General features: G+C 38.5%; 2 protein-coding genes across 2 annotated transcripts; one reads left to right on the forward strand and one right to left on the reverse strand.

The window, feature by feature from the left end:
* Positions 1-10,023: 10,023 nt before the first annotated feature.
* tmem144b (transmembrane protein 144b) lies at positions 10,024-17,064 on the reverse strand. The gene is made up of 12 exons (XM_062426130.1): positions 16,950-17,064; positions 15,509-15,679; positions 15,253-15,375; positions 14,429-14,528; positions 14,191-14,271; positions 13,993-14,071; positions 13,685-13,764; positions 12,895-13,013; positions 12,562-12,681; positions 11,521-11,618; positions 10,352-10,405; positions 10,024-10,107 (listed from the first exon to the last, which is right to left on the reverse strand). The coding sequence occupies exons 1-12, from the start codon at positions 17,062-17,064 to the stop codon at positions 10,024-10,026; spliced, it is 1,224 nt and encodes a 407-aa protein (XP_062282114.1).
* Positions 17,060-23,062, forward strand: gask1b (golgi associated kinase 1B). Its single transcript, XM_062425142.1, has 4 exons — positions 17,060-17,980; positions 19,335-19,552; positions 20,764-20,990; positions 22,759-23,062. The coding sequence occupies exons 1-4, from the start codon at positions 17,092-17,094 to the stop codon at positions 22,964-22,966; spliced, it is 1,542 nt and encodes a 513-aa protein (XP_062281126.1). The 5' UTR covers positions 17,060-17,091; the 3' UTR covers positions 22,967-23,062.
* The last annotated feature ends 49,027 nt before the right edge of the window (positions 23,063-72,089 follow it).

A 72,089-nucleotide genomic window follows, 5' to 3' on the forward strand; every position in this document is an offset into this window, starting at 1 on the left:
GCACACATGGATCATGACTACAAATTAGATCAATCAGATGCATAAAACACAGTTGTTTGGTAATGTGACAGCTTGCATAGCAGATTGGAATTTTATAATCATTTCTCAGAAGCAGAGCCACTCTGGAAGCTGGAGAGCCTAATTGAATTCCCCAATATATTTGCCAGGAGTGTAACTGAATGTAAGCGAAGAAAATATGAAGTATAGTAAACAATTTTCTCTGTACTGTGTACCTTTGTACCCTTTGTTACCCTGCTGATGCTCTTTACATTTCAGATATATATGATATATATGGATATCTTTGTGGATCTTTAAGTCTCTATCAGTTCCTGCTCCTAACAATAAATAAAATACAATACAGTGCAGTTAGGGGTGCCTTCAGTACAACAACACTGCCCCACATTTACCATAGAAAATGGATCTGATTCATTGGGTCTGTCGTTTGTGATAAACAACATATTTAACAGAGCAATAACAAACTGCCAAAAGCAATACTGCAGTTACCTAATATAATTCAAGGTGATGGCACACCATTAGAATAAGATATTTTACATTTCCAAACATCCATCACAGTTTGAAGTCGCTGACAGCTGTGCAAATTCAAGTTGAGCTAAGATGGACTTTGACCGGCAAGTCTACTGGAGTTAGTTGGAGTTACGGTTTAATTATCATTTGTGCTACATATTAACAGTTTTATGTCCCCGTCATCTGTAATTATTCCATTTACACACATTGTCCCAAATAACACTCAGCTTGGAAATTAATGGATTAACTTGCCACAACTCCAGTTTCAGAAATAATATTCTACCCACAAGAGGGGCATAATTTGAAGTGTGTCCTCAGTTAAGAATCTCCACAGGAGTCCAGCAGGGTATTGGGGCCTGCTCTTATCTGAGATATTCAAGAGAGCATGAGATGTGGGGAGAGAAATATAACCATTTTAATGAAACCCAGGGTACTGTAGCTATTCCCAATGAGACACCCTGAGTAGCAGATTAGCAACAGCTTGAGGTCCTGTGGTGATGTGACACGAATGGGTATGGCGTCTCGTGAAATAAATGAACAGGACCAATAGCTGTGCCCTCGCTGTGGATAAAATGAACTGGTATACATTAGTATTCTAAAAGTGCTGTAAGCCTTAATGTAGTGAACATTAGAAAAGCTTTGGAGTTAATACTCCGGCAGGAAATTTGCTCTTTAATTAATACTTGGCAAAGATCAGTCGAACACTATTTGTATTGTTCCCTTAAACTCCACTTTTAGAAGTTTTACCAAAGGTGACACATAAGAAGACCATTTTGAGGCTTGCTGGGATGTGTTATTAACATTGTTAAGCACAGAAATGGCCTTGCATGCCCAATGAGTTTCACACACAAATTTCAGATATAACCTCCCCGGTAAAAAGCATGTGTATGACCAGTCACAGTTTGTGAAGTTGTTTCAAAAGGAAGTGATGCAAGAAAGAACAAAAGAGATGAGTTGTAAGTTTTTTCAGCTTAATATGGGAGCCTTGGCTGTCTGGGATATGTTCGGTTGTGCTGAAATCTCTGGCCATGGTGATGTAAACAGTTTGGTGTATCAACTCTCAAAAGCATACCCCCCGCTGTGACCTCACTGAGTGGAGTGTCACCAGAAGTGCAAGACCTTTGAAAGTTTTTACAGTTTTTTTTACCTTCTTGGATTTTAAATATCAATTGCATTGTTTCACTGACCTCTGTGGTTTGAAAATTCCCACTGTTCAACAAAATGTTTGTTTGGTTTGACACATTGTGGCAGTCTCTCATAATATCTTTTTTAATGCTACCATTAGGGGAGCTGAACTTGTACATTGAAAGTATTTTGTCAGAGAAGATGAATCGGAGAATTTAAAGGAAAAATGAAATAACAAGTAGATGTGCGAATGTTTCCTGCATTTCATTTCTGAAGAATGAATGGCAGAGAATGCAGTATTCATTATATCAGTACAATTTGATTAGAATGACTGGGAAATAAGTTTCCAGAACAAATTAAGGATACAGGACATGTAGACATTTACAGTGTTTCTCAGTCTCAGACTTTCAGAGTATAAACTGAAAAGAAAATGCATATACAAGTGAAAACTGACAGAAACAACCAGGCAAAATGTCATTTTTTTAATGTAAAAAAATGTGCATAGTTGCACAATTACAACTTTAAATTGTCCCTTAAGATAAGTATTCAGATGCTGGTGGTGTTACAGGCTCCTATAAAACTTATTACAATGACATGGGTGAAATACCTAAAGTCTTTCTTCTATACAATCTCACTAATCCAATGAAATTAAAGGGTAGTGTCAAGTCAAAGTCATGGTGTCTGACAATCCCCTGTAAAATTAAAGATGACCTTTCACCTCAATTTTAATCACATGGGCTAGTACATGTGTCCTATCCTCTGCACAAAGGTTACAATAGTTGATTGGCTTGAATGACTTTATGTATATGAGTGTAGCCTTTTATATTCTTTCTGGCTGAAAACTATCTGTCTGAAGCTGAGTTATAGTTCCCGAGATGTAGCTCAACTTCAGACTGCGCAGAACTCCACAGCCAAACTTCTGATTTCAAACACTCACATCACCCTAGGTTTAGTCTCTTTGCACTGGTTACCAATTTCTTTTAGAATCCATTTAAAAACATATTAATCATGAGAGGACTTTGCATGGCCAGGCACCAGAGTATATCAGTGAAACTCTAACACCATACTGTCCAAAAAGGCCTCTTATATCCATTGGGTTAGCCCTGCTAGCTGTTCCAGAGTCCAGGTTAAGGTCAAAGGGTGATGAAGCTTTTGTCTTCCAGTTCATATACAATCTTCTTACACTATTTCTGCATTTAAATTCTATCCTACCACATTTTTACAGATTTGCCTTTTCGCCTGACCACTCGTATCTTTTTACATAATAAAGCTCTGTTGTGTTGATTTTAGGTTTATTTGAATAGTTTTACTCGTTTTTACCTTTTGGATGATTTATTTGTAAATGTATTTAATACAGTGTTTAATTGTGTGCTTGTATTTTGCTGTTCCTTTGTTTCTCAATTTATACTTGTGATTGTTTCTTTTGTGCTGTCAATGAAAATGACTCTATGCTCATAGCTTGAAAAGTGCTATACAAGTTATTATTTTGATAAAACACAAATCATTTCCTCTTTTGAAACCACTGAACCAACAAATATGAATTAATCAAAACTTTTGGTCTTATGCAGCTTTATTTTTGTCTATGAAGACATTTCCTCTATAGCTAAAAGGTTTATACACACATAAAGAGAGATGGAGGTCTCTAAAATGTCACTGAATGACAGCTCTCCTGGGTCTTCATGTATTAAACCTGTCTGTCGTTATGTTAGATTTCTGTCATATTATGTGAATCTGCACTTGACCATTTCTCCAAACCAGGAAGCAACCATCTTGACAGGATGATACTAAAATTTTCATGAATGTTAAGTATGAATTACACATTATATGACTGACGTAGAGTGACAGTTTATGTTGAAACATTCCTATACTCTTGCTGGTGTGCTTATTCCTATTAACAGCAAAACTGATCCAAGCATACGAGCCGCATTTCCTTAGTACATGGTGACAGCTTCTCTTCTCTGATTTCCCCTCTGCTTTTCTCTCTTCCCCCTATTTTCTCCTCTTTTCTCCTCTTCTTCCTCTCCTGCCTCTAGTTCATCTGATTGTTATTCAGACCTGTTGTTACTCACCTGTCCACCAGCTGTCACTATTGAGATTTTACACGTCATGTTACCTGACCTTGTCCTCTGCCTAACCAGCAGCTCCTCATTTGTTGCCAGCTTCTGTGTGTATATATACAGTAGAGGACAGCTATCACTCACTTTTAGACAGGTTGTCTATCCACTCTTCATTCAGCTATCTGCCTGCACCTGTCCTGAGGACCGTCTGGCTGCCGTGTGACCACCGCTTGTCCTCTGGATTTATTTGCCTGGTCAGACTGTCACTCTCAAACCTGAATTTTCTGCCAAGTAAAGACTATTTTTTATCAAATCTATTTTACTGTGAGCCAGTGTTACAATATAAGCTATCCATTTGTAGCATACTGTTATTTTAAAACCTCAGAGTATAAGGATAATTGCATTTAATATCCAGTTTTTATACTATAAAGACAGACACAAATATTTATAGCCACGATATTTATGATTTTGCTTGAAACAGTGATTTCTCAACAATGGCTTGAATGTCTTTAATCTTTCTCATGGACTGGCATGCTGAATGGAGGACAGAACCTGACAAGGCTCTTTGATCTCAGGTTTCTTTTCCAAAAGCCTGCTTAGCCAGAGAATATACAAACACTGCATCAAATACAGACAGATTAATCCTTTACCAATCCTTGAACTTCCTCCTGTGCACCCGTTGTGTTGGTGGAAATGTTAGATACCAAACCACAACATCAGGGGATGCTCTCAAATTGCAATTATGTACTTGAAAAATGAGTGATGTTGGTTTTGAATATGGATTTCTATTTACTGTGTGTCCTTTGTGGCGGATTAATTTAATTTCAAGGTAATCAGAATTATTATTAGAATATATGTAAAGATATCTATGCCCCCACATCAGAATCAATGTATAATTCATTTCAGTCTCCCTTTGCAATACAGACTTTTACTTGTGCCATAACTCATAAGGGTACATATTTATGTCTCTATTAGTTTTATTAATGTGTACATTAGTAGAATACATCAGAGGTCCAACTAAGATATTAAGGTTTACATTGAAATACAAGATTGAACAAGTTTCAACAATTTAACACTGTTATATTGACATGTTGTGTGAAGGGTGTTGCCTGATTTATTTCTTAATATGGTATGAATCCATTTTAATAGCAAAGGAAAAATGGAAGTTCCCACAAAAGTGTATCAACACATTATGGGCAGGCAGTACAGATTTGTTAATGTACTTTTTTAAACAGTAACCAAGCTGTTGTGAAAACCTCAAAGCTACTACAATCATGTTTAGTGTTAACAGACCTTTTCAGGGGCCTAATTTAGAGGGATTTGATCCTTGTTGCATCATCCGTAACTACATACACTGCACACTCTAATTGTATATGTGGAAAGTGAGGTGCTTTAGCAAGCTGACAAAGCATTTTACTGCCACTGGTGTATCCACTATTTACATAACTAAACGGATAGGATTCTCTGATAATCCTGTTTAGGAGCATGACACCATTATGACACATTTTCTTTTCAACCTAAAGCTCTTCCCTAAGAAGTCACGGTGTGTAGCAAACACTGCTCTAGTTTTAATGCCGTCTGTTTCAATTACATGCCTCACTTTCCATAGCAGGAGCACACTTTTGCTTTAAAGTCAATTTCCAGTCCTAAATAATACTGATCATTGATCGTGTTACTGTAGAGTACAGAGAGAACACTGAGCTGGAAACGTCAATTAAATTCTAAGAAAGGATTTTAAAATGAACCCCACTTCATGTTTTGCCTTTCAAATTTCAATTATGCACAGAAATAATTGAGGATAGTCAAGTCAGTCGGTCAATTTGTGAGATTAAGTATGTTTTACAATAAATTACACAAACTGCTCACAACCTCTTAACAGGTTCATTTTGATTTTGGGTTAACTTTGATAAATGACACTGTAGGATAAAGTCCCTGCATGTTTCAAAGGTAGACAGCATGAGCCTCAGGCAACAAACCAGCTCCTTCTTCGGCCCCCTAGCAATGCTGGCAAATAACACATAAGCGAGAGTTCCAAACTCCTCACTGATTGGATCATCTAAACAACACCCTGCAAACAGAAGGGATGAGATAAGGACCCCCATCTTCTGCATGGTCACAAAACCAGAACACCGACCCAAACCATCTTTAATCCTTCAAGCTGCAAGAGACAGCATGATAGAAAGACCAATTCAAACCCCAGTGTGAATGAGTAATACCACTTAAGACCATAAAAGACCCTCGCTATTGGCTATCATAACTCCCCTCCAAGAGCCAGTCACACACAGAGACGAGCTCGATCCAACTTTAATCTTACTGTGAACTCTGACTTTTAGGAAAATGATTTAAATGATTTACCAAACAACTGCCACCGGGCAAACCAGCATAACACACAAGATATGCTGCAGAACATGTCACGCCCCAGTGACATAAACATATACCAGAATAATCCACATCACACACACACTCACACATGCATACACGCACGCACACCCAAATGGCATGGATCCCTGCCACTTGCGATCAGATCAAAGAGAACAGAGGACTGTAAATGCACAGACTTACAAATGTAGTTTTATATTTTATCTAGGGACAGTTAATATTGTATGTTTGTATGTGTTTATATCTTTGTATATATATATATATATATATATATATATATATATATATATATATATATATATATATATATATATATATATATATATATATATATATATATATATATATCACAATATGTGGTGTTGTGTACTTCAGACTTTTGTTCCAACCCCTTTAAACCAATAAATGTACCACCAATGTAATTCCATCATTCTTTATAACACTAACATCATGTTTAGTACTATTCTGTTTCACTCTCAAAATGCTTAAGCTACTATCAATAATGCAAAATAAGCAATCATGCAATTGTTAAATTGTAAAATACTTTGATTAATAGAGTAACCATATTCAGAACTTACCTGTCCATGGACATGAGGACTGATTCTGACCCCCCAGAACTCTGCAACCCCTGGGATTGGCCAGGATGCACATTCTGGGCGGGCAGACTACAACTTTGAAATAAGTCTATTATCTGTTACTCTGTGGTTGTTGGGTTGTTTGCCGGCTGCTGTTTTTCTTCTTGCTTTCTGCCATACCGGTTGAAAGCTCACATTTTGCTAATCCAAAAATAGGATTCTGAACAATACGATGTGAAAACTCAAAATATTGAGTCATGACTTAAGGATCAAGACTAGGAGAGCATAGACCAGAACCTCTCTGCTAACGGGAAATCTTCGAATCTGGACTGGCCAACTAACTCATTATTACAAGATTCAGACTCCAGCTTCTCACCCCAGCACACTGAACTAATATCGTCAGCAAGAAGCCACCCCAGGGTGCAAACAAGCATTCCTACATACCGTCATCATCTTGCTTAAACCCTGGTGCTCATAATTTGTCATTTAAATAGGCAATTCAGAACTAAGCTGCTGCATTGTTGCTTTCTCTCTGCTTCTCAGGTAACAGTCATCTCATCCATTTATCATTCTCTCATACAAACTACACAACAGATAACTGCGTCATGCATTTGAATCATTTACTAACTATAGCTGTGTACCTTTTTCCTCGTGTCTTGTTTGTAAAACACTCTAGTGCTTAGTACTTGCAGCTGTAGTATTGGTAATAAATATGTAAATAAAAATAATTTGTATGCATTTCCTTGTATTTGCATCTCAGTCACGTAAACTTAAAAGACCCGTGCAAAGACATAATTAATATCAATCATAATCATAATTCTGATTGACCTCTATTGTGCTGCCCACAACAATGATTATTTCCCTATTATTATTATTAGTATACATACTCTGATAATTATGTCCTTGGGCAAATCATTTCCTTTTGGAGTTGTGCACAATAATAATTATTCCCCCATAAAATCATAAAACTATTTCAGTGCACAAATTCCTACAAAACTGAAGATAGCATTAATAAACTTGGTACTTGTCTGCAAACAGCAACTCTTCATATAAAAGCCCTTTGTATCTCTGAATTTGTCAGCTCTCATCATCTTGTGTGTTTCGTGTTAAAAAACAAGCTGGAGCCGAGGGGCTGTTGCTTTCAGTTGGTGTTTGCATAGGAATAGCTGCGTTTCAGAGCAGGTTCTTATCTGGTGCTTTCAAAGGTTTCAAATACAGCTGTCAGCTAAGTTTAACATTTGCTATGTAAAAAACTAATTTGTAGCAGAACTACAGCTAAAGTGGATATTATAATCTAACAAACCTGAAACATTTAAAGTGTTATCACACTGATTATGCACAAATGATAAATCTGGCTCTTTTTTTTTAAAATATCTAAAATAATGCAAAATTATATTTTGCTAAAAGCTCACGACTTTACAAAGATCCTTGTGGACATGTGTACAAAATGATGCAAAATACATCTACAACATTATCATTTAGTGCGGTTCACAGGTGTAAACTGTATGTACATTGAAAAACAACTAACAGACAAATACAATCATAATGGTTTTGTGTTCTATAAATGTTGGCTTACTCTGTGAAATCCTCTCCTAGCCAGCCTGGAACTGCTGTCAACACTCATCTCTATTATGTCAGTCTATTTCACTGTGACCTGTTTACTGAAGCATAAATGCCAAAAAGAACAGTCCATACAAAGGGCAATTCTCCAGAAATGCTACAGGAAAGTCTGGGGGCATGGTGCCGATAAAAAAAAAAAATGTTCTGGTCTTGTGCAGTAGGAGAATAGTTTTAGACAAAAAAAGGATATAAATGAGTGTTTTTACAAATAACACCACCTGGCCCTTTCAGTTGTGCCGAGATCATATTATTCACTGTAACCACAATTATCTTGTGTTCAGGAAATGTACATGAATGTGTTTTCAAATGATAGTTTGTCCTTTTATTCATAGCCATATAATTTATTACACAATTAAAAAAAACAACACAAGTCAAGATTTGAGATGTACCACACCATCCTCCTCCTACGTTTTTTTTTCATCAGTTAGCAGTATAGATTTATTCAGACTAAAACGTCTTCCTTGATCTCACTTGACTTGGATAATTGCACATCTTCACACAGCAGGCCAAGGACTGCGATTAAATCAGAAAGAAAGAAGGCACAGGGAAAGCTAAGCTTTGACTGTGGGTGACTTTGTTTTGCTGTAAAAGATGTAGGCAGCATGTGCATTAAGAACAAAAATAATCTGCTGTCCAAAGGATAAAGCCTCTGACTTGGCAGACAGAATCTAAGTTTACGATATTGTAGCCCTAGTTTATTAGCAGAGAGTGAGCCCTCTATTGGACTCTATGGGTAATACTCTCCTCCAATCACATGCATTTAACCCACTTAACAAGCACAGACCCTGAAAAGGGAGCCCAAAACATCCAAGAGATAGAACCATATGAATGGACAGGCTGTAGACTGCATCGCTGCATATATCCTCAACATATATATACACACTCATACTTATGCCCCTAAACAAGGCCACTGACACTTCCACGCTGCATGTAGAGTGTGTGCGGATGACAGTGGGATGTCTTTTCCTGCCTATTTACCTGAAAGATTTTCAACAAAGGATGGATTTTGTCTCCACTGTGGTCCCATGAAGCAGCGTATAGCTCGGGTGAATAGACAGGGTGCTTAGCTCACACACTCTCTAAGCTGAGGTCAGAGCAAGCAGCAAAGCTGTCCTGAATGACAACACCTTGGAGTACTTTTACAAAACTAAATTTGAGGCTTTTGATTAATATCTTACACTACACTGTTTTATTTCTCCAGTTCTATCGGTCTTATTCTATTTTAGCTTATTAAATGATTTAAATAGAGATTCTATTTAAATCCTTAATTGCACACACACAGTCTTGAAAGAAATATATAAATTATATGGCAGATTTCTATGTGAAGAACATACACATAAAATGTTGTTTTTGAGAACACAAGTACATAGTTGTACATAGAGTACATAGTGTTCCAGTGTCTTGTTTTGATTGCAGGATGTCTGAAAAAGAGAATATGAGCCTTTCAAAAAATAAGGGAATACAACTATGGAAACATATTACAAACATTTTTATAGCTTAATCTCTTACAAATACAAACAAATGTCAAGTGTTAACACACAAACAACCACTGTGTCTGTATAGTATAATGTATATATGTGCAGTATCTTAATATGACAGTTCCTCTAAAACAAGTGTAAGCTTGTGAGCAATGTGTTAATTATTTAATCGTATTAACATTTTAGTAACAACTGAACAAAGCAAAGTCGACAGAACATATTTTCAACAACAAATTCATAACCGGTAAACTTTCTCTTTGAATCTCAGAGCTTTGAGGCGGCGGTCATCAATGAGCCAGTCAGCACAACACAGGATGCCAAGAGGAAGATGAAGCAGTTGGCTAACCCCTGATGAAAAACAGGTGTTTATAATCGAGTGAACTAATATTGTTCATTCAATGTTCAGTTTTGTGGAATTGATTAAAACATTCCCATTTCAAATGCATAATGCCTTTCTAAAAATGTTTTACTAGTAGACCTTTATTTAGAAATGATCTAAAAAGGTCTTCTTTGTAAACTTTACTATATGTGTTAGAACAAATATATAGCTGAATGAATGGTTACTGATCATGATCTGTGATGTATTTCTTACCCTAATCTCTTTGAACACCAAGGATCCCCACAGTGCTGCAACCAGACCGTATCCCTACAGAGAGGAAAAAAACAAACTGTTTGAGCATGGACCATTGACTCAAATAATTCACTTTGATCAATGTTTCCACTTTGAAAAGCTTGGAAGGTATTTTAAAACGACAGTTTCTTAAATCACACACACATTACTTCAGTGATAAGAGGTCATTGCACACTGAAGTACCAAGTCTAAACACTGAACATCATCAATATGTGCACAGTTGGCTATTGTGGCTTCTACTGTGACAGGAACAGAAGAGCAGATAGTGGTGGATGCAGTTCAGACAGGCAGACAAGACAGACTGTATGTCTATATAGTTATGCAAAAGTCTAGGCCTATTTTAACAACTGGAGTACATCGGCCCCTTTTAAAAATATTTGACTGTAGTTAAACTGAACAACAAGACAAACATCTAAAGCCTTGTTAGCAGCCTGTGTCAAAGCAAGGGAAAGGTAAATAGAGGAGTATTAGAGGATATGAAATGTAGGATGGCCATAATCTTTCCCCACCAGGGCCACTGAATAAAATATTGCCCGATGGGTGAACCAACATTAATTCAAGAGTGAGATATATTTCAACAAGCTTGTGGATGATATGTTCAAATTTCAGTAACATTTACTGAGTACAATCATCTTTTTTAAGGAGTTAATCCTTTTTCTTTGTGACACTACAGGCTGTCCTGTAGCATCACCGTCAGGACAAAATATTAACACTCTTGTCTAATAATAAATTCATGATGAAATCTGCTGAGCACATTAATGACCTCAAAAGGTGATAAACCCTTTTAATTGGGATGACTGTGTGCCCATCTGCTCTCTTTATAGTATTATCATTTATACATTTAAGCCAGAGATCTGGAGATTAACCATGTCAAGTGTCCTCAAAACCACATTTCAATCCATTACAAAGCTGAAGAAATTGAAACTATATGCACGGCAAGATAGTACATGGGGCAAAGAGACATAAGGGAATGGGTGCAACTCGTCAAATGAGTATCAAATGAGTCACCACCAGTTTCACAGGAAAACTGTGTAATGTTTATACATGAGGTTCCACTTAACAAAACATCTGAATGTATTAATATCCATTACACAGCACAGCCACAAGCTGTCAGAACATGATGTACTTACTGCAGTGACAATAGGAAAGGTAATGACTGCACTCAGGTAGTTATTAGCCAGAAACCAGCAGTATGTGCCCAATGCCCACATCAATCCAGTCAACAGACCTAGAAGCAGAAGAAGACAAGAAGAGTGCATCTGTGCTTAAATCAAAATTTAGTACAAATACACAGCATACATTATATATACGTATATACATATATATTTTTTTAAAGAAGAGTGCCAATAATTCAATATAGGCATCTATTAATTTGTCTATGTGCACAATCAAACAGCTATAGTAGCTGGTAAGCGGTCCCTGAATAAAAGAGTGGCTCCTTTTTAATGAGTACATTTGTAGACGCGGTGGTCAAGCACTGTCTACTTTGGAGAGCCCACTCAGTTAGCTATAAGCCAAAAGGTAAGCTCTAAAGTCAAAAGCTACACTGTGTGCTGGGCCTAGGCTGTGTGGTGAAAGTGTTTGCCCACAGCACATGAAACCTCTACCCTGAGCAGATTTGTTTGCACATACAGCTCTTCTCTCAGTAAGAGTCAAACTGCCCTAAACAGTGGACCACTGAGCTGCCATGTAAAATGGATGTCTTGGCAAGGTCCTTCAGTTTATTGACTCCCTGTCTCAGCTGAAGAGTTTGATGCATCAGATGTCAACTTTGAGGCAGCAGCTCATGGTTTGGGCACTGATGGCACGGGATGGTAACAACAAGTGGTTCTCTCTTTTTTGTCTTGTGACTCCACATTACAGGAAATGGCCTCAGTTTGGACATGAGTTATGATTAGTTGGAGATGAACAAAAAACGTGGTCCTTCGGCAAAGTTCTAAATTTTAAGTAATTTCTATTCATAAAAAAAGTGGAAAATATCTTACTGACGGTCGACACAAAATTGAACATAAGCCTCAAAGATTGTCTTCATTGCAAAACTACAGCATTGAATGTATTTGATTGTAAAGGTGCACCTACTAACTGGTAGCTCAATGTAGGGTAGTTTACATTTCAAAATCAATCAATGCTGATCATGGTAATGCCACAAAGCTTGTCTTTGATAAACATACCTGGTAGGATGGCTCTGGAGTAGACCCTGGGCCTGTTATTCATAGCGGCACAGTAGATGGCAAAGTACACTGTGCTGGCAACAAAAATGCCAGAGCACTGCGCAGAAACATAGTCGAGGTCTGAACAGAGATAGAAACGAGAATGGGCACTTTCATAAGTGTTTATCCTTGCATGTTTGAAATAAATAAAGAGGCTATAACAATTGCATGGACAGAGTGGTGCATTCTTAAACCTGGGAGAACATTTTAATCTGTGTTTCCATCTTTTCTGCTCCTTCTATGAATGGCTATAATGTTTTAAGTGAAGGCAATTACTGAACAGTGAAAGCATACCGTAGTTGCTGGCTCCATGGAACACACTGTCCTGACACAATGAATGGCTCTTAATGTAGAGGATGGGCGTAAAGGAGGACCCATACATCAGGCCTGACACAAAAGCAAGCAGGCAGCCTCTGAAAACACAAAGAGTAGGAGAAACTGCATAATGGAAGAATTTTTATATCTTCAGTGATGCTCTGTTAAAGTTATACATTATTTTGACAAGTGCATACAAAGCTGATGTAAATGGATTAAATGAGAATAATATGAGTGTAAAGACACTTAAATATTTACAATTTTATTTTAGTAATACATTTTCAATGTGTGTAATGTAGACTATACATCACCTGTACTACTGTCACTGTTGCTGACTTGCAATTTTATTATATATTTCATATCATTATGCTGGCAGCATCCTTTTTTTGTTGCTTTTAATTATTATGGTAATGCTCACATTTTCTTTGCTTGTTGTATAATTTTGTGGCTGGAACTCATTTTCCAACAGAGATAAATTGCTGTAATTGTTACAATCATTAAACTTGTTTTATTAAGTCATGATTGAAATACAGAGATAATCATGTTACATTTAAAACCAAACTGACTTGCGGTTGCAGAGTAAGGTTTTTGGAGAAAGCCTAAGGCTTCATTTAAAATGTGTGATTCGATCTTTGCTTTATCCTTGGAGGAAAAAATCTGTTGATAATTGTTTCAATATCAAGGTTTCATAAGCTCTTGTCTTGGCTCTAAGCATGCAAGCAGTAAGCATTTGTGCAGAGCCTGTTGGCTGCTTATGATGTGAACTCACATTAACCGCCTAGTCTTCGGTCCGATGAAGTCTATCCAGAACTCTGAAGAACTTGGTCCATAGCTGCCTGAATGTGTTCTCTGTAGAAAAAACAACATTATAAACATTGAGTCATGCTGTCTCTCAAAACAATTACATCACAAAATAGAACAAGTTAATTTGTATCTTGTGACACTCCAAGCAACAATTGATTATCCTTCAGATTCTCCTTGAGAAAATATTGGTGAAATTAAATAGCTGTGATGTCAAAAATAACTTCTTGAAAATAGGTGAGAAAAATAAATGTAACATCCAGTCAATATGCTTACCCTGTCTATAAGCAATGGAATCGATTCTGAATTGGGATGCAGCTCCACGTCCGTTTTCACAAAGAAAAAGATCAGCCCACTGGAACAAACACAAAAGTCATGTCTGCCATTACAAAACTTCCCCCCCAAAAAACAAACAAAAAACCCCCAAAAACAAAATAAAACTGAAAATGACTTGGCAACACATTTATAATTTACCTGAGCAGACACAATCCGGCTCCACAGTAATTTAATATAGGCCTAGAGACTTCTTGAGCGGTGATCCCAAACCAACCAAACCTGTGAAAGAGCCACATTCAGTCATCACATGACATCTCCAGTTTTTGCCTGCATATTCTTACAGAACCCCATATTAGCTTCATCTAGAAAGGTGAAAGAGAAATAAAATGCATTCTCCACTCCAGCAGACTGAAGAGCATACATTAACTTGACTCACCTTGAACTGGCCCAGCCCATCAACAAGCTAGAGGATCCCCAAATAAAAACCCCAAGGCCAAGGCCGATTGCTTTCACAATGGGAACGACTGTTATATTCCCTGCAGACAATATGGGAAGAGAAAATAGCGACACAGATGTCTTCATGTTTTATTAATTTTACAGCAGAAAGTTTGGGGGCACTATTTTTTCTTAGTGCTCAACTCTAAAATTAAAGATTTGTGTTTTGTTCCTAAAGTAACCATATTTTGACCATTTAAAAAAAGTCATACTGTAAAATGTCAGCATGTCCTGTTTAGTTAGAAAAGGCATTATTTGTTGAGTGTGTTGTTAGTCCACAGAGGAAAAGTCTCATAATGGCTTGATGATTGAAACATTGCCTCATTAAACATTTGACAGCTTGTAATATTGTTGTGCCGACCGTCTGTTCCTCTTTCCTTTGCATGCTTGCTTTTGTCCTGCATCTAACTAGGGTTGGATGTGAACATTGTCCACCTTCTTTGGACTGTTCCACAAAGCCATACAAGAAATGTAAGAACTACTCACAGCTGGCAAAGGAAATAAAATAATATTTTTGTCTGTTGTCTATAGTAAGTTTGAGTGACCTTGCCACACTGTGTAACATATCTGATAAAAAAAAAAACCACACACACCATAATTTTAAGATCGGCAGTACTTTTAAGTTAGATTACAGCAGATGGACCCAAGCTGGATGTTATAGGAGCATCTGCTGCATCCTAACATCCACCAAACACTAGAAGTAAGCCTGATCCAATGAGACCAAACCTTGCACAATCTCAAGGTTTTGCTTTGATGGGACAATACCTGTAGCCCAGATCACACCTCCAAGCATTGCAAAAGGGTGGAATTTAGGCGTCTGTAGTATCAAGTCTCCAACCATAGATACTACCCATATGGCTGCACAGTTTACCCATTGGAAAAACATCCCTGTGAACAGAACACAGGCAAAATATGATGTAGGTTTACACAGCTTTATCAAACTAACTAAAAATATTTGGACTTATGGACCATATTTGATCATATTAAACACCTGCAAATTACTGAAAGTGCTGCCGCTCACCATCTCCTGTTTCTATCCTTTTGACAGGTACAAAATTGCTTCCATACAACAGCACAGCAACCACATTTGCAGCGATCCCATAGGCGAAATTAGTCATATTGGTGGAGTTTAAATTGACATCAAATCCTTCCAATTTGCCAGTCGCAGCATCCTCATCTCCTTCTTGGCCGTCTAAAAAATTAAAACAAGGCAAATGCATTAAAAACTAACAATATTTCATTAAAAAAGGTAACAATCGTGTTTACATCCAAGGTTATCAATTTCAGACAACACACCAGTCTCAAGCAGTCTCACTTTCATCACAGATTAATTATAGTTTACGCACCTCGTTCAGCAGCTTGTTCAGTGCAATGGCTGCTCACCATGAATAACGTGGCAAAAAATAAAAGCAAATGTTGACATTTTGCGTGAAGCATGTTAAAACTATTGTCTATTTTCTTTGCTGTGTAGCCGCTTCACAACGTTAAAAACCGCCAGAGGCCCTGTGTGTCTGCAAAGGTGAGGGGTGCAAGTCAGCCAGGTGCTGCCAATTATCTAATCACTCAATCTGACACGTAAGGGCTTCAGCACTGGATACATTCAAATTCTCTCAGGTTCAGTGCTTCACAGACAATTTAATAATATTAGATGTTATAATTATACATTTATATTTGTAGCCTGTGGGTAAAATAGCACAAACAAATAAATAAATAGTTTCGAGATGACTGTTTGATGTCTCATTCGCCTGGCATCTATTGAACAATTTATCTGGACACCAGTAGACTCCCAACACAATAGATCTATATTTAAACCCCTTTTCAGCTCAGGAAATTCGGTAAATGTGCTGCTGCTGCTCTCTCTTCCTTCCTACAAGAGGAAATATGTGTTTCCTGGTTTTAAGTGTTTATGTACATCTGCTTCAGGCTTATTATGTTGGGTCCCCACTCAGCCAATTAATAATTAAAGAAATAAACCAGTAGGTGTCGCCTAAAACGCATGAATGTATAATAAATCTAATCTTACTTCTTAGACCCTGTGTTTAAATTTCAAATCAATCAAAATATTGTATTCCTATGAGGTATAAAATATTCGTATAGATGTAAATATGTCCAGTAATTGTTATACAATGTTAGTACTTTATGACATTTTCTGGTTTGAATTGTTCTGAGAGATATAGACCATCCAAACATGTTATTGGACAGCTTTGGTTTCTCCTTTATTAGCACTTTATAATTAGTATGTGTTCAGGCAGTGTAAACGGAAATATTTTGCTTTGTGAAGTCTAGTTCAAATGAGGTGTTTATAATGCATGCTGAATACTGGCTGAAGTAAACAGAATCATAGGATCCCATTAGTACTACATGATGCATTGATCCGGTTTGTGTGTGAAAGAAAAAAAAGTGGAGAAAAAAACTTGTAAAGTTCAAGTTGCTTCGTGTTGATTTGGAGGGTGGTTTCCCACCCCATCCGTCCACTGCGCAGTTGTGTCCGTGCACTATGGCCACAAACCCTCCCTTCCAAAATGAGTTTCGGAAGTTTTGCGCTCCTCCTGGTTTGAGTTTGGCGCAAAAAGACATTCAACCATGATAGTAATATAAGTTCTAATGGGGAAGTCTCGCTTTCACTGGCCGTGCTCCCTTTTTTTAAGACTGACCAACAGCTTTCGGAGGTGCCCTCTTTCAAAAAGGAGTTTGATAATTGCGAGCGTATGTGTTGTTTATTTGTTTTTTGTAGTTTCACAAGTTGGATATTCGCAGCAGCACCGGGATAGAAGGACTGATAAAGAGAAGTACCGATACACCCGTGGATTGTATAATTTGGGGATTAGTGATGACCTGCAAGACTCTGTGGATTTACGGACCGGTGCGAGCTTTGTGTTGCCAACCCGGTCCAACGTGGTGTACATAACACTCAGGTCTAAGCGTTTGAAACCAGCAAATATTCGGGGTACAATCAGACCAAAACTGAGGAGAAAAGTGAGAAGAAATAAATCGGCTGATTCAGCTTTTACGCAGAACAAACTTGGCACTTTGGAGCAGGACTCAGGCCTTACTAAGCGCAACTTTGCATCCAATAATTCTTGGAGAGAGATCAAAGATGTCGATTATAAATCTGTGGTTATTATCCACAATTCACAAACAGATGCAGATGCAGACTCTGCTGTGAGCTCTATACGAATCTACAGCCAGCGGGCACCGCCATGGTTCAGCGCGCAGGACGTCCAAGCCATGCGCTTCCTCGCGGATGCCCAGGTTTTGCGCATCAAAGAAGTTTTGCGTGGAGACTCCCAATCACTTCTGATATTTGAGAGTGAAACAGACATTTCACCGGCCACCCCAAAACACACAAAGCGTAACAATGTATGCAGGGGACGGTGTGGAGTTATTAACAGTCCCATGGACACCACTGAGGTGTTTGCTTTCCATTTGGACAGGGTGCTGGGGCTAAACAGGACATTGCCAGCTGTCAGCAGGAAATTCAGTTTTTTACACGGTAGGTCAAAAATCACCAGGACAAGTTGTTTTATTATCTAACAACACATGTACGAATGTGTTTCACTGCAACGAATGATGAAGCATAACTGCATATCAGTGATGAACAGAGAGGGCTAGACAGACAGAGAGAGCTCTACCTACACATTGTGTGTTGACAGGGCTGTTGTTAAGACCACATGAGTCAGATTTAGATCCTTATATCCTGTATTATTTGTCAACGTATTTCCATTGTTAAAATACCCAAATATAGCAGGTCATAGTTAAAGAGGTAGGACTGGGGGAGTCCTCATTTTTTATCAGACCTGAGTCATGAAGTGACAGCACCCCTAGTGGGCTTTCATTTTATAATGTCAGTGACAGAAACATGGTCTTGATTCAAGTGCAAAAATCTGCTCTTTGTGTTAAAGTCCCTAAAAACATGTAATAGGCTACAACGCAATTTGAGTCCACAGCACAGTTACATAGGTAGTAATTGCTACACATACAGGTTTAAATTCACACTTCCACTTTGCTGAAACTTTAACAATGGCAGCACACTATTCAATGAACTCTGTTATTAGGGGCAAACACAAGGTGACAGAGAGCCACAATCCACTTTGCTGTATTACCAAGATTACGTGTCTTTTGTAGTCTTCAAAGAAAGAAAAAAAGAAAAGAAAAAAGGACAATTGTATTCATGCTATGTCCACTTTGACTCAGATAGAATGTCTTGTTTCTTAAAGCGTTTGAAAGTGGTTTGATCAAACAAAAAGTTTTGAAATGAGTTCTGTTTAAATGAAAGTATAAAATATTGGTAAATGTATTGTAGACAGCCATAAAGGGGATTTTAGTGTGGATATGGACATAGAATAGTGAATCCCTTTTTATAGCTTTTTATTGCCTCTTAAAATGTTGCAATGTATTGTGTGAGCTGTTTGAAAATAAACGCATAATTAATTTCACAATATCTGGCATTAACAAGAATAGTGAGTTGTGGTAGCTAGCTACCTACAGTACATGTAGGTTACAAAAAGAAGTCAATATTTACTGAACTGTAAGGGAGAAAAAAACAACCTGTCCATATATTCTTCCACAATTACAGTTATACAGTGAAGTGCCTTGAGTGAGGCAGCTTTGGAAGCAGCTTTTTTGGATCTGTTCAATCACCAAATTTAGAAAGATGCGGTTATACTTGGCAGCTCAACGATGTATATGCATTAAAACCAAGTGAATGTCATTGAGTGTGCAGCTGGTAATGTGTCTGCATTGCTCAGCAGGCTTTTTCTGGATAAAGATAAGTTAAAAACACACAGAGACTGAGCAGTTGCTGAAACCTGATCATACAATATAGTCCTTCTATCCTCCCTCTTTAGATGGCCAGCCCAGTCCACTGGTGTCATGGGATGCATCGCTCTACCCAGAGGGCCTTGCAGCTGGCTGGTCCACCGTGAAGTTAACATGGGGGGAGTACCAAAGCTCCCTGAGACAAAGGTGTTGGCATAAAAACAGCATCCCAAAGCCAGAATCCGGCTGCTCCACAATCCATCATTATGAGTGGAGCAAACTAGCTCTGTTTGACTTCTTGTTACAGGTAACCAAACTCAATTAAAATAATTACGACTTAGTTTCATAATGACAGACACTTCAGATACATTTCTTTGAGTGTCTCTTCTCTGAGTATCTCTGTCCTTCAGCTTGCTTTTGTACTGTGTGACCCTCCATGGCCTTCTCCAAATTCCAAAAATGCTTCATAGATTAATTTTTGCAAACATCCCTTTGTCTGACGTCAGCAATATGCACCAACAGCTGTTTACTGAAAAAAAAAAGGTTGAATATTCTCAGAGGAATTGCCCTTTGGCTGAATAGATGTCTTATTTCCTGTGTGGGAGGCTTGGATCTCCAGATCAGATTTTAGCATTTAGGGCACAACCCCAGAGAATTCATCAATTAATTCCTTGATAATGAAGGAACATACAGAGTAAGGCATTTCAATATATTAAATTGACTGTTGTGGTCATAGTGACACAGCTTTGATCATTCATCTAGATGATTTCTATCATTATTTTCTCTATAGCTTTAGTCTCAGTAGTTTGGATTAAGTGCATTGGTTGTGCTTTTAAGCGTTTCTGTTCTGTTAAGAAAATAGTAAGTGCTAAAGATGATCTGTATTTAGAAGTTTGTTGGCTTGATGGACAGGTATCCTGGAGGTATTTCATCTTATCACAATTAATGCTTGGTGGATGCTCATCCTAAATCGCCCCCATCCTCAGGCTTCTTAAAAAGGTGGGGAAAACTGAAACCTGTAAGTGACATTACAGATGCTGCATCCTTGGTTCTACACCAACTAAATCCTCTGCCAATCAAAAGGTTTAGCACATGGAGAATAATGGATGGGTTAGAGGTGTAGTTGGGATTATGTGTTGCCAGTCCTTGTGGAGGAGGCAGGATTTATATGAGAGGAGGTGTTGCCTGGTTGGCTTAAGAAAGTCCTCTGTGCAATCATGTCACTCAACAATCTAATCAAATAAACCAGCGGCACTTGATCCAAAGAGGCACCTGCTGGATCTGTTTCATGTTTTTCTTTGCCAAACCATGTCAATAACTTTAGCTTGTAATAAAATAATTATGTAGTCGGTGAGATGATTTACTGGAAACCAGTCACTGTCAACATAAATATATTGACAATATATATATTGGCAAAAAAACAGGTGTGCATGCCAGGGTCAAATCTGAAAACTGTGACTGTACTATATTTAAAATACTTTAACAATTCTCTTAAGAAATATGAGCCCTCTTTTTCAGATTCACAACCGTCTGGATCAGAGCTGTTGTGGGTTCAGGCCCCGCCAGGAGGATGTGTGTGTTGAATTTGGCCACCATGCTGAATGTAGGGACCAGGACCACATACAACTGGCAAACATCATCCACCGGGGTCACAACCAAAGACATCTCGTCTTCACCAACAACAAGGGGTATTTTGACCGCAATGAGGACAACTTGGACTTTCGGCTCCTGGAAGGAATCAAGGAGTAAGTTCAGATCACAATAATGATAAAAATGTTATTATAATAATGATTTCAGTTGTTTTCTTTCACTGCTCTACACAGATTATCTTTGTGCATTAAGACTGATATGTTAAAAAAAAAAATGACATGTGTTTTCCAAAAGAGAATTAGTCTGATTAGTCTGGGTAATCCATTAACGTCACCAGACAGTGGACAGGTTTTACTGGAAATGTAATTTTTAAGCTTTTAAATCTTTTTTCCAGAAATAAAACTATCCACAGCAAGTAGTAGTTGTATTTTGTTTTGGCAAAAATGACTGAAGGATTGATTGGGATGTTTTTTTATAGATGTTTTTCAGAGATATTTTGCTCTTTTATATCCTGGTTAGATTACATCATGTAGAGCTATGCTAGCAGCTTTGCGAGAGTGCTTTGTTTTGGGATACATGCGAACTTCAGTATGCTAATATTGCAAATCAGATGTTCTCATTGAAAAAAATGTGGAATCTAGGGGATCAGTCTGCACCTCAATAATGTGTATATATAATTTCACACCACACTGAAGAGACATTGCTTTCATTTCATCCATCTTTTGATCAATAAATCAGTGAGTCATAACCACTGGGAGACAAAAGAGAAACTGAGGTTTGGCAAGGACACTTGGATTTATGCGATCCTCCTTAGGTTCCACTCTGGCATGCACACCAGATATAAAGACCATAATTTACATTTTAGTTGTTAACAGATGACACTACCAGATAAAAGGATGCAATTAATTCTTGACCTTTTATGAATGTTACATGGACTTATTTGGACATCCGAGAGGAATGTATCTCTTTGACTTTAATTAAAGCTGGATAAACTGATATTTGACATTTTATTCCAGGCACATTCCAGACACATGTGTACAGTATGTTGTACAGTATCACAGTTTATTGGAAAAGCTGAGCTACTCAGCAGTCTCTCCATGTCTTTTTTCAAGTAATCTTCAAAGTTCAGTTATACAAATATGCATCTATATGAACTCCTCTAGAGGTTAGGAAAATTCGCTTAAAACTCAAGTCACAAAAAAATGATCTCTGAACGAAAGCAGCAAGTAGCACTTCTACTTTTGTGAATTCACAACCATCTACCAGCTGCACATGAGTACATAGGCCAGTAGTCATGCTTCAACCTGTGTTCATTTCTCTTGTTCTTGTTGAAAACATGAGTCATTCGACTAAATTATTTTGTAGAAGAAAATAATCAAGTCAAGGACTGACTGAACCTGACTAATGCAGCCAGCTGACACACAGCTTCACACACATATGTATATGTGAAATATATAAGGATCTCATATTAGATTAGTATATTTCATTTCTATAAAGGGGAGCTTTTATCCACTTTAAAGCTGTTTGAGAAATACAATTATTTATATAAAAAAAAAAATACTTGAAGTATTAACTTTCTAATTCAACGTGCTAGAATTAGGAAGTTTCACAGACGCTTAGCAAATTGTTTGATTAAGTAAAAGAGCTGTAGTTGTCTGATTTTGTGTTAGTTACAACCTTCAAAGGCCAACAACTGTCTTGAACTCTCAATAGAAGTTTATCTAGCTCTGCATAGCTGTTCACCTAAATTAATACTGAAGGCAGGAGCAGGAACATGTGTAAAATCTGAATGCAACAGAGTTGAGCATAGATGTTTCTGTTATAACATCTTTATTCAGAAAAAAAAGGCTTCACCCATTTAGAGGCATTTATATTTCTTCAGTATGTTTCCACTTCTCTCTGATTCTCTCTCTGTCTTTCCAGGCTCCCAGAGCAGTCAGTGTCAGTGCTGAAGAGCAGACGGCTGAGGGAGAAGCTTCTCCAGTCTTTGTTTTTGGATCAGACATACTGGGAGAGCCAGGGCAGCCGGCAGGGCATTGACAAGCTGATTGATGTTATTGAGAGGAGGGCCAAAGTCCTCCTCACTTACATCAATGCTCATGGGATCAAGGTCATCCCGATGAATGTCTGATGAGGTTTAAACCCCTCAAGTGGCCAAAATGAACAGTTCAATCTCTGTGACTTTGCTATGTCCTGTCACAATGTCCTTTTACAAGACATCCTGGTAAAGAACAGCATAGATGTTTGTCATGTAAATTGGCCAACATTGGCAAAATAAGATGTTTTTATTCTATTTTATTTTATTAAATGTGATGATAAAATCTATATAATATTTATTAATTTCACATAATTTGATACCACATTTCACAAGTTTACTATTACCTAAATGTGTTTCCATACTGTCAATGAAGGACTAAGTTACCCTTTATTATTTGAAAATAGCATTAGTTGTAATGTCACAATGTCTTTGATGTAGTAACATACCTGTATGCAGAGAGGAAGTACCTATAGTCTGTCATTGCCAGAGCGTACTAAGAGAGGCTTGAATTATCGAATTACGTTTACAGTGGAAATGATTTACTTAAGGAAACTAATTAGTTCCTTCCTTCTTTTGAATCTTTTTTTCATTCCTCCCCAGAGGCACATACAGCATCATTATGAAAAGAATTATGCTGCAGTTGTGAGCTTCACTTCTCCTGAGGCCCTCCAACAAGTGCAATTTGCATTGTGTATAAATGTTATGCAACACACGATCATTTATTTGCTCCTCTGTTCACCAAGTGTTCTTCTGGAATGAATGTGTCAATAAAGCCACCTTAGTGTAGCTAACAAGCCCCAACACAGATCCACTTGGCTTAACTGGGGTAAAGCATTATTCACTGAGAAAAATAATTCAATTTAAACTCCAATTAGCTATCTAGTCTCATCTTTATATAATCAGACTGTATATACAATATTATTCACTTATTATCATGAATATTATATATCATGAAACATGTTTGCAATGAACTGGGTACAGTGACTGTATATTATAACTGAAGAACTTTATATGCACTCTTGTTTTCAGTTTAACTATAAAAAAACGACCTTTTACTGTAACAATTTTCACTGTATTTATTTATTTTGTAATTTCTCTGTTGATGAAGTGCACATAATGTTGATCAATAAAAAGCAATTTTTCCTCAAGTTTATGGCTATTATATGTTTTTTTGAGAGAATGCTTGTGGCCTTTATCAGGGTAATCATAAAACACATTATAAATACATAAATAGGGTAGGTATAAAGCAGAAAACATTCAAAAAGGTAAAAAAAGATATAAAAGATAACCAATCACATACATCCAGATATGGATCAGCCAATGGAGCATCTACAAAAATGGGTTGGGTATATGGCCACGTGACCTCCGGCCAATTGTTATCCCAGACTGGCAGAGAGGAAAGGGGAGTATCCAATAAGTCAATTTGTCAGTGAAAGACAGGCATGCCAGTTTCACTCACGTTTACTTTTTTGGGATTTGTAACTGAATTTATTTGTATTATTTGCCTTTGAATAAAACAACAATGCCACCATAATATAACTACACACTATACACAATCTATAAAAATGCACTGTCAATTATTTTCCCTCATGTCTACAGCCAAAGCATGGTCAGAAATAGTCTGAGGCTCTGAAACCTGAGCCGGAGTGTGGTGTCAAATTTTCATGCTGTCGTAAGTGTGCTTTGGGCTCTCAGAGTTGGAGTCAACGGGTCTTTGTAGGTTATTTTCTCGTGTCCGTGACGGGCATTCACTCACCTGTTGTTTTGATGCCTCTGCACCCGCATTAGTGTGTCAGTGGGGTCCATGCTGCGTTGTGTTTGTTAGAAAGACCCCTCTAGTTCCCAGCGTGCTCTGCATTGCACATATTCACATACTAAAACATAACACACAAACAGAAGTTGTCTTTTGACCCATATGTGTATGCAACAACATCGGTACACACAAAGACAGATACACAACAAGCAATAGGATCTTTTGCTCTGAAAGTATACCTGTCTACCTAGTCCCACTCAGTCAAATTAGTGAACAGTTTTTGCAGGTCAAGTGCTGCACTCCAAGCCGACAAACAAGCCTTTACAAGTAGCTACTAGTCAAGATAGTTCAGACACATTCAGCCATGCATTAGCTTTTACTCATTACAAGAGGACATTTTACCATTTTGTAGATGAAGTAGTCTCTTCAAAAAAGCCAAAGTTTACAGTGATATTTAATATTAGTGAAAAATACTCATCCCAATAAGTAGTCCATTTCAAAGTGATTCATCCTTGAAGTCCTTAAAATACATGAAATCTTTCCCACATTCTTCATGAAACTTGTGACCCTGTGATGTAATATGTTAACAGTTATCAAGATAACTGAATGGAAATATTCTTCTATGTAATAATATCCTATTCTGGATGCCCAGGTATAGTCTTTCGAGTCTTTCTGGGAAATGGCTCTTGTATTAACTGACTTTATTAGAACTGCCAGCCAGAAAGGTATCAATTCCAACCACTGCAAATCTGAAAGTCTTTGCTAAATATGAATAAAGCAAGATTGAGCTATCTCACTCATGGGTAGGTTTAATTCTAACAATGTATCATTTATGCATCCATTGTTTTGCACATCAAACCTTTAACAAATGACTCCACCTGCCAGATATATAGTATGCAATTAGAGTAATATGCTCTACTGAAGAACAGAACCTCAGAAAAACCTTTTTGTCTTCTCTGCAGGTGTGCATTGCTGTGGAGACAGATCATTATGTGGTTCAGTGCTGTGATAGAGAACATATTGGACCTTTTCTTTTTTCATTTTGCAGAGTAGAAATCATACCATGCACCAATGGAGTGAAATAAAATAACTTTTACATTATGACCACAACTTTTGTTAATGCGTTGGTTTAACCTGTCGATTTGTAACAACACTCAGAAAATGTAAGATGTATATAATCAGTTAAATCTGCAATAAACGTTTGATAAAAGGGAAAATATATATGTCATTTTAAAGTCTCTGTGCTTCGAATTGTGGTGTCTGAAAATTATATGTCCTCAGGCAGGTTGCTTGAGTTTAAATACCTCAAAGAAGCACAAGCTTTGTACCACAATGTTCACATTTCAGAAAGCAGGTTTTTGTTTCTAGTACTGAGAAAGTTTTCACAAGTTTGTTAATTGAATCTTTTTTGCTCCAGTTTTATGAAACTTCTAATCTATTTAAGTTTGGTCTTTGAAATAATGCATCAATGTATGACATTGTTTTTAGTTTCTATCCTCCATAAGACAGTCCAAACATGTTCACTCATGCTGACAAGGTTAGCCTTTTGCTCTTCTTGTCTTACTGTTGATCTCTCTTCTGCTGTCTTCACCTCCTCATTTTTTTCTACCCACAATTTAACAATTTTGTTCTTCTTGTTACTAAGGGAGTATGGAAATTGTCTTTGAGGCGGTGGATTAGAATAATTTGGGACAGCTCCTCTCAGCTGTGCCCAGCTGGCTGTTAGCTGGTCAGACTCCAAACAGCATCCAAACAGAGGAGCTCTTTATTCCCGTAACCTCCGCTCAGCCCTGATAACCACTCTGGTTTACCATGATGTCATATTTTCCCATTTGCTGCTTTCCAAAGTTTGCCACTGACCAACAATGAACTCAGGAGGACAAACAATCATGTGCCCCAGAGCCTTCTTGCAAAGAGAAACATATTGAATATGTAATGCATTTATTTATGCTTTGAATCAGTTTTCTCACAATGAAGTATCTTATTTTAGCTGTGCAAAGAACTTCACACATTAACAGACTCTTGAAACAGCAGGAGGTAATGGTTTGCAAAATTACAGTGTCCAGAGATCATGTAACTGGATGTCAGCATAAGCACTGTCCAGCTGCTCCATGATTACATTTTTCTTGGCTGATTATAATTTCTTTAAGCCTGACCCGCCGATACTGATCCAAGTCGATACTGATCCCAGTCGATACTGATTTTCTTTTGCTTGATATAATCAACAGCCTACAATTCTTTTTTTTAAGTACCTGTTCTTTAATAATGTAATGGTCTGCATAAACATAACTAAACAGTTTATACAACTTCTCCAAATGAAAACAAAGTAAAGCGTGGCAGGTTAAACAACCTTGAGATATTTTTTTCCTACTTTTTCTAATGAAAATAAAGTGCAGAAGGGAAAGAGAATAACAATGTTCTGTTCTACATGCTAGTTGAAGCATAAGCACTAAACTTTCAGTTAAAATGATCTCAGATGAAAACAAGAATTTCTCAGAGATCAGTGAAGCTTTTGGGGGAAATATCCCATTTTCTGCCAAGATTATTTATGGAGGGTGACTGATCTGCTGTTTGGCAGACAGGTGTACTGGCTGCGTCTGTCGTTTTTTCCAACCCAATTTAAATGAAACTATGCACACCTCCGTATGACAACATTCTTGACAGAAAGTCCTTAGAAAGACGGTAGGCCTTGTTCTGATGGAAACCACGCTCATGCATGAATGCATAGTGTAACATTCACATTTCTTACAGGGAGCAAAGACAAATGTATACGTTATAGCGATTACATCAGGATACAATAAAGCAAAACATCTTTATTGTGTGGCAATTTTGTAATGGAAATCTTTTTTTAAGTTTCTCTGTCTAGCTTGTTCAGTGCAGCCCTGGGGGATGCCACATGCTGCACAATGTTTTGTAGTCTGCATTTCTAAAATGACGAGGTGTTGGTAGACCTTTTCTTGTGCAGCAGAATCCTGAAAATACAAAATATATCCAAGCAAAAATAATGTCCTTAGAAAATACAGCAAGAAAAATGATGATGCTGTGAGAAAAAAATAACAAGTTATTGATCAGAACATTAACTTGAAATCCTGCATGAATATCCTACTCAAGTAAAAGTACATTAAGATTATCAGCCTAATGTAGTTAAAGTATTGCAGTGAAAGTAGTGGTTTGGTCCCTCTGACTAATATATCATTACATATGACCACACGATTATAACATAATATAATTTGATTATTAATACTTTAGTATCACTGTGTAAGCAGCATGTTATTGTTGTAGCTGCTAGATGTGCAGATAGTTTGAAATACTTCATATAAAGTTAGCTAATTTAGTCCAGTGGTTCCCAACTTGGGGATTTTTAATAAAACTTTTTTTTCTCATTTTGAATTTGTTTTGGTACTTAATGTATTCAGTTACTCTCCATCACTGATGGCTTTTGAACTGACTGCATATCACAGTTAGGAAATAGCATGCAATATGTTGGTTTCAAGTGGTGGCCGATTGATCAATACACCCCTACTTTCAAGGAGCTTGGTCAGTACTATTTAGGATAGCCTGTAATTTGCAATGTTGTTCAAATTTTCTGCTACATAACAACATAAGAACTTTTTTTTTATTTAAAAAAGCTATCATTTTTGGGTTGTAAGCCTTTTTGCTTTTGCAGCTGTACTCCTCCTGATAAGAGATGTATGCTTTTGCATTTCATCCTGAACAGCTTTAATACATTATTTCTTTGATGCATGTAAGTTATGCTGCCTTAATAATTATTCGACCATGCAGTCTTGGAAGGATCTGGAACATCGTAGTGCTTTTCAATGCCAAGACTCTTCAGGACTGTTTCTACAGCACAACCCCTGGGTGGTCACTGCCAGGGTGCCCCAGAGGTAGATTGCATGGCAAGATAACAAGTAAGAAAAAACAAGCACCAAAATGATTCACTTTGTCTCCAACACAAACTAGACACAACAAAAAGTCCTTTATGTTTCCTCTGATTGTTGGCGGAAGTTCGCTTTACGCTGATAAGAGGAGAATTTGAAAGAATGTCAACAAGTTTCAGATAAAGTCATGTCAAAGCTTGCTTTCTCACTAAATAGCCACATAATTCATTGCTTTAAGATTTATGGAATCAGAGCATACAATGAATAAGTCTTTTTTAATGACTTTAGCTACATGTAGAAACACATTTTGCAGGCCTGGCATACAGCCTGGATCTTTTAATCTTATCCCCTCTTTGAGAAGAACAACAAGTCTGAGGGGATTTTACTCAGCTGTCCTGAAAAAAGTCACTCATTGGGTGTTTCGATATCCCCTCACGTATCAGTGTGATGGGGATGCTGAATTTCCTCTCTAAAATACCATTTGAATTGCAAGATAAGAGTGGACAAACAAATGCTTTCTTTCTCTGTGGTTATCATTTGTTTTGCACATTTCTAGCCATGGAAAGTGTTTGTTTCAGCTATTTTCCCCATTGTATAGCTTTGACCCCTCTCGGTTTTGTGTGATGTTGATCATTGAAAACTATTTAAGCGTATTCACCTGGGGCACCTGGTTCTTTAGGAATAAATGTCATGAGTATAAAATCACGATCCAACAAAATTTAATTTAAAAACATTGCAGTGGCTCAGATTGTATGACTGTAAAGTAAGAATGCTACTACATGAAGTTTTACCAGGGGTGGATTACAGAAATTTGATGTCAATAATCCTTTTAATATAGATTCCATGAAAGCAGTAGGTTGAGAAACAACTTGACCTGGCAGCCCCACTGAAATAGTAACAGGCTCAGATTCCATTTGGTGAACTTTGATTTTTTTAAACAGCTTGAAAATCCATATGTCATGTCTAATAAGATATACTGTGTGTGAGGAGGTGAGTGTGGATAGCTTCAGGCTCAACTGTGATGGACAAAGAGGAAGGTGAAAGAGCCGCTCCCTTTAGTGCAATGAGGCGCGTCTTTGATCACATCTAAGACAGGATTATAAGGAATACATGCAGTGTGCAGAGACTCTTGCCAGCTGCATAGATAAATTATTCTGCTACAGCGTGTTCCTTGTTGGTTTTTCATTTTCATGATTCTGGAGGACGCCTGCAGGTCAGGAGGAGGGTCAGCTGCATCGGAGCTGGTTCAAATTCAGTGTGTTGCTCAAGGATCAATCAATGTGCCAGTTACATGGGAGCCTCTCCAGCCACTCTGCTCTGCTTTACATTTCTAACTATCAAAGGCAAGTTTAGATGAGTAATTTCTCTGCTAGCAGCTAATCCTGATAACAGATGAACCTGAGAGAGAAAGGGATTTTAATGCACCTATGCTCTAAATTTGTCAATTTACTCCAAATAGCAGAGATGGAGGATATTGGTTTTCTCACTTAAGGCTTGACCTTCACCACCTACACTAAGCATTCAGTGTGCATTCAATGCACACATTGAATGCTTAATCTATATACAGTACATGTATGGTGTACCTTTACTTCTGTATCTGCTGTTTGCCTTGATGTTATTTAATTGCATCTGCAATATGTTTCTGCAAAAAGTGCAGAATCTATCATTTGTCATTTTGAATTCATTTAAGAATGGACAGTTGAGAGATGACAGTAATGAGGAGAGAAGGGGGTAATGACATCCAACAACATTCCCCAGCCAGTAATTTCTCGAGGGACGTTGCGAGCACAGAGAACAGTACACTACTTAATAGTAGCCCACCACAACAACAGTATATACTTATGATACATATGTTTATTAAACAGGGACCATACAGATAAACATGGATAGATACAGATGAGCAAATGTAATGTATAGGACCTCTAGCTGAAGCTAATATGCAGCCCCTGTCCCTGGTTAGGCTTTTAAAGTGTCAAACAATCAAGCAAATTAATTCATAATAGAATCAGAATCAGAATAAAAACAACTGGACAACTAAATCACAATGTGTATACATGTATGTGCATGTGTATGCTACACTTTTACATATAGGGGTGACATTTTCAGTGTATGTATGTATACAGCATATAACCCAGATTGAGCAAATTTTCCAGAGTAGAAGTGCAGTGAAAACTTTAAATTGTAATTTTTTGTTTTTAATTCTGGCAGTAAGACGTTCTACTGCAAGCCTCTTATTGAAAAAAAAAGTTTTCTAAAAGTTGTTCTGCACCTTGGACAGTTACCACCTGTTGCCCTTTTGGTCAGGACTCATTCGCTGTTATATTTCTTGATCAATTTAGCAGAAAACAAGGCTGAAATGATCAATATTGCCATATTGTTGGCTGTCAGTATCCCACATTCTAGTATTATTCCCTCTGATTAATATTTCAGAGCGTTATTGTTTTCCTCAAATAATATTCTTAGCGTGGCTTAAATATCATGAATGATCAAAGGACACTTAAACTCTAGCCTGACATTTAGGTGACTAAAACTCCACTGCAGCACATATTGATAAAATTATTTGACGGCTCACGACTCTTGCAACATGTACTTTAAATCTTTGCAATACAGAATGCTGAGAGCAGAAAACACAAACAACAAACAAAAGCTACTGTTGAACAATTATAAACAACAACAAAAAAACACATGCAGGCTGACAAAATGATATAAAATATTTAAAATATGATTGAAAGTTTTACAGTTTGCGGTCAGAGAAGAAACTTCATATCACTTGCCATCAAAACCTGACCAGAGACATCTAAAGCCATGGAGTTAGATTAAAAGGATGAGCGCACATACTAAAAACTCAGGGTGAGGCATCTCCATGGACTGGCATCTCAAACATCTGCCCCCGGAGATATGTGGGGCAATCAAACAGTTGTGGGCTGAATATGTCACATTCTATATTTAGAGATCTTGTGATGAGGGAAGTGCGGCGTGTGGAGCATGCACTCAACTCTGAATGAAACCAGTGTGGATTATTGCTCATATGATTAAGACATTAGCTGCCAATTTATCACATGATGGGAAAATGTTTTTACTTTAAATTTTTTTCCAACTAATTGCTGAGGTAACGTAGTGAAGCATGACAAAAATAAAGTGTAGTTTATTCTGCATCTGTTTATTCTGCATCTGTTGAAATTACAGCTCTGAGGTGAAGCCAGATGTAGATTTCCAGTCAGTTACGTCAATTTTTTTTTTTTTCCCCACAAGAAATGTTTTACAGTGCTGCAATCATTTTCCTTTGCAGTCAAAAGCTCTTTTCACAAGCATGTGATGTTCGCTCTTCGAAAATATCTGCAACTGGCAGACAAAGCCTACATTTCACACCAAAATAATAGATCGCAAGAGTCAAGTGAACCTCCTCAACTGCCACTTTTCTAAGTAGCCATTTTCTCAATCAAAATGTTTTATGAATACAGTTAGGATTTGTATGTGTATATGTGGGTGATTTACCTCTTTTGAAATGCCCTAAGATAGTTTTTGGATGGAATAAAAAACTGTGGTTAAGACTAACATACAATTATACTAAATATTACCATACTAAACACTGTACATGTGCTCCAGAGCAGAGTGTACTGTTTGAGTATTCTCCCTTTTTGACAACTTTAAACTCTGCTGGTGCTTTTCCTAGTGTCCATCCACCAGCCATCTCTTGTGGAAAGAATCTAAGCAAACACATTTAGACCAAGAAGACAGAAAAGGGCAAAAAACAATTCTACTGTGTAAGCCCTGCTAACAAAAGCCACTTTGTTAAACTGACAGTATACTCCTCTATTAAACACAACCCTGTAAAGTCACTGGCTGATGGTGTAAACAGCCTAAAGAGAGAGGCACCAAACATTCCTCACCTACTCCATTTCTGGCTCATCTATTTGGGGTCAAAACTGTCCCGACAGCAGTACTTTGAACTTGGCCATGCCTCAGTCATGAGCTATAGAAAGATCTTAAGTCATACGGAAATATTTATATCATACCAGGGATGGAAACTTAGGGCACAGATGGAGAAGATATAGGGAAGATACTGTAGCTTTTAAATCTTTCAAAAATACTGGAATTAGCTTGATCTGTTTTATCATAAAATACAATCATTTTAAAATGTATCTGTTTTAATTTGCCTTTTTTGTAGCACTTTCTGATGTGTCTATGTAAATAATGATGATTATAATTGTTATTCATTGTTTGCACTTAGTTAAAATCCCTAACAGACTGTTACATCTTACATGTCTTATATGATTTTTTTAAAACAAACATACTTTATGTTGTTGCAACTGCCGTTGATTTATTGTCCAGCAGAGGCATGGTTTTTACACACTAAGACAACAGCTAAAGTACTATAGTTAGTCCTGCCATGCTGGTCTTTATGATGGAGATACTATTTTGGCCAAGTGCTGTGTAGAGGAGAGGCCATGTACATATAATAAGCACTGGAAGACCATGGCCTTGGGCATAGCACTGCTCTCTTTAGAACTAAAAAGGACATAAATCTAAACTTGCCGGTGACTAGTGGTGTCTTGCAAACTGTCCCGTGACGATGACTCGGCTGTTTTCAAAGGAAATGTCACTAACAGAAGAATGTGATGACTTAATACTGGCACAGTGTGTGGTTGAGATACAGAGCAACTTTGAATGGAAAAAAGATCAGATTTTATTTTCCATTGTTTATGCTGTTTTCAAATAAATTAATTTAGTGTAGTCTGAGAGTGACTGAGTCACAGTGACTTTAAGCCTTGCAGCTGAGCCAGGATTAAAGCTGTTTTTCTTCAATAAAATATATTGTAAATTTTCCTGGATCAGAACTCTCTGTAATATAAATCCAGTGTGTGGAAGACTTTAGTCTAAAACTGATATACTGCATTATTACATTTAGATATGTTTTTATGATGCAGAACTTCCTAGTGAAATTAACAATTATGATAAATACATTGAGTTTGAATGTCATTGCAACAATATTTATATAGCACTTAAATGTATGAGGAGAAAAAAAATCATGCTACATTAAACATGTAAAAATTAACAGCTGTCCAAGAGTGATATTCCTTGGTTAAACAGGGACAGAAACATTATGCATAAGCAACCTTTCCTTTTGAAGATATAGACTCTTCTTTGAAAACATTTTTTGTATTTTTCCAGTCAACAGCACACAGAAACTCTATATGGACAGTGCTTCACAGAGAGGATAAATCCTTTTGAAATATGATGGAATAAATTTAGCTTTCTATATAAAAGACATGCTTCCACTTCATATGTCTTGAGATCACCTCTTCAGCCTGCACGAAGTAGGAAGAGGAAAGAATGTGGCACCACTGTGGCTGAGGCAACGCGCCAAACAAAATCTTCCATGGTGAATGTTACCCATTCCTGTAGGAATCCAAACAGGAACAGCCTGGCCTGGGCTGAGCAGGCGCACAGACCGTGCCAAAAAGGAAATGAGTGAGACCAGCCTTAGGGTGTGGCGTGTTCAGACTAGTGGTCATACAGTACCCAGTAGCCTGTGGTGTCACTGCCATTACAAGCCAAGACAATCATGAACAGGCAGATTATTTGTGTATGAACAGCTTCTCACATGTGTCATGACATGTTTTTTTATCTGTTATCTGTTGATGTTCATTTAAGTCAGTGGCAAGGAATCAATCCTTTACTGTGGGGTGGTTTTGTTTTTAGGTTTTCTAACATTAATGATTGTTGATCATTGCTGCATAGCTCTGATCATTTTAATGGTATTTTATTTGCTTGTATTTCTTTTGATTTATGTGTATGTTTATTTAATCAGTTCATGATTTTCATATTTTTCTTTTTATTCTTAATTTGGTGGAGGTCCATTTTTTAGGCCTCTATGGCTCCTTCATCTCTGTAGTCGTATTTAAATGCAGAGTAAAATTGTTCTGTAAGTCTTTGTATTGTCATCATTGGTAGATGTATGATCTTTGTTTTTGTTAATCAAGCTTATTTATCTATATAATTTATGGATTTGTTATTCTACATATAGCTTCCAGGTGATGTTTTCTCCTTTTATATGTTACATATTGTATTATTTAAGATATTATCTATATTTTGTTAGTTTTTTGTATGTTACTGTGTTGTGTGGACAACAAGTTGCTCCCAACAAATTTCCCCAAGTTTGATTAATAGAGTTGTTTGTATTGCATTATATTATACAATTTAAATACTATAGTACTATACTACTTCTATACATTATCTACTATATAATACTACAGGGAAATCTGTAAACCTACGACAACTCCTAGAAGAGTCAGGTCATAAACCTGGCTTTACATTTGTATTGATATGATAATCAGCTCATTCCCTTCAGGTAAAGAATAGAAGTAGAGGGGAACTGCTGGTCAAGCTCTGTCGAAATGAAACAAAATACACCTTCAAACAGCTTTGTCTTTCTTTGTATGTTGTGCACAATGTTTTATTTAAAATAGTAGAAATATAGTTGAAATATGAGTTTAAAAATGAAACTTTGCAATAGGTGGCAGCATTGTACAGTGCTATATTAAAATAAGTCTTCTACAGTATGGGCACAAATATGCCTCCTAAACACAGGAAAACAGTGCCATCTACTGTGGAGAAACCCAAATGGAAATCCTAAATTGATTTTAAAGACATCACAGTATTGGCCACACAGCCCTGTTTGTTTGCCTTAATCTCAAACTTTCTCTCAATGCTTGTATTTGCGTCTTCATGTTGTATAATTGCTGAAGTGGCAGAGTAAAAATATCATCTTCCACACTGATAGCAATTGTGGAGCTTAAATTATCGTCCTGCCACATTAGATGCATATATCAACATGTGCCTCTAATGGTGCTGCATACCTCTGAGCCTGTAAGTCATAAGGAAAATGAGCTTGTCACTGGTATGTGGCGGAGTAAAATGATATTCTCCAGTCAATCGTCAGCGGCATGTCCCTGTGGAAGCTGAACGAACAAACTCAGAGGAGCTGCTTCAGTAAAAAAAAAAAAAAAGATTCACTGAGGTAATATGGTGGGAGCTCTAGTGATGTCGGATAATTTTAAAATAGCTGCTCTGCTACCATCTACTGGCTGAATGAGTGAAGTACAAGGCATGCACGCTATTTCACTGAAAACATCAGGGAATACTTAGTCAGGATGTCTCTTCCACTCCTGACTTGCCTTGTGTCTCAGTCAATGAGCTTGTAGAAAGTTTCGGTAATTGATTGCCATTGCACCCATTAAGGTGCATTATGATTTTGAATATTGTCAATCCAGGCATTTATCTTTTTAGAAGACAACACACATGCTTAACAATTATTGTATATTGAGCATTCTCTTTGAACAAATGTAATATTTAATTTTCTTGCTCATTCCCTAGGCTCAGCAGGTTCAGTAATGGAGTAAGAGTTCGCTAAAGAATTTACTGTAGTACTTAGGAATGCCAGTTTTTAAAAAATATGTACCATGTGGTATATGAAAATGGGACAAACAATGCCATACATAACATATCAAGCTTTTGTATGATTTCCTTCATGCATACATTAGGGAATTCAACATGAGTAAAGAGTGAATAAAAGGCAAATGACAAATGCAAAAGGAACTGAGAAGAAAAGAGTGGTGGGCAATGTGGGATTTAATGCATACTTAATGTGAAAATGTGCTACATAGTGTACTATAATCGCAGCGCACACACAGCTTTACTACCATTCTAAGAAAATGTAAGAGCTTAGGAGTAGATTTAGTGTATCCCGAATATTAAAATGGGGAGTGTTTATTTGAGGTCTGGCTCTTTTTGTGTCAAGAACTGCATTTCTTGATTAATTAGGAAAGAGAGAGAGTTTTAGATTGAGGTTATATACATAAAAGGTGTACCAAAATTAGAATTGACAATAAGAAATGCTCGCCCATGAAAGACAAAATAACAGCATCACATGCAAATGTCTGACTATTTTCCTTGAGACTGATCCTCCTCTAATGGAAACTGAGCCAGACCTCCCCCCCTTTGTTCCGTAGAGGAGGTTATTTCAGTGTTACCACTAAAAGATTAATATACAACAAAAATGGTTCCTTTTTGTGGAACTTGGGCAAGGCCTGCATCATTCAGGATAGTGTCTAGGTCTTATCAATATCTGAGTAAACATCAGTGACATTAAATAAATCCCCTGAGCTGTGATATAAACTGTCCACAGTATAAACTGTGATAAAGGGTAGTGTGCTGTTGTTGTTGTTGTGACTAGAGAGATAAGAGAGACTAAGATAAATGCCATGTGACAAAACAATTCATTTGTACCCCTTTGGTTTTATAATACATGCATGTACTTTTTTTTTTACGACCAGATGTGCTCATATACTGTATATATTTGAGATTCTTACTTGTATGTATACATTCTCCATGTCCCCTTTTTTCTGTTCATTTAAAACTTTAGTGTCAGATCATGTATCATATGCCAATGTATAAGGTCCTAGAAGGTTATGTAGTCAGGCACTGGGGTTGAGGAGGGATGGACCAAGGTGCTATTAAAGGAAAATAGTGTTTTAAAAAAGATTATTGTTATATTAGCCTTACAGTACACAAACTGATTGTCCCTCAGGCCACTAAATGATTGTACCATATCTGTCAGTACCTTGTACTGTAACTGTTTGATCTGAGTTTCTACTGAAATAAAGACTGGAAAAATAATGCTGTGATTTTTAGTAGTGCTGTGTATTTGCACCAACTCACTTTAGTAATGGAGTGGGTCTTGTACTTGAGGGATTGTGTCCATAGCAACCGTCTTCGTGGGAAGTCGTGTCTCAGGCATGTGTGTACATATGTGCATCCCTGCACATACACAACCACATCCCCTCTCATGCAATGTGACAAAGTGTTAACATGCTGACCTCAAATAAATGACAACTTATAAAAAATTAAGCCTGCTGGAACTCCACATAAAATCCTGAAAAAAAGTGCCTAGTTTAATTATATAACTGCTAATGCAGGTGTATACTGTAGAGTAACTCACACTTGTTGGAGTGAAAAAATATCAAAAAAGCAAAGACACAGACACAAGAAGCCAGGATTGGAAAGGTAAACATCTTTGCTTATATGAGATTGATGATGATTGATGAAATTACTTGAGGGAAAATCCTACAATCATCAATGTCCTACCAGAAATCAAGACCACTTCTTAACAAGACACTTGTAAATCTAGGGGAATGACACAAGGTAGATGAAAACAAGAATGGACAATATCCATGCAGCTGTGCTAGAGATATGCAATGGCAAACACCTATCTCTCCACAGAATCCTATTTTATTAGACCATTACTTAATATCTTTTAAATTGCTGTCCCTGGACTACATATTATTAGACAAAAATGTCTTCACTAGATGTCTATCTGTAGCTAAATTTAAGGAAGCAATTTCATCAACACCGAATTAAATGCCAGGTCTTAATACAACTCATAATCTTATGCTTACTCAAGTCCTTCCCGAATTGATCTTGTTAATAGCACCGCAGGGTCACTGTGGCCCTTTAATAAAGAAGATAATAAAACAAAAGAGGTTAGCTCTGTGGTATAACTCATAAACCCACAAATTAAAACAAACAAATTGGAAAGGACATGGCACTCCGCCAAACTGGAAGAATCTCTGTTGGCAAGATAGTCTTAAAACATATAGGAAGGCCCTCTGTCATGCCAGAGATGCCTGTTAATCATCATTAATAGAGCAGAATAGAAACCACCTTAGCTTCCTGTTCAGCACTTTGGCCTAACCCTTTTATTCCTGTAGCTCCCAGGAGTAATGACTTCATGAGCTTCTTTAATGATAACAATCTTACTATTAGAGACAACATTCATCACCTCCTGCCCTCAACAGGCACCCATTTATCTACAAACACAGGAACCTTAGAAACTACTATAAAACTTGATACATAACTGTTATTCTATCGATGTTCCTGAAATAACTTCAATGATTTCATCTAACCATCAACCTGTCCCTTATATCCCCAATTAGGCTGCTTAAGGAAGTTTTACCCTTAGTTAGTGCTTCTTCACTAGATATGATCAATCTGTCTTTACTAACAGTGTTATGTCTCGTCAAATTTGTTAATGTCTTGTCTTGTGTCATGTGTTGGTCCTTTATGTTTTCATTTAGTCAAGTCACTCATGTCCCGTCCTGTCATGCACTTCCTGTTTTATTTTGTACTCACCTTTTCCCTCTTGTTTCAGATCTTGACTTCCTCCCTTTGTGTGCCTTCCCTCCGCTGTGATTGTCAACCCCGCCCCTGATTGGTTCCACCTGTGTCCCCTTACCTCATGTTCAAATAGTCCTTGTCTCCCTTGTCTTGTGTCAGTTCGTTTTGTCTTGTCAGCGTCACCGTCATGCAGCCCGAGAAGCCTTGTTTCATTCTGTCCTCCAAGTGAGCGTTTTTTGTTCCCCTTTATCATCCTCCTTGAGAGCGCTTTTTGTTTAATAAATTCCCTTCGAGTTAAGCGTTTGAGTCCTCCTTCCTGTCTGAGGTCGTTACAGAACGAACTGACCTACAATGGACTCAGCTGACTTGAAGAATCTCCAAACCTCCATGGCTGCACAGGTCACAAAGATCCATCAGCATGCAACGCAGCTAAGCACCGTCGGCCGGGGTGTGGAGGAACTCTCCAAGCGTCAGGAGGATTTTCAAGCCTCAGTCACTTCTCAGGTTAACCACCTGTCGGGTCAACTACACCAAGTCCTTTTGCGCCTAGACACAGCCCCCCCGGCGACACCACCGGCAGAGAATCCAGCTGCGGCACCTACTGGACCAGTTGCCCCCATATCCCTGCGGTTGGCCCCCCCTGAGAAGTTCTCTGGAAACTCAGGTGACTGTAGAACCTTTCTAGTCCAGTGCGACCTGCACTTTAAGCTCAACCCAGCAGCTTTTGAGTCAGACCAGGCTAAAGTTGCCTTCATTGTGTCCCATTTAACGGGCCGAGCCGCCGCTTGGGCCACGGCCGAATGGTCCAGAGACTCTAATATCTGTCAGTCACTTGCAGATTTCCAAGATAATTTAAGTAAAATATTTGATCACTCCTCACCTGCCAGAGATGCTTCTCGGGTCCTCATGCAGCTCAAACAGCGCCAGCGCCAAGTGGTTGATTATGCCATTGAGTTCCGCACTGTGGCCGCAGAAAGTGGGTGGAACACACCCGCACTAATAGATGCTTTTATGAATGGTCTTACTGAGCCCGTGAAGGATCATTTAGCACCTTTAGAGTTCCCCCAGGACCTGGAAGCCACCATCGCCATGGCTATTCGGGTGGACAACAGGCTCAGAGAAAGGGAGAGAGAGCGGCGTCGGACTGCAGGTCGTCCTCCAGGTCACGAAGGTTACTCTGCGGGATTCCAACCTTCAAGGGCCACTTCGTCTCCCATGCCAGGAGGTGTTGGGAGAATGCGGCCTCCCCAAGAGCCACAGGAACCTATGCAGCTGGGGGGAACCAAAATCACTGCAGAGGAGAGACAGCGTCGTCTGCAAGAGGGATGCTGCTTCTACTGTGGCCAGCCAGGCCATCAACTTGCCACCTGTCCGGGGAAAGGGTCGAGCTCACCAGCCATGAGGAGGGCGCTGGTGAGCAGGCTTACCTCCGCCTTTCCTCCTCGTCAACTGACCCAGGTAGAATTCTCCATCAACAACCAGACAGTTACTCATGGGGTTTTAATTGACTCTGGGGCAGACGAAAGTCTCATGGACTGGAGCTTAGCTCGTCAGAACCAGGTTAAGACTATTCCTCTGACCCATCCGGTAACTGCCAGTGCCTTGGATGGTCGTCGACTGTTTAGAGTGACTCATTGTACTGAACCCATTCAGGTGACGTTCAAAGACAACCACACCGAGGTTATGCAGTTTCATTTGTTTAACTCGGCACAGCATCCACTGATTTTGGGGTTTCCATGGCTTAAAAAACATAACCCTCACATAGATTGGCGCTCAGGGGAAATCAAGGGGTGGGGAGGAGACTGTGCACACTCATGTAAAGTTAATCAGGTGAGGCAGACCAACATCCCTGAGAGCCCAGGAAGTGAACGCAGCAGGGGCATTGACACTGACTGTCCAGATTTATGTAATGTACCCTCATGCTATCATGACTTAAAAGATGTGTTTAACAAGAGGAAGGCCATGTCTCTCCCTCCTCATCGACCTTTTGACTGTGCCGTTGACCTGTTACCTGGTGCCCCCATCCCCAAGGGGCGTCTTTACTCCATCTCTGGGCCGGAAAGAGCGGCCATGGATGAATACCTAACCTCTTCACTGAAGGCCGGAATAATCCGACCCTCCTCCTCTCCAGCTGGTGCAGGTTTCTTTTTTGTGGGTAAGAAAGACGGTTCACTCAGGCCATGCATTGACTATAGCCCTCTTAATGACATCACCGTAAAGAACCGTTACCCGCTTCCGTTAATTGCATCTGCTTTTGAATTGCTCCAAAAGGCCACCGTCTTCACCAAGTTAGACCTCAGGAATGCTTATCACCTCATCAGGATAAGAGAAGGAGACGAATGGAAGACGGGCTTTAACACTCCTAACGGTCATTACGAGTACCTGGTCATGCCTTTTGGGCTATGCAATGCTCCATCTGTGTTCCAAGCATTTGTGAATGATGTTCTGAGAGAGTTTTTGAACATTTTTGTGTTTGTGTACATCGACGATATTCTAATTTTTTCACCAGATGAGGAGTCACATGTGCTTCATGTTCGTCAAGTCCTTCAGAAGCTGTTGGAGAACCAGCTCTATGTCAAAGGTGAAATGTGTGACTTCCATGCAGCTACTGTCAGCTTCCTGGGCTACGTTATCACGGCCAACAAGGTACAGATGGACCCAGCAAAGGTCAGTGCGGTGGCTTATTGGCCAACCCTGGACAGCAGGAAAAAGGTACAACAGTTCCTGGGATTTGCCAATTTTTATAGAAGGTTTATTCGTAACTTCAGCTCTGTTGCTGCACCACTGCATGCACTCACCTCCTCCAAGATACTTTTTCAGTGGACCCCCCAAGCCGAGAAAGCCTTTCGGTGCCTCAAGGAAAGGTTCACCACAGCTCCTGTGCTCACGGTTCCGGACCCCCAGCGGCAGTTCATGGTGGAGGTTGATGCGTCCAATCAGGGCATTGGGGCAGTGTTATCCCAGAGGTCCGCCGAAGACAACAGGGTGCATCCATGCGCCTATTTGTCACGTAAGTTGACACCTGCAGAAAGAAATTATGATGTGGGAAACAAGGAACTGTTGGCTGTCAAGGCAGCTCTAGATGAGTGGAGGCACTGGTTGGAGGGGGCAGAACAACCTTTTATAGTCTGGACCGACCATAAGAACCTTGAATACATCAGGAAAGCTAAAAGGCTCAATTCACGTCAGGCTAGATGGACCTTGTTCTTTAACAGGTTCAACTTCACACTGTCTTTTCGCCCAGGCTCACAAAATACTAAACCAGATGCTCTATCCCGTCTTCATGACCCTGAACCTGTTGCCAAAGAACCCGAAACAATCCTTCCACTGAACCGTGTGGTTGGAGCGGTGTCATGGCAGATAGAATCAGAGGTGAAGCAGGCTAATGATGTGAGCCCAGCACCAAGTGAGTGTCCACAAAACCGTTTGTTTGTCCCTCTGTCATTACGCTCCAAGGTAATCCACTGGGCTCACACGTCCATGCTCACATGTCATCCAGGCGTCAAGCGAACCATCTATGTAATCAAGCAGCGGTTCTGGTGGCCGACCATGGAAAGGGAGGTCTCAGAATATGTGGCGGCCTGCCCCGTGTGCGCACGAAATAAAGCCTCACCTCGGGCCCAAATAGGCCTGCTGCACCCGCTGCCAGTCCCTCAAAGACCATGGTCCCACATCTCCATGGATTTTGTAACAGGACTGCCGCTGTCTAAAGGTAATACGACCATCCTGACAGTGGTCGACCGCTTCTCCAAGATGGCACACTTCATCCCTCTTGTCAAGTTACCCTCTGCCAAAGAGACTGCAGAGGTCATGATGATTAATGTGTTCAGGATCCATGGTTTTCCCAGTGATATCGTTTCAGATAGAGGGCCGCAGTTCATCTCCAGCTTCTGGAAGGAGTTTTGCCGACTCCTTGGTGCCACGGTGAGCATGTCCTCCGGGTATCACCCACAGTCGAACGGGCAGACTGAGCGCCTCAACCAGGAGCTCGAGACGTGCCTACGATGCCTTGTCTCCCAGAACCAAACCACCTGGAGCGACCACCTCGTCTGGGTGGAATATGCCCACAACACCCTTCCCTCGTCTGCCACAGGTCTCTCACCTTTCCAGTGTGTCAACGGCTACCAGCCTCCCCTGTTCCCTGCCAATGAGAAGGAGGTCACGGTCCCCTCCGCTCATGCCATGGTCAGACGCTGTCAGCGGATTTGGGCCGGTGCTCGGCGGGCCCTCCTCCGGAGCTCAGCTCGGATGAAGGCAGCTGCAGATAGACACAGACAGCCAGCTCCTCCCTACAGGGCTGGCCAGAGGGTGTGGTTAGCCACCAAGGACTTGCCCCTTCATGTTGACTCCAGGAAGTTGGCTCCCAGGTTTGTGGGTCCATTTCCCATATCAAAAGTCATTAACCCTGTGTCTGTGCGTCTACGCCTTCCCAGGTCCTTGAGGTTCCACCCCACGTTCCACGTCAGCAAGATCAAGCCGGTCAGGGAAAGTGCTCTGGTGCCTGCCGCCGCCCCCCCTCCGCCCCCCCGGATTGTCGGTGGCGGGCCTGTGTATACTGTTAAGAAGCTCCTGGCGGTTCGTAACCGTGGCCGTGGGAAACAGTTTTTGGTGGACTGGGAAGGTTATGGTCCAGAGGAGCGTTCATGGATCCCTTCACGTTTTGTTGTGGACAAGGGTTTGGTCAGGGACTTTTATGCCCACTCTGGGAGTCCTGGGCCGTCAGTCGGCCCTAGAAGGGGGGGTACTGTTATGTCTCGTCAAATTTGTTAATGTCTTGTCTTGTGTCATGTGTTGGTCCTTTATGTTTTCATTTAGTCAAGTCACTCATGTCCCGTCCTGTCATGCACTTCCTGTTTTATTTTGTACTCACCTTTTCCCTCTTGTTTCAGATCTTGACTTCCTCCCTTTGTGTGCCTTCCCTCCGCTGTGATTGTCAACCCCGCCCCTGATTGGTTCCACCTGTGTCCCCTTACCTCATGTTCAAATAGTCCTTGTCTCCCTTGTCTTGTGTCAGTTCGTTTTGTCTTGTCAGCGTCACCGTCATGCAGCCCGAGAAGCCTTGTTTCATTCTGTCCTCCAAGTGAGCGTTTTTTGTTCCCCTTTATCATCCTCCTTGAGAGCGCTTTTTGTTTAATAAATTCCCTTCGAGTTAAGCGTTTGAGTCCTCCTTCCTGTCTGAGGTCGTTACAAACAGGCCATGTACCACAGTACATGACCCTTACACACTGTTCATATTCAGGTAGTTCACACTATCCCTTCATAATTAGTCTATATACATAATTTTGGGACCACAGATCATCATCAGTCTTTAATAAATGTGAATAAATAGCTGTAGAAAGCTGAAATATTTATTTTTTCTTGCATATTCTGGGTCACTTCAGGAGAAGTCATCAAATTTCTGGCTAAAACAAAAATGTTTTAGGGTTGTTTTTTCTCTCTCAAATGTAAAAATGGGTCAAATTGGACCCTGAACAGTATGTGAGGGTTAAAGTAACTGTAATTTAAATTCTCCCTTTCTCATAGAGATCATAGAGAAAGCAGTCATCAATCAGTTGTGTGACTTTCTGCGTAATGGTAGTTTAGTGATGAATCTTTCATGCATGCAAAAGTTGGATACAGTTCCACAAGAGTCTCCAGCTGGTCCAGAATACAACTGCACTTGTACTGACAAGAACTAGTAAAGGGATCATATTTCTCTCATTGTTGTTTCTCTGCATTGGCTCCCTGTAAAGTCCAGAAAATGATTTAAAATCATTCTCCTCACCTACAAACCATCAATGGTCAGCTAATAATACCCTATTACTCAATTAGAACACTTACTTTGGTCTCCAAAAGTAGAAGAGGAAGAAGAACCTTTAACTATCAGGCTCCTTTACTGTGGAACCATCTTCCATATTTGGTCAGGGAGGCAGACTTTTTGATTAGCTCATAGTTAGGGCCAGGCCAGGCTTGCCTTCGACTAGGCCCTAGTTATGTTGCTATAGGACTACCAGGGCACTTCCCATGATGCACTGATCTTACAAGTTTCTGTGAATCATGGTCGCGGACCGCCTGGTTATGGATCTCAGACTTCCATGGGTTTTTTGTTATCAGTGTTGTTATCAGTGTTTCTATTGTTATTATTGTTGTTGCTTCTCAGTGTATCTTCCTCCCTTGTCCACCCTCCCTCTTTCTCCTCAGCCCAACCAGTCAAGGCAGATAGCCACCCACCTATAGAGTCCAGTTCTATTTGATGTTTCTTCCCTTTAAGGGGAGTTTTTCCTTGGCTCTGTTGCCAAGTGCTTGCTTGTGGGGGAATGTTTGTTCTTAACAGCAACAGTTTTCATTATATTTTTATACCTAAGAAAGTGACCATAACTAAACTAAACACAATCAAACATGACTTTGTCAGTAGATGTTTTTTTTATCCAAAATGCCCTTATGTGTTGTATCACTGAAGCAAAGTTGGAACTGGTGGGCAAACATAGTCTCAAATGCTTGCAGTGCCATGTTCTACAGAGCTAAACAGGGAACACTGTGTGATGAAAAATGCATTGTTTACACCACAGAGTGTCTTCCCTCTCGTCTCGCTGGTCATGCGGTTTTCTGACATGATGCCTTCTCCTTCGGGAGTTGAGAAACTAGAAATACCTCGACCTCCTTGTGTCAAACCCCTCCCGCCTCACAGTGTGATGCTCTCTAGTGGCCAAGCTGACAGTGACAAACTGACAATAGCTGAATGCTCCACTTCACATATCTAACCTTATTTTTTTTTTTCACCACTCTGTTTAGCTGGCGGGAGACAGGACAAAGGTTGGCTGAGAAGAATATCTTTTAGCCTTCCAAAGACTTTTTTCATGAAGACACATGGGATAATGTGGTGGAGATGTAGAAGGTAGGTTTTTTTTACAGCATGTTGCTCAAGGACACATAGTTAAATAGCTGGACCTTGCATGGCTCACTTGGCTCCCCTGTTATAGGCGTATAACAAAGCAAAAAATTAAATAAAACCTACATTTGTTATGTAACCTTGACATTTAAGGATACAGATGCTGTTGGTCTTATTAGATTCAGAAGTTTGTGGAACATCTGCAGTGTATTTGTTTTAACCAGGCAAGCAGCTTCACCCTAGGGATGGAAAATTGTAGATACAATAGTTTCTCACCTAACTTGGACCTAATCTCCGTCCAGAAGGGAAAAGCTCAAACTCCCCATACAGAGGATGAAGAGAACATTTGTATCAGACTAATCATTTCACTTAATGCTGTCACTGCTGTCACTACAATAACTATGTGGTCTAGTGTGTTCTTTTCACCTGTTAAGAGACTGCCAAACCAAGTAGAAATAGAAAAAGTACTAACTGACATGTGATGTCATGGAAGTGTAGATGGATGTTAAGACTTTTCCACATAACCCAGTGTTGTTTGGCATCTTAAAGAAGTTCTGTCGTTGCTTGCAGGCTCACAATGACTGAACCATCTGCAAACTTTTCAATGTGTCTGTTAGGTGATAGGACACAACCCTGAAGCGACAATGCAGCAAAAATCTAAACTCCATCCTCCTATGCTCAGGTTTATGTTAAAATTAGATCATAATTTCTAAACTAAATTGTAGATCTGCAATTGTAATCCTATATGCTTTGAAAAATCTTGTAAATCTGTAGTCTATTGTCTGCAACTCATTTATTTTTGCTGTGTATGCACACTTATGCCAGTTTCCCCAATTAATTCTACTAAAAATCTTTGATGCAGTCCTCCTTTGAGTTCTTGAAGGAGACTATAGTAGCACTGAAGTCCACTCATCTGACTTTGGGGATTTCAGGTAGTTTTCTTTGGCAGCATGAGTTCAAAATGGGTGTGAGATAATGAGACAAGTTGGCACACTGCTATTACAATTTCACACTGACAATTTGACATAAATGCCACATTCCAGAAACCGGAGAAAAATGCAAAATATGCACCGATGAATAGCAGTTTTGATCCTGTGTAATTAATTCCTCCATATCAGGCTTGAGATGTGTCTTGACCCGCTTGCTTATTTAAATAGCACACTTGGGTGTTTATGTGTGTGGCCCAAAGAAGACATTTAAATTCTCAGACACTGCACTGCAGGATGATAAAAGCATATTTACTTCTGTGCTACAGCTTAAATGTCCCAATACTGTCCCTCACAGTTCGGATGTTTTCTGATAATTTAGCTAAGATCTTTAATTTCTGAATATAAACTGTGTTGATACATACTACAAAATCTCATCTTAAAGCATAACATGTACACATGGCTAGGTTTGGTAAAAGAGCAGATGGGCTTAGCAATTGGTGCCATGATGGAAGAGACCATTAAAAAAAACCACTATCTGCACAATGAGATATAACAATAAAAAAAACGATATGATTGGCGAGTTAGAAGCCTTATGATGCCTCCAACTCAAGGGCACAAACTGAAAGCACTAACACTGGTACAGAAACAGATGTGTCATTGCATGTGCTTTTTACATCACTGCCAGTTAAATTGCATCTGGGTTTAATTTTTAAATAAATATGAGAAACCCTCCAAAAAAACTAATTTGAATAGCAATTTGGAAAAGAGCACAATTTGAATTGATAACTAGAATGTACTTCACTTTATACAGGGAGGCGAATGTCCATTTAACAGAATACTTGTTGTAAAATGTGATTTTTTTCCTTTTAGGGCAGAGCATAATTCAAGTGACATCTCAAGAAAACTTAATTAATACTGAATTATGGCACTACAGATTTCATTGCATCCGAGGAAAAACGGTCCGGAGGGAACTGGGACTGCCGGTAATTTAGCTTGTCTATCAAAGCGCTTTCATCACCTTCCTCTCACCAGCATCCTGCTTCACCGCGGAGGATAGAAGCTGGCGCTGATGAATGAGATGAAATAACATTTGGACAGTACAAAGTCGGCAGCAGGGTCTTCCCTCTCTTCACTCGTCCTTGGGGGCTGAAGAGAACAATAAGTGGTGACTGATAGAGAGAAGGGAAGATAGCCAGAGAGAAAGAAGGAAGGATTGCAATACTACACTAATCTTTCAGAGGGGAGGAGAAACAGAAAGCAGTCTCCAGCAAGTGAGAGAAACCACTGAGAGAGACAGAATTACTCAAGTGAAGAAATGAAGGAAAAATATAGAAAGAAAAGAGTCACAAGGACAGAACTGTTTCACTTTTAAAAGTCTCTTTTAAAACATTTACCTCATTAACAAGAAATAGCTGCTACTGGCGTTGTCTTTACAAACTGTGTGCAACCAAATGTTGTTAAATGTTTTTTATGTTATAGTCGAGACATTTTCATACGGTACCACACAGACATTTTGAGGAAATGTTCATAAAATGGTACCCATGACATGTAGAATATTTCTATTTTATAGCCATAAATACTTCTTAATTTTGATATATTTGTCAGTGCTTCAATGAGGAACTATATAATGTATGTACTGATGAGGAATACAAGGATTTTAACAACATTAAAGCAATTTAAGGGGAAATGAAATGGGATAAACTGAGCCCATTTCCCACTATCATCAACTATAGTCACAAATAGTACACAACCCCCCTGTCATACGTGAAAGCATGATGGAAAATCAAAGACACAGAGTAATTGGGACAATAAAGGATGTGCCTACAGAAATGGTGACAAGAAACACAGAGTTAAATAAATAGAACAAAGGAGAAATAAAGACAAAGAAATATAACGACACATATGAGAAGGAGGGAAGACAAAGAAAATAGGATGAAAGAGAGATGTCATAGCTTTGGGAATTAAACATGACACAGGGCAGGCCTGAATCCTTGGATTTGTGAGAGGAACATCCATCATGTACCAGTCAGAATGAGATTGCTCCCTCCCACCTGCAGCACAGCAAACATCATATCATGTTTCATTTACAAGTCACAAACCCTCTGAGATTCTATGCATCCAAAACCCATACACAGATTAAGATGGGTTTAGTTTCATATCTACATTTCTGTGATAACATCTCTCTCATAATTGAAATTGTGCAAAACACCCTATGAGCACATCCTTACATTGTTGCCCATGAGAAGGAAAAAGCAAATCTCATGAAAAGCCCCAAAAGCAATAATGTATTGATCATTAGAGTAAGTATTGCTATAACTCAATTCTGACATATTGTATTCCTCTTAGTTCCATTGTTAAAAAAATAAAAAAAATACTCAAAAAATCAGTCACACTGTGCAGTGGGTGGCATGTTCCTCACACTGCTGTTGTATTGATCAGCATGTAAAAATGGTCTGACCCAAAACATGATTAACTTCTGTTTGAGCACTGTGACTCATTCTTTAATTTTTACGTTTTCAGTAGGATGTCTTATGTTAAACTCACAGCTTGCATTTTACAGCTGTGGTGAAACTGGGACCAGATTTGTGACAAATTATTTTTGAAAAAAACAAAAACAAAACAAAATATAATAATGTGACAATACTATATATATTGTTATGATTTTGAGATGTTTAGGCATCAAAGTACTTGGTTAGGTTTAGCAAAAGATCACAGTTTGACTTAAAATAATATTTTTTAAAACACAGTGTTGACTCTCAGTTGGAAATTAAAAATAAACAGCAATCTTTTGTATATAATTGCTGTAATTTCTCTTAGATACTAATACATTATATTGTGGCTCTTATGTGGAGCACTTGGCTACAGTATAGACATCCAAATCTACAGTGAACCATGGTTAAATACTAGATTTTTTTGGATAAATAAAAACAACGTACAAACCTCCAATTAACTGGGGTTATTATTATATTTTCAAATTTGGCAGTGCTTACAGATTAGATGAATGGATTTACTTAAAACTGTTAACTGTTGTTGCTATGTATTTTGCTCCTGTGAAAATGCCAAAAACATGAAGTATATCCCTCTCACAATTATTCTTCCAGCTGCAATTTTATTGATGTTCCATTACAGCAAGTATCACATCATCAGTTCTGTTGGAGGAGAAAAAAAAACAGATCCAGATATAATGAGTCATCTACCAAATGTGTACCTCAGAGGAACAGTTTGTGCTGTATGAAGCACACCGTGTCATCCACCAACTGTTAATGCATTAAATATCACCCACTAAAGAAGCCTATATAAAGTGAATGAAAAGAGCTGAGCAAAAAACAATGGTGGGAGAGGAATGAGGGAAGTGTGCACAGACAGAATATGTGAGATTAAAATGGGGGAGAGAGGATAAAATAGGGAGAGAAAAACACCAAAATTGGAGGCACAGTGGACATAATGGAGGAAATAAGAAGGACACACTCTAACGGAAAGTGTCCAAGATAATGAAAGCAAGACATGTAGGCCTATAGAAAACTGACAGACATAATGCCACAAAAATCATTTAAATATTAATAGGAAGATGTGCCAGAAAGACTTACACTTATTTTTGCTTTTATAACTGATAACCTTTAGTCCACCAGGTTGTGCTGTTGCTCTTCAATCCCATTCTGAGAGGAAACAGTGTTGACCTTAAGTGAGGGGAAGATAGAGAGGGGGAGGAGGAATGGTTCACACACTAATTTCCAAAGATTTGCATAGCCTGTGAATCAGAAAAATACAAATTAGAGAGGGGGATACAGGTCACAGCTGCAATTAACACCAGACAGAAGTTAGCAGATCACACAGCAACAGATCCAAATCAACAGGTAATAGACACAATATGTTTGCATGGACAGTCATCGTCAAAGCAGTGAATGCATGAGGAAAAAATAATATAGGCTGATTTCATGTTATGGATGAATGGCACTATAATTAAATGCAGGATTCCTTCCACAATATTCACCAAATATGAGAGTCTGATGACACTAAATCTGCACGATTCCATGAACTGAAATATCTGTGCAAGCTTAAAACCATATATTAGCCTCACAAAGGATGCTTCAGCTGCATGACTCACCATAATGCACATTCAAATGCTAAAAGCTGTGGATTTCATCAAAGTTTAATGTGTCTAACAGAACAACAAGACTGATTTGACATGCTCACCCAGATTACTAATTTATTATACAGCATAAAACTTCTGCCACTCCCCAAACACTCAAAACTGAAAATCTATTTGTTCACAGCAGCCAAGTGGCTCAGAGTATAATACAGTGTAATACTATAAATGATTAAAGCACAAATTCAAAATGATGCCGATAGAGGAGATGCCTCTTGCTGGATTGAATCTTTACAGAATGGTTTCAGCTGTGATGCATTTGTGTGTCCATTTTGATGTCTTACAGTGTCTTATTTCTGCAGATAGCTGATCAAATACAGAGAGTGATACAAAGGATATTCCTAATGCAGCTACAGTGGATGTATTTTTCAGCTATCTAGAACATTTACAGTAAATAAGCATGATTTTGGCGTCACTCCCCCAGAATTTAATAAATAAGACTTCTATCTCGATTAATCATTTGCACTGACATTTGACAGTCTTGCAGGAAATAATCTGAGAATAATATTCCTGCACCATCAGCTGCATCACCCTGCTCTCAAGCAGCAGCTATTGCTCTTATTCCTGCTCTCACCGCCTACACATGAATTCTAGCTGAATACAAGTCTAGCATGTTCTCTGGGGTTTGTTGAAAAAGCATTGTCGGAAATTGATAGACGAGACAAGTTAAAGGAATGTGGCTATATAATGTCAATTATATTTATACATTAATATTATACTTAACAAATGACAACCTCCAATCTTTATACTAGATTCAATACAGTATGCATTATTCATTATAAATATGGATTGGTCACCACTTGAAAGTACATTTGCAATTGTGTGGGTTTTTTTTTCTTTTTGTTTACTTATGCGAAGGCTATTTTTGTTCCTATATTTCTCTGGAAAGGAATGGTTAAGTATTTTGGGAAATATGCTTTAATGCTGTTTTCCATACATTATCTGATGTCTGCGCATTGGGAATGGAGCTGGCACCAGGATATTTTAAAGGGAAATAGAAGAACAATATAAATATTATAAAATATAGTATTTTAATGAGTTTTATTATCAAATACATATTAAATGTGTCTAATGTATATTTGAGTTTGAGTAATGTGTGCTAATCTGCATAAGTAATTGCACACTTTTGAAAAGTGCAACAAGCATTACAATTAAAGTGTAATAAGTCACTTCTAATGGTGAGAAAAAAAACATACGGAACCATTGCATTAAAACATGTATCTAAAAAAGTTCTATAAGTATAAATGACCATAAACATTATTGGCTATTGGCAACATTTCAATACTGTACATCCCTAATTTATGTCATGCTGTGGTACCACTTAATGCTGACTATAATACTTCATGCTGTGCAAATTACATAATTTATCATATCTGAAAGCCAATTTAACGGTAAAACAAAACCCTTTGATGCTGTATGTCACAGATGAACCTGGATAGTGATCCGGTGGCTACCTTCAGACTCACACAGAGAAGTGGAGAAGGTTGCTACACAACACAGGCACCATGGAGAGCTTCCCTCTGATGCACACACACACAAAAAGTGAAGATACACACACTACAAGATGGAGCACACACTGATCTTCATAGACTCCGACATCTATGCTTGATGCCATCCCATAATATTACTACTGTTGGATACTCTGAGATCCACTACCACCCACCTCCAGCAGCCTGGCCTGAAGACATGGGTAGCTGAATCAAGGTGTTGAGAGAGTAGAGAGTTGTGGTCTCCAGGGACAGATAGCTGATACAATCAACTCTTCTTGTCAATCTGCTGCCTCAATGTGCACAACCTGAAGGTCAGTGAGTAGACCGGCTGAGAAATGGTTGCTTTACTCAAGCATGATGCTGATTAAATTAACTCCCACTGTTAAACACTCCCTCCCAAAAGACATGTCACTCCCACTGGAGAAGGAATTAGACCAGAGAAAGAACGTGAAGATGAGGCAGAAATATGGAACCGAAAGTGACAAGAGGGACAGAGATGGAGACAGAGAGAAGCTTAATCACTTTAAGGATAAACTGTTTGAGCTACTCAGCCACATTCTCTGCAGCTGCTGCTCCACGAGACACGTCCAGTCAAAGATGAAGAAGAATTTGACATCTCTGAAGGAGGTTGTAGGAAACACTGGAACTGAATCTGCTCCTCAACTGATTTAATTACAGATGCCTCTAAATATTTAAGTTCCAGTTTGAAAACTTTGGAAGCTGGCAGTTCTAAGTGGAAGCTCAACAGGAATGAAACATTTAAACTTTAATACTCAAAAACTCTGACATTAGTTAAAACTACGCAGCACGCTCTTGTTCACTAGCCCGACTTGTCTGCAATGTTTTATACTAAGGAATGACCAAAGGATGAAAGAAGCTAAAGATCTAATGATGTTGAGTTTAGCCTCTTTTAGATGTAATGTTATGCTCACTGCTGTTTGGAGGTTGATGGGAAGTTTTTTGGATTCTAATTTGCTCTTCATTGTTGGGTAATCACAATCTGTAACTAATGAATTCAAATTGTAATTTCATTTAAGCTCAATTTATTTTTACGGTTCACATAACTTCCATAATGCTGCAGAGAAACTTGTGTAACACATGTAGACTCTAAACCATAGACATAAAGATGGACGCGGAGAGGTGTGACTTCACCCATATGTTTGCATTTGAGCCGCTTTGAGTTGCAGAGTTGGATTTGGTGCTACCATTTCTGTTTGAAGCCAGGACCTTCTGAATAAAGAGTGCGTGTTGCCTTTCGCTCTGGAAACATGCTCTGCAACCAAAACGAATGATAGCTTATTGGGAACTCCAAGTGGTGCACATTTGGGCTAATGTTAGCTAATTAGGGCTACTTTAGCTAAACTGTGCTAAAACTGCAATAGCTGATTTTTTCCCACTTGGGGGCAGCAGAAACAGCAAAAAGTGAACAATACTTACAAATGATCACATTTTAAGTTGATAACCTATTAAGACATCCAACAGATACATAGCATTGTTACTATGGATTTGGATTTGAAGATGATGAGAGTGATGTGGCAAAGTATGACTTGATTGATTTTGACCTCTGATTTTTAGAATGTGGACATGTTGTCTTTGTATTCTTTTCTTAGCCATGAAGGACCTCTGTATTGACTTTTTTTCTTTGGTCATGATGATTATCCTGTGAACTCATTAATATAAAACATACAAAATATATGTCAGTCACAATAATACTTGCTTTTATCCTGAAGAAGGCAATATGTGTCAAAATGTTGATCCATACAATTTAAGACATCTGCATTAGATATATAAATATACAGCTTTCTCTTCACTCCTTAGATCATGACTTGGGGTGGCATTTTGCTTTAAGAAAGCTAAATATATGATTCATTTTCAACTGAGAACATTATTCAAATGTGTTATGGTGTGGGTGCCAGCAAAATCAGTTAAAGTCCTAATTATATGCTGGGATCTGTCTCCCAGCCCACTCTGCTCTTACATCAACAGCAGTGAGAAATTCTACTGCAGCCAGGAAATGAGAAGAAAATGTGGTGAGCAACAGCATCTTTCTCATAAGATTATAATAATACTATAGTGTGCCAAGTGTGCCATTTTTACCCGGTATGCACTTCAGTTTCATACTTTTCCAATGAAGAGCAATGAAAATTCCAGTTTTTGATGTATTTTCCTCTTTGACAATGGAAAGAAAATCAAAAGGACAGTCAACTGCAACAGTTACTTTGTTGAGATCCTTTTCTTATCTCTGTAGTGGCGATACTTGTGCTCTGCGAAGGCTTTCTGCGTGAATCCTCTATAATTAAAAGTCCCCTTTTAACAAGAGGTCTTTAATGCAATGCCATTAGACTCAGCCACCCACTCTACATACGGTAAATACTGAATGTCCCTGCTCACTTGCTTTTCTGTTGTGTACCCAGGTTTCATCATCTCTTAAAAGATGTTTTCTCTCCTCTCTACTATAACAGAGACTGCATTCACCCTCTAAACCTATACTCTCCTTACTTCTTTGGCTTTCCTTGAAGCTGCTGCAGCCTAGAAGCCACATTTCTCTAATTTCATTGTATATTTACCTTCACAGAACTCAAATGCTTCAACATCATAGCTAGCTGTGATAGCTTTGATTTTTCACACCTATTTATTGGAGTGTTAACACAATATACTATTTTAGTGTAAATGCTTTTTTTTTTTTTTTACTATGCAGCTGCAGTTGGCCTTAGGGGGTTTATGACACAGATCGTATCTGTTACCTATGAATAATCTTCACTGAAGATAACAGATATCCTGTAAATAAGTAAAAAACTAATCATAATCATAGCTGGAGTCATGGAGTTTCATGAAAAGCTCACAGCTCACAAATTAAAATCCCAGCGCTAACTTTATGACAGCTGGTGTGCCAGCAGTTCCTTTGCATCCCACCTGCCAAGGAGTGACGCCAAGTCAAAGATCAGATTTCCACTGTCGCCCCGGTGCTTCCAAGAGAGAATGAGATTCAATTAAAGCTTAATATTGGCCCTCTAAGGAACTCCTAGCAGGTGCACATACAGTAGCAGATGAGTGCTTGAGCCAGTTAATGAAATATATCACACATGCACACACGCATATACACACATACATGCAAAAACACACACATAGGCCTGGGTTCTCCACTGTGTCAAAACTGGAATTAAAAGTCATGGATTTGAAAATTAAACTTCATGCATGCAGAGTGAATGGTTAAAACAGAAATTGAAAAGCTGCTCCAATATCAAAAAAAAAAAAGGAAAGAAAAAAAATCATTGTCACACTTCTTTGGGTATGTCTTGAACCAAAGAGAAGTTGAACATTGCTGACAGTTAACTGATTTTCTGGGAGTTGTTAGATGTTATCTTATATATCTTATCGTCACCCCTTGTTTGAATGCAACAATATGAGACAGTGACAAATTATGAGTGAATGCATGGCTGCATATTCTGCTTGGATGGAACAACTTTAAATGTCATTTTGGATCAGCACCTTTGTGCCCTTTCATTAAATGGTGCAAAGACTCACTGCAGGGCACTGTGCTGTGCTTTTTTTCCTGCTCTGACATAAAATATATTGAACATTTGAACATTCTTGCTTCATGTAATGTCATGGGCAGTTGACAAAGGGATGATCAGAATTTAAGTATTTTTCCTCACATAGATTAACCACTAACTAGAACTATCCAACATAACTCAATTACTGAATATATCTGTGATCAGCATTTTACACAAAGATACATAAATTCACTAATGTTACATACTTTGACCACTGTTAACTATTTTCCTCAACATTGGCTACAAAGAATTTCACCATTATGTGAACTATTTTTTTATGCCAGGTCAAATGTTTAAGATGACATCACATTTGTTCAATAATGAGGTCATTGAAGTTTAATGTTAAAAGTAAAATTAAAAGTCCAGTTTAAATGAAAAAAAAAGTAATTTGACCAATTTTATTGTTTTATGATCTGGTTTGTTATCCTGCCAGGATAGGCAACATGCATATCATTGTTACAACTATTCAATTGGCTTTTTTTCTGTTCTGCTACTGCTATGTATGGTTAACATTATGAAAAGATACGAAAAGCCATAGTTAAAACACTTATAGTTGGTTCATAATGTGGATGGCGGTCTCCCATGAAAAAAAGAAAAAAGCAAAATGAATGATTGTTACTTGGATAAGTAACTAATTACACACATTTTAACTACAAATCAGTCCCTTTAATAATTCTAAACCAGTAGGTGTCACTATAGTCAAAGCAGGGTGACATGTTTTAGATGGGGGAGAACACTTCTGGGAAAATTCATGGGAAAATTACATAATGTTCATTTATCTCTGACCACACATATTCCAGCCTGCTCAAGGTGTCTCCACACGATCAATAAATGCCTTTACTACACACACCCACAGACGTCTGAACACTTGTTTATCTCTGGCAGAATCAAAACACTGACAAAAGATGTTTTTCTCTTATCCTTTGCAGCACAAAACAATCTGGATAGTCATTGTTAGCACAAAAACCTGAAATCAGGTATTTGTGCATTTTACTTCAGCCTGAAAAATCCTCCCCCTTCCAAAATCTCATCTCTTTTCATTGCCTCCAACAGTGGGCACACAATGAACCTGAGCTGAAACACACACAGAGTGATGATCTAGGGCTAAATATTGCTTCTGTATTGGACAACTCCATTAACCATAATCTCCTTTGGCACACCAGAGGTGAATCCAACACACGGCTGCTACTGAGGAGGAATTAGGCTTCATGTTGAGGGTTTGCAGCCTTATGACAGATGAGGGGACAAGAAGTTTGAAGCATTTTGAAAGAGGTGAAGAAAGTGGAAGATATTAGCTAGATGTTAGCTGGAGTGAAATGATTCATGATTGAAAAATGTGACTTAGCCCATACATGAAATGAATGACTTTACAAGATGCATTCTTAATGCCCCAATACAGAACTTATTCAGGCGTCTACATGTGGGCATACTCGTCCAGATTCTTTAAGAGTTTAAGATGAACATGGAAAATTATGCATGAAAGCATAATGTCAGCTTAATATTCCGAAAGGTTACTTTGAAGAATATTTGAAGCCTGGGAAGATTTCAGAGAAGGTCTGAACATTAAGAGAAAACCTAACTGCTGTTTTGTATGCAGATCTGAGAGATGTCAAGGGCTTTTCATCTCTATCCCTGAAGATTTGGCCATACAAATTAATGTATGTAAATCTGCAACTGAGATATTTAAGACCAAACATCTGTTCTCCAGTAAACATAGGTGAAGAAGGAATTTTATTATCTTGCAATGATGTAATATATCCAGGATCTAGCAATTAGCTTAAGAAAGGAATCATATAGTAACTAAAACAAATAGACCCCCAAAAAATACAAGAACAATTTAATTTCTTTTGTTTATCTTTTTAATTGATACATACATTTTTAATTCCAGTAGTAATATAGTAATTCATTTTACATGTATATCTAACATCAAATAAGATAAAGAGCACTCAGTTTTCTGATGTTTTTACAGCTCCTTATTCTATGCACCACAGGTCCAGCTGAATGTTGTGGTGTAGCTTGAAGGAGGCATCTGTTCCTCAGTCTCACTGTGCCAAATTAGACAGCAAAAAGACAATTCATCTGCTGGTGATTCATCATTCATGTCTCCATAACAACCGTACTATTTATGTAATGGTGTAATTGTCAAATGTTCAATATAAATAGGTTTTTATAATTTGGTCTTGATGCCTGGGTATATTTCTCAGTAACTGGGACATCTTGCCTATATTTAACTTTTTTTTTTTTCTACCAATGGGTTCATCTGCAGAAACCTTGCCAGACGGTTTCTCTACAAAAGCCCCCCAGCCTGCTAGTGCAGAAATTAGCTTATAAAAACAATCCAAATGGGCTTGATGATGTGAAAGCTGGTGTAATAAAGCAGACAATTACATTGGTATGCTGATGTTTTAATAACTAACTTCAATTTTTCATGAAAAGTGAAAAGCCTCTTAAAAACAGTGCCATACTGTCATGGATGCTCCCTCCACATCTAACATTTCCTAGTGTGTTCTTGAGTTTCCCCTTCCCCAATGTTTTTGTGTTCTTGTCAGTCTCTGTGTTATGTGTCAGGCTGATGGTGTGGGCGGATCTTTCTCTCTCTCTGGTTGCTGGCTCCCACCTCCATTCACCTGTGTCACATTCCACTCCCATTCAATCATACTCACCTGCTTCTCATCTACTCATCAAGCTGCAGTGTATACTTACCCCGGATCTTCAACCGCTCATCGCCAGATTGTTGTACGTGACACAGTGGTATTGTAGCTCTTGGCCAAATTAAACTTTTTTCTTGTGTTCATATTATTTGATACATTGACATACTTCTCCTTCCTTGTGCCCAGGAACCTTTGCTTGCCATACAGTCTGCTGGTGACCAGAGAGGATCTCCACCATCCACCCGTCTGTATCTGCACTGGATTCAGTCACTGCCTGACTTCACTTCACCCCCAGTTGTTTCCCCTGGTGACTGCCTGGACTTCCCCAATCCTCACACATTGCATTTTGTAAATAAACTCTTCTTTCCCACGTCTTGGTGTCCTGCGCATGGGTCCCTTAAGCTGCGTTCACACCAAAAGCGTCTGACGCGGAAAAATCGCTTGAATCGCTTGTATCGCGCCGCTTGATATAAAATCAAGCGGCGCTGATAAATATCAATTTTTGGATCATCGCTTCATTCGCGCTTGCATCACAGATGTGACGTCGGGAGAAACTCGCTGCTGATTGGATGTTGCAGCGCGATGTCGCCTGAAAAGTTCAATTTTTCCAACTTTATTGGCGTTGCTTCAGGCGCTTCATTCGCAAACTTTATAATGGCAACTGATAGATGTGAAACCAACTTTAAATAATTTCCTCAACAACAATGTGATGTGTATGAAATTTTTGTCCAAAATGAAAAACAAGCTGACCGAAAACTATTTAGTCTTTGCATCACCTGCTTAAAAAGTTGTTACAGCTACCAGGTTTGCAAATAATTAATTTACACTTCAAGCAGACCCAGATCAGCATTAGCATTCATTTGGAGTTTTGTTTCTGGCCACTTGTCAAATGTAAGACCAATATTTTCACACCTTTAGGTCTGCTTTGTTCACCACTTACCTGGACTGCTTTTGTTGACCAATAGAGCTTGTGTTTGATTTATTGGCAGCTTTGGCTTTTACACTGAGAAAGCAATCTTCTCAGTGGCTATTAAGGGAATCAATACTTCACATCTGCATGTCAAAAATGCTGTTATTACACTGTAATGGAAGCATATCAGTCATAGAACACAGTGTGCTCTACCAACTTACAAAATATGTACAAGGAGACCTCAATTGTGCAGTTGCTGACAGAGCTCCACAATGATTTAGATGAGGGAAAACCCACTGCTCCTTGATAACATCAGCCAGCAGAAAAGCCCCATTGTCGGCTCCAACACAAAGGCTGCATTGATTTGTAGTAGCATCCACACACAGCCCACTTCGCTCCTACCTCACTGTGCTCAACGAACAACTTTATCTCCTAGTGAGTGCGAAAGCTGATTAAACATTTTCACCTGCGGCTCAGCCCTCTTCCCCTCAAAAAAAAAAAAGAAGAAGAAAAAAAGTCATCTCAGCAGACAGGAGGGTAATTGAAGTTTCACCTTAGTTTCGTCCATAGTGGATCTTCATTGAATAATATACTTGAGATAGAAGGTCATTGTCCCTGTCAGCTTGTATTTTTTATAAAACTTTTTTTGTATTGTGTTATGATAAAAATGATGACGTGTTGAAGCTGATAATGTGTTATCCTATTCATCCACTCAGAGGAGATGTCTAACTCAAGTGTTAAAGACACTGTGAAAGACACTTTTACTTTCTCTGTTAGTGAGGCAAAAGGTCTTTCACGCACTTTAATAGGGCATATACTTGTTTAAATGGGGATTGGAGTTTTAACCTTAAAGCTGAAAAATCATCTCCCCACTGAGAATGCTAAAGCTTTTCAACAACTACTACTGCCTGTGCCAGGGTGTTTTTTAAAGGAGTCAGTAAATTGATTCAGGAGTATCAGCAAAGCAAAGTTGACCTCATACTATTGGCAAGCCTATCTGTTCTCTACAAGAAGCCTGCACTCACATTATCTCCCTACCCGCTGGAGGAAGAGAGCCATGTTTGTTTTTGAATTTTTCTAAACAGAAAATGTCTTTAATTCCTAAGAAGGAGGTGAATGTTTTTCCAGACTTTCAGACTGGCCTTTTCACCTCTCCCAGTGGGGGTGACATAACAGAGGCTAGCCAGACCAAGCACTTGTACTTTCAGTCTCCTCAGAGACCATGGCTGACAAGATAACTAAATTAACAACTGGACGTGAAAACATTTAAATGACCCACAGGTCATGAACTGAGGAACACAAGTTAACAGAACTCCACATTAACATTGACAGAGTCTCACTTACAGTTTGACTTATTTCCAGACAGTGTCACAAATCGCAATATTAAAATTGTTATATTCCCTGTTTTAGCCAAGTGTGAATTAATGGGAATTAGGTCGTCCAATCATTCACTAAGTCAGCATGTTTTGTTTTCTTTTTAATTGTAAGATGGTCCGACTACCATGTCTATACGATACAAAATGACTGAATGAATAGAAGTCCATTTTAACACAATCATTCTTCATCGAATAGTAACATCTATTGACTATAGATTACGAAATCTAAAATATACAAGCAAGTTTTATGAAAGGGATCACGTAATTGCTGATCTAACCTTAAATAATAGACATTTATATTTCTGAACGTTAAAATAGCGAGGCCAAGGATTTAGTGATGTTTGAGACAATCATTTTCAAACAATGTATTTTTCAGAATGTTCATAAGATATAAGTTGTTACCTACAATGCATGTTTGAAATCATGATTAACTGGCCATAGTGACATATGTATGTGACTTCTTGTGCATAAAACAAAAAATGTGATTAACCTCAGATTCCGGAGATATGGCACAGATTGGGCAAAGAGGAGAAGCCGCCGTATTAGGTTAGCACCACGTTTCCCTTGAGAACTTGAATATGAAACACCTTAATGCCCAAAACACACCCATAACTTTTCAAACTGAGTACTAACTAAGAGCACATAAATGAGGCTTTTATGTTAGGCTGATTCATCATTTCTGAGCTCAGAAACTTTGTTCTACTTTATCTTAATTTGTTTGATGTCTTCTTTGGGTTTTTTTTTTTCCTTCACTGGCTAAACAAGAGCATCCGGCGTCACCTGGGACTGTGGTTTGCATCAAAGCTGCCCTGCATAAGAGCACTGCAGGCAAACAGGCTTGCGCCCCATGGGTAGGCAGTGCTTGCTAACGTCACACTGCAACAACTTTGGGAAATAAGGTGAAACAGTCTCCCTTTGCAACAGTGCTTCAGAACCAGTTGAAGAAGATTAATCTCCACCCCACACTTCAGCAAAGTAAGCCTGACCAACAGCTTTCTGTGTAAAGAGATGATGTTCAAAACTTCCTTCATTATAACATTATCATTAACTCAGTGAACTATTTATCTTACCATTTAAATATATTTTATTCATTTGCTTGATTATTTTTTTCATCATGGACTCTTTAGAAACTTAGCTATAAAGAAATGTCTACATTTATTTGTAGTCCAGAAGTTGTTTATGTTTTTTAGGAGCAGAAGACAGAGGTCAATATATTGAAAAGAACATATGGTTATAAGAGTGACTAAGGACTACATTTTATTCCCTTCAATAAAGGTGGTTACTCCTACACTGTATATTCTTCATATTCTCATCAAAATGGTTATCGTAGCATAATAGCACAATGCCAGAATGATGTGGCAACTTTTTAATTTTTCTGTAAAAAGTGTAAATGGATTTCAGTTTTCTTTGATTTAATAGAAGCAGAAGATAGCATGATTCTATGAGACTGATTGCCAACAACAGTCTTTTGGATGTTGACCAGTAATGCTGCTGCTGGTCAGCATGTTAATGCTCATGGTGACAAACATTTCCACACAAAAGCTGAACTAATCCTAAACCTCCTCATTCATCTGCCACTATAAGCTGCGAGGACACAATGCTTTTTGCAGCAGGGTAACACATGCAGGGCTCTTCTGTTTGAGAAATCACTCCATCAGACATACATTATGCACCCATCAACTGTGCTTTTAATTTCATTTCATGCATTAGGATCCCATAGGTTTAATTAAAACAGAGACTACTGGGGTTCAGACACTTATTGGAGTTGCGTATTTGCTTTATTGCCAAGAGTTAGATGAGAACATTGATATGTCCAGAGTTAGATGAGAACATTGATATGTCCAGAGTTAGATGAGAACATTGATATGTCTTTATGGTAAATATTAGTCAGCAGCAGCTAATTCGCTTAGCTTTGCACAAAGTTTGGAAACAGGGAAGCATGCTGGCTCTGTCCAAAGGTAACAAAGTCCACCTACCAGCATCTCTGTAGCTTACTAATTAGCATATTCTATCTCATCTGCCAGGCAACCAGCACACACTCCAGGAAGTGACTGTGACTGGCCAAGAAATAATCCTGCATACAATTCTTGTCAACTTGTCATTTTTACACCTCAGCTTTTGTGTATAATGAAGAAGATATGAAGCGTTAAAAAGAGGGCTTTAGAGTTGCTAGTGGGGGGGTTGTTACCTTTGGACAAAATCAGGCCAGCTGTTTCTTGTTTTCAGTCTATGCTAAGCTAAGCTATCCAGCAGGTGGAGGTGCATTCATATTTAGTGTACATATGTAAGAGGGTTATCAATCTTCTAATTAAAACTCTCACCATGGAAGCAAATAAGAATATTTCCTAAAATGCTTAACTACTTTTTTAAAGGTGCAGTTTGTAGGACTTAGTGGCATCTAGCAGTGAGGCTGCAGATTGCAACAAACTGAATACCCCACCTTCCAATCATGTAGGAAAAACTACAGTGGCCTGGAAACTTGTGAAAAATGTGAAAGGTTCTTTTTTCTGGAGCTTTCAGCAGATGGAGTTTGACTGTATACACATCTTTGAAAAAAAGTCCTTCATAGAGGTTGTTGGTTTCAGCTTTTCTTGCATCATTGCTGATGCAATATATGTGTGAGTCTCAATCTGGGACAAGATGTGTAAGTATCATTTTGTAGATAATGTGGAGATCTGGAAAAGTATATTTAAAAAAATAAAGGTTATAGGGTATGGGTTAGATCTCGAATAAAAAATAAATAAATATACTTTTTGGTAATTATTTCATTGAAATTGTGTTAAACCCTTGTGGCTATCTCATCTCTGCTCCCATTTCAGTCAATGTCAACCCCCTCCCCTTCAGCACATCTGCTCCAGGAACTCTCATCTCACCTTGTAATATGCACGGTTGATGTGCACGGCTGGATGATGTGCATACACTCCCAAATGCACACACATAGACATAGATAAATAAGCACGTACCTGATGCACGCAAGCCCTTATTTGTCTTCTCTTTTAAAGGGGTGGAAGTCAGCTGAGGTGGAACTGGAGTTTGGTGAACTGGACAAACAGTGTTGCAGGGTGAGATTAATCAGTACACAGTGTTGGGCTGCAGGTTACACAGGGGCATGAGGCCATTTTGACTGCCTGATTAGTTTTGATGTGTGAAACCATGGCTTTGCTTGCCTGTCCTGTTCCATTAGAAGTAAAGCTTACAAGGCACCAACAACAATTCAAGGGCAATGGTTAAATGCAGTGCTTGCAATATGTAAAATTGGGGAAATGGGTTTACCTAAGTTTTCCAGACAGCTGATGATCGAGCAAAGGTGCATCATGTGAGACACATAGATTTGGTGTCTCTATCAGCTTGCAGTTTTTAGTATAATTTGACACAATGACTTCCAGTTTCTGAATGTTTGTTCCCAATTTTGTTCTTGCATCATTGTCAAACTCTGTTGCACTGATGTAATTAAAAGCACCTTACGGATCTGGTGCCCCTGTGGTTTAGGGGTGAACACTTGCCTTCAGTTTCAGTGACAGTTTTAATAACAATGTGGCAACTGCATCCTTGCAGGTAGTCAATTTCATTTATACAACCCAAAATCACAAATTACAGTTTTGGCTTTTGAGGCAATCTTTATAGCAGCACCCTCTTCTTAGATCCTCTCAAAAGGTTCAAAGGACTTCCAAAGATTTTCGTATGGTGATGACTAGATAAACTTTGAAAACTTTGAAGAAGAAACACAACATATTTTCACAAGCAAAATTAAAATGGCTGTCAAATAGGTATTCACAAAAAACACAAACAGAATTTGTAACATTAAGTGATGCTAAATAATGAGCCCTATAGGGGCAGTTTGAGGCAAGTTTGCAAACAGTACAGACAATTCCTTTAAATACATAAATAACTAAACTTACAAATATGACAATATCAGAAAGAGCACACATTTGACAGTGGCCAGGAATAAGGAATAATGACAGTGGCCAGTTCATGAACATCAAAATCCAACACCACAAAGAAACTGTTCTATATATGTAGACCTGGACATCCTGGGCTGTCTCCATGTTCTAATTTTCATTGAATTAATAATAAAAACAACAATGAACAAAAAACAAAAACTGAGCATTCACATGCTGCCACTGACTCCCAGTGCAGGAAAAAAAGCTGGTGCCCAAAACAAAAGAAACATGCTGCACGTTCATTTCACAGAGGTGCAATACATCTGTGGACACTTAAAGCTAAAACATATGCAACAAAGTAAGGTTCCTTCCTGGACGGTAAGTGACTGAATGGGGCTGCTGTTGGTGTCGCATGCAGATGAAGAGTGGGTGGAGAGTGATTTATTGTGAAGGAACAGGGTGGGTGGGATGGTAAGAAGGGGGCTTTAGCAGAAAGCACACATCTCAACCGCTACAGCAGCAGGTGTGCAGCTTTACGAAAGCAATACATTAATGTTGAATGGAGAAACAGATGATAAAATATACATCACAGCTTGATTGCTTTCCACTCGGTGTGTGTTTGTGTGTGTGTGTGTGTGTGTGTGAGAATCATAAGTGTAATTCATGTGGCTGTTTCATCATGAGCACTTGGCAATCTTAGGTTTATTCAATATGGATGGGAGTTTTGGAAAGAGGGGTAAAATCTCTAAATCTTGTGTTTGTGTGTGTGTATAATATGTGACTCCAGTATCGGTGTGAATTTATGGACATAACGGCTATATTGGCATATGAAACTGGATTGGGCACACACTACATGTGAGTACTGGTATTTTCATATGCAGTATTCTAAACTCTAATCATTCTAGAACACTTAGCAACCTGGCTCATTGTTATCATGATTATGTTTTTGCTATGGAAACTATTGTCTTAGGAAGTGAAATGGTTAAAAAAAAAATCTCTCTTGAGGGGCACCAGGTTAGCCAAGGTAGGCTACTGACAATGAATCACAACATCCCCAATTTAAATTCAATATCCTATCATTATTTCTTTGCAAGATAACTGAACCAGCCCTCAGAAGAAAACAATTTTGCCCAATAGATGAATATTTGACTAAATATTGTACTTTGAAAAGCATAGTAAAAAAAAATCAGCCTCTCTTCCGTGTGGGGATGCTCGCGTGATTACGTAATGCGGAATGGGAAAACAGGCAGGACGCTCGGCCAATCATTCCATTCGGTCCGAATGATATGATTGGCCAGAGTTTTCACAGAATATTATGAGAATGGAATAATGATTAGTTTCTATGCCTGGTGGATCTCTCTAACATTTTAGAGTGCCATTACCTTATTAATAGCATTTAAACCTAAACAAAAAAATGTGTAAAAATGTTACAAAGGTAAGGGTAGCTTTAATACAGCATTGTGAATTTCCACAAAATCATGGTGAGACTTTCTTATCTGTGCCTATAAATAGTAAATTAACACCATACACTGCATGAGGTTAAAGAAATCTTAATTGTCAGAATTCTTCCAGAAATATTCTCAACTTTCAAACTTTATTTCCCAGAATTGACAGTGCCCCGCTGGCACACACAATGCTGCGTAACTCACAATGCAAGTGGCATGCTAAAGATAAAACCCCTTCACTGTTACTCTTGTCCAATTAGCCAACTTTATGCTCCGTGACATGTAGAGTACAGTATGGCAAAGGAATCCCAGACAGCTGGAAGCATCCCTGAACATACTTTCATGTATTGAAGCAAATCAGAGCTAACAGCATTATAATGCCAAACAGCAAGGACATCTGGCTTCCCTTCTCTTCTCACTTACTCTTTATCGCTTCGTGTGTTACTCGCTTTGTCTTTACTGCCTCTCCATCACCTTACATCGCACTCATTCATTATCAATATTGGTGCATTACTGCTCCTATTACGTTGCTGTTGCACCCTAACTCAAGCACTGGGTGTTGAAACAAAATCGTAATATTGGATCTGACTTGAAGGCATAACCTTGCCTCTAAATAGAAGATAAGTACTTTTCATCAAGAGACATCTCAAACCTTTGCCCATCTCCACCTTCACCAGGCACTGACGAAAAAATATTAATGTCCAAGAAGTACACACTTTAACGTGATGCATGACCTCTGGGTAATAAAATCCTAATGGTCCTGTTGTCCTGTCATACATTTTCTCTTTCACCACCATGTCCTCTTTATTTCATCATCTTTTTATTTCTGCTTTCTACTTTTTTCCCCTTCATCCTCCCTTTCCCTATGCATCCCTGTTTTTTTTTTTTTAAGGAGTTTATGGGTGCCTGGTTGAACCCAAGACCCCAGGCAGCCAAAGCAGCTCGACCGTGGAGCTGTTCGGCGGGGGAAAGAAACTGCAAAGCTGCACTAATAACGTCCCCCTGAATATTTTAGACACAATTTATTTTTAATCCGCCGGCTGGAAATCAGAGTGATTCAGTTCCATATTGTGGCCCCTGAGGGTGTTTCGTTGCTCATACTTTTTTAATGACCACACTTCTGTCCATCCAGAGGGAGGGAGGGAGCTGGGACTTGGTATACTGGCCTATAACTCTGAAGGTAAAGGACAAGAATAGTCAGCTGGGAGTATGATTCTAAGATGAGATTCTGCCATTTGGAAAAAAAGTGCCACATGTACCTCTAAAATGATGATTGAACTGTAATTTAAAAATGGTACTTTTGGAGTAATCGCACCCAAGGTAACAAACTATTGCCTTGTTTGACAAAATGGTAACATTGAGATTGCCTTATACATATATAACTAGGACAGCAATATATATATATATATATATATTTTTTTTAATGTAATTTGTGCATTACAGTTTCAGCACCGATTATAACAGCAGTAACCGAATGAAGCTGCACATATAGTTCAAAGTTTCTTGCAGATTACATCGAATTACATCAGGAACACAGTTCAGGAGTATCTTGGTGGCCTCGAGGTCTAAGATGGATACCGTGTAATGACATCATCTTAGCTTTATCCAGCCAGGGTCATATTAAAGGCATATATAAAGGCAAAAATAAAGACCTTAAGTCTTTCATATTTATACATGGGCGGAAAAAACAACAGAGTGGAAACATCTTGATAAATCAGTAGTGCTGAGATTGAAGTTTGCTGTTCTCTCTTGTTTTGAGTACATCATTCATTGCTAAGCTTCATAAAGCACTCTCATTGTATTCGTTAAAATTTAACTGAGTAAACACGAGTGGTTTCCCAAGTCTACGTGTAGCTGTTTTTGGCATCATATGTGACTCATTCCTCATTTAAGCTTCATGTTGATTGGCACCTGGAGTCAGTTTCCTAAGCCATTTTATTATATTTCCTATGTTAAGGACCAAACTCAGAGTTTCATAAGGGCCATTATCAAAGATTATATTACCAAATTAGGGCCGTCGGGACTTCCTTCCCCCACCAAAGCAGCTCTGATGCTTTCCCAGGGGAAATGAAGAAATAGGCAATAGACCAATCGACAAAAGACACCATTGAAGCACGGCTTGGAGATTGAATTAAGTATTCCAGTCTGCCACTGAGACCATCTCAGTATGTATTCATATTCTTGCAATGTGCTTAGAAGAGCCTACAGTATGTTCTCAACACTAATGAGTGTTAACTACAGTATGAATCAATACCTCACCAACATCACAATTAAACCAATACATTCTGTATTACGTGTAAATTTATCCAGGATTGCCTCTGAGTGGCTATTACTGAAGTCACTGGGGGTTTCAATGATACCAATTGTCTTACTGTAACCTTAATCTGTGACATATGTCAAGAGGCATTCTTTTGAGAGCACATAAACAGACATATCAAGGATGGTTTGTGTAGCTGCCCCTCAGGAATAATGTCTCACATGATGCGCTTGTGCAATTATTTTAATTGACCCTATATAGAGAGGGGATGTCTTGCATGGCACTGATGTCATACAAAAAATACATATCTCTTACATTACTTGGTGTGGAAAACATTTTTCATACAGTCACAAAACCTGTATGGTCCACACAGTGGAACCCAAACAATTGTATTTCTAGCCTTTCATTAAAAAAACAACAACAAAAAAACATTAATTGATATATTATACAACATTTATCCTCACAATCCTTTCCTTACAATGCATGAACAATGCAATGAGCCGATAACTCTGTAGTGATAAGGATGCCATTTCCAGTAGCCGCAGGGGAAAGTATCGGCAGACCGTTCACAGACCCTCCTCCCTTTACTGGAACAGTATTCATTTATATGTCTATGCAGATTCTGTTTACTTTCCAATAAATCCTGGGATATTCTTTTGCAGAAAAGAATTTGCAGTGCTTATGTAATAATTGCACTAGGAGCAGTTGTTTGAAGTAAATTGTTTAGCTGTCACTCTTAACCATAGGAACCTACATTAAGTGCACCAGTGCATATCTAATGTCATAAGTATTACAAGCAATCAGTAGTGAGACAATGCAAGGATAAGAACCATTGTTCTTTGACACTTTATATAAGAATTGTTTTTAAACAATATATGTGTTAGATTTACAGGCAAAAGGTTAGAAAACAGAAACAACAACAGATAAAAGGCAGATAAAAGGCTGTCAAAAGGTCTGTGTGTGTGGGCATTGGTTAGGGGATTTTCTATTGTTGATGAAAATGCTTTTACATCTGTTTATTTTCATCAATCCTGGTTTGGGGGAGTGTGTTTAATGAAGGATATTTAAAAATCTAATTCTTGTAATGTAAAAAAGGTTAAATAATCATAATTTGACATTTTATTACTACAGCTCAAGTTTCCTGTATGGAAATGGCAATGGAAAGGAATACCCACCCCAGAAATCTTAGACAATTGGGCAATAATTCTCAATACTCACATCTTATCATTCTCTTATAGCAGTCCCAGTAATGAAGATGAAACTTGCAGAAAAGAAGCAATATTTCCAGATCAGCACCAGGCCAAAATACTTCATGCATGCATATGAAATGGAAATTACAAAGTTGTCAAAGATCGCTGCCAATTTTGAAAATACATACATTTATCACTTAATGTAGAGAATATAATTAAAAAATATATAGGTATTTAACAACTGGCAGTGTGGCACGAATTAGGACAGGACAGGCAGGTGGAGGACCCATATGTAGATACAGGGGAAGCACAGGTTGAATGAACAAAGGTTTTAATATATCAAAGTACAAAAATAGGCTAACGTGTCCAAAAAGCTGGCCAGGGAGGTCAGGATCAAAATATAAAATGAAAACAAATGTCCATCAGAGCAACATTGCAACTAAAACAAACTGGCCAGGAATGAATAACTGAGAACTGTAAGTCTACGGAGGGGCTGATAAGGGAATGGGGATCAGGTGAGTGGGGAAGTTGATCAGGTAGGAGCTGCCTGGCTGGGTAAAACACAGGGAGCAGGGCAAGGCTTACGAGGCTTGATGCAGAGCAGGTGTGGAGGGAAAAGCAAACTACGGAAGAAGCCCATGAACACAGGAGGGAAACTGTGCAAACAGACATCAAAAACCCAGAAAACACAATACAAACCAGAGAGGAATGTAACAGGACCATGGCACAATGTCTTATCAAAAGAACATGAAGACACAGGTCAGGTCAACTTACTAATGGGGCTGCCATTAGTGTCTTCAGTCTGCTTTTGAGTCAGAGGTCTGCTTATTCATTACATGGGATAAAATATTAGGACAAATAGTAACCCTGATATTTGATTAGTTTGCTTCTTAGACACATCTTTACATGACCTTCAGTGCATTCTGATATCCAACAATCTGTTGAGCACACCTTTAATTGCATGGCACCTGATAGTGCATCTCATGAATAGATTTAGTCCCCTGTTCTTGACATGAAAGCAGGTGGCTGAAGAAAGAAAGAGAAAGACGGCATCTCTCACACACACACACACACACACAAAACCCAAATGACGAAACATCGGAAGATTACAGGACGTGGGATGGAACCTAGGGGGACACCACATGTGACAGATGATGATAATTAATGTAAAAGAAACACTTTTTTTTATTTTTTATTATAAAACTATTTAGTGAGAAATGAGTCAAACTGTATTAAACCATTTAATTGGACAAATATATGTGGAGCAGGGAAAGCAGAACACATTGTGACCGCTTTCATCGTCTACATCCAGAGTTTAACACTTTACCTGGGTTTCACTAGACAAAACTAATAGATACAAAAACTCTTTCATTTCTTCTGCCATTTCTTACATAACCCGTAAACCCACTCAGGATCCAAATTCTAAATGTTTCAAGATTTTACATTTTGTATTGTGCACCCTGTTTTCTTTTGCATTTAGTGGATGGTTTTGTATTTATAGATTGTGTGTGTGTGTGTATGTTTTATGTGATTTGTGTTTCATCCTGTGTTTCAATGCTGCATTGCACTGCTGGGAAAGAATATTGTGAGTAATTGGCAGTACTATTGATTCACGTGACTGTTGTATGCCAACTTTGCTGATGCACTGAAACTTGAAAGCTGATACACTGCAAATGTACACATAACAAATGGCTTGTTCTCCAGTTAGCTGTTTTGTTCATGTAGATTTAATTTATTCATAAGGTAACAAAACTCTTCTTGAGTCTTGTGTATTTTAGCTTGAGCCTGTTTGGGTTCTGAATCAGATTATCCAATTAAGAAGAGTGCCTAATACTCTTGACATGAAAATTAGCACGGACAAATATTTTTAAATTAACTATATATATAACCACTAATAAGTTAGACTGGAGGCACCTCAATATGCAAAGTTCATATTTTAATGGCAACGCTGCGGGAAGCATTTTCAGCAGGAGAATGATTCTGTCCTCTTCGGCTAAATAATTAATGTGCAACTACAATGGGTATTTTTAGTTTGGACCAAAGTTTACAATATTAATACCATTAACCATACCTGCCCATCATTTCAAAAACATTGGACCTTTAATTGAATACAGAAACACTGCAGCATTAAGAAGATTAACCAACATAGCGACAATGATTCCCACTGTGCTATACGGATGACAAAAGCTGTTAAGGTTTAAATTTTGAGTGGTGCAATGCTATATGTGCACGTAGAAAGTAGGGGAAGCTGCAGTAAGTGTAATGCCAATACAATATTTTTCTTTTTTGAATTGATTCAATTGTATTGAATGTTTTATTACGTTTCTTATACCAAAAAAATGAAATCAATCAAGAGAAATCAATTGAGAGAAATTCCCACTCACTGTGTTGATAAGCCCTTGTGATATTCTGTCTGCTTCTCAGCCAAAAAAAAGGATGAAAAACATGTTTTGCACATTTTCAATTTTAACAGTTAAATAATGCATTGATAGTATATTGATAATGCAGTGATTCCCATTTGAAATGTGAGGAGGCCGTGTCTGAGCCTCCAACTCAGCGAAATGTATCGCTCCCTCTGTACCACACTGAGGGCTCCAGTCAGAGTTCCATGTGAGGGCCTCTCCTTCCTAAATGCTGCGGGCAATCTTTGTTCATTCAGCTGTATAATGACAGCGGTGATTGCAAGACTACCAGAGAGCTATAGCAGA

This window comes from Scomber scombrus, chromosome 9 (genome assembly GCF_963691925.1).
Source record: "Scomber scombrus chromosome 9, fScoSco1.1, whole genome shotgun sequence".
In the NCBI taxonomy this organism is placed as follows: domain Eukaryota; kingdom Metazoa; phylum Chordata; class Actinopteri; order Scombriformes; family Scombridae; genus Scomber; species Scomber scombrus.

Excerpts from the sequence above, each read along its gene's own strand:
- gask1b (XM_062425142.1), top strand. The coding sequence starts at position 17,092 with ATGGGGAAGTCTCGCTTTCACTGGCCGTGCTCCCTTTTTTTAAGACTG. Across the intron at positions 17,981-19,334 it reads GAAATTCAGTTTTTTACACG|ATGGCCAGCCCAGTCCACTG; the intron begins GTAGGTCAAAAA and ends CTCCCTCTTTAG. Across the intron at positions 20,991-22,758 it reads CTCCTGGAAGGAATCAAGGA|GCTCCCAGAGCAGTCAGTGT; the intron begins GTAAGTTCAGAT and ends CTGTCTTTCCAG.
- tmem144b (XM_062426130.1), bottom strand. The coding sequence starts at position 17,064 with ATGTCTTTTTGCGCCAAACTCAAACCAGGAGGAGCGCAAAACTTCCGA. Across the intron at positions 14,272-14,428 it reads ATGGGCTGGGCCAGTTCAAG|GTTTGGTTGGTTTGGGATCA; the intron begins GTGAGTCAAGTT and ends GCTCTTTCACAG. Across the intron at positions 11,619-12,561 it reads CTCCAGAGCCATCCTACCAG|GTCTGTTGACTGGATTGATG; the intron begins GTATGTTTATCA and ends TTCTGCTTCTAG.